Source organism: Schistocerca serialis, chromosome 8 (genome assembly GCF_023864345.2).
Source record: "Schistocerca serialis cubense isolate TAMUIC-IGC-003099 chromosome 8, iqSchSeri2.2, whole genome shotgun sequence".
NCBI lineage: Eukaryota > Metazoa > Arthropoda > Insecta > Orthoptera > Acrididae > Schistocerca > Schistocerca serialis.
The window spans coordinates 302,676,981-302,749,069 of record NC_064645.1 but is presented as its reverse complement, the minus strand read 5'-3'; the positions used below and the strand labels follow the sequence as shown (position 1 = coordinate 302,749,069).

The 72,089-nt window shown below is 41.5% G+C and overlaps 1 protein-coding gene across 1 annotated transcript; it reads left to right on the top strand.

Moving 5' to 3' along the window:
- Nucleotides 1-13,165: 13,165 nt before the first annotated feature.
- LOC126416982 (odorant receptor Or2-like) lies at nucleotides 13,166-51,484 on the top strand. The gene is made up of 5 exons (XM_050084867.1): nucleotides 13,166-13,686; nucleotides 29,776-29,875; nucleotides 33,429-33,533; nucleotides 41,817-41,978; nucleotides 51,428-51,484. Exons 1-5 carry the CDS (start codon nucleotides 13,166-13,168, stop codon nucleotides 51,482-51,484), a joined length of 945 nt encoding a protein of 314 aa, XP_049940824.1.
- The last annotated feature ends 20,605 nt before the right edge of the window (nucleotides 51,485-72,089 follow it).

The following is a 72,089-nucleotide window of genomic DNA, read 5'->3' as shown; positions in this document are numbered from 1 at the left end:
TATACATTACAACTTCAACTACCGTCATAACTACCAGTGTTCTAATGTGTGCCCTTTTCTCTATGTATAAATGTACACTTACTTTTACTGTTCGAGTTACTCAAGGAACAGTTTTACATTTACCACATGATGCACCCTATACAATTTGCACGTCAAAAACATTTATGCTTCAACAGCATTCAAATGCACATCTCGCCGAATATGAAATGGGCCCTTATACACCAAGAAAAACTTATGGTTCAGAGACTTTCTCTTCTGAGAACCTGACCAATAACTTCTGTCACACTCATGGCTCCTTTATATTCCCTCATGAATGTAGCGAACGTTTCTCAGCCGCCTTCTTCATATTTTAGAGTGCCAGATCAACCATCATTGCATCAGGAATGGTGTTACCTCTTTTACTTGTGTAGCGCCTGCTTATTTTTCAGTATAAGGAGGGCATCCTGAAAATCAATCAAATACTGGTCACAAGTCTTACAACGCCGATGAGAGTATAACCTGCAAAGATTTCTCAAATCTTTCATCACCTGCTGCAACAGATTCGAAACGGTATAGTAGAGAGTGATTTTACCTTACAGTGACATAAGGCTATTGAAACTGAGGTCCATTACCTTACATAATCTTGTCCACGTAACCAGCTTCATGCAAGAAATGCCTCACAATTGCTACAGACACTGACTTAGCACAAGCTTCGCTTGGTAGAGGAAGCGAAATACATTTTGATGGATGCTCAACTGCTGCAAATAGAAAAGGAAAACCTTGATTTGTCCTTGATATGCAACCAAAGGGTCAACTCTCTCAATATTTCTTTGACTATAGGAAACAATGGACCCTTGGTTGAAATGAAGGAAAGCTTAGATTTCTGACACAGTTTGCACACAGCAAGTACACGATGGATGCTCTTATTCATATTATTAAAGTAACGTGTGTCACACAGCTTGCTAAAATATTTGTGGGGACTAAAGTATACATAACTGAGAGGTATGTACGAGACGAGTTTATCATGTACACATGGAGCTCGACAAGAATCAAATTGGATTACTACATCAGAATAGAATATTAATCTGCACAAGATAATATTGCCTCACCATATCCATCTTGTCATTCTATTTTTCGTCTACTTCCCACCAAGAAGGAACCTTATCCTGCCAAGAGGAGACAAAGTTATCAAATGCCATTTCTTGGGAAACAAAAGACTGAAATTGTTCTCACAGCACTCTTTTTCACTACCTGTGACTAAACTGATAGGTGCCTGTGACAAGGCATGAGTAATGATGTTCTGAACCGTAGAAACGTAGCCAACAGAAAAGAAGAATTCCTGCAGATACAAATGCCAACACAATAAGTGCCCATGGCTTAATTTGACAGGTATGAGAAATTGTGGGGCACTATGAACAGTGTATTTTGTGAAATCCCAAACAATGGCAAATGGCTCCAATGCCGTGTCAGAGTAGTTTTTCCCCAGACCTAGTCAACACTCTACTGGCCTACTAGCACCATCTTCTTCTCTTTCCTGGAATGAATGACCATCCAGCCCCATTTTTGAGCTGCCATTCGAAATACAAAAATCACACAACAAATCAAGATGTGGTAGCTTTGGTGCATCAAGAAGAGCATTCTTAACACTTTTCAATTCAGTCTGTGTCTTGTCATCTCAATTCCATACCTCATTATTTCCAATCAGCCCACGTAACCAAGGTATAAACAATATCACGAGTCTGCCAAATTGCCAATAGATAGAAAATGCAGTGACATGGCACTTGGTCATGGGAACAAAAATATTGTCTGTAACGGTAGCTTTTAACTATTCTGCATCAGGTCGAATAGCTTCAGCAGATGTAATATGTGCAATAGATTCAATATTAGATTTATCAAGCACTGACTCTTCCAAGCTAATAGGAACACCAGAATTGGAAAATACTTGCAATAGTATGTTTGGAACATGATTATAAATGGACCAAAACCCTTCAGCGATTTGGACATCACAGATATAGAGTGTAACTCCCTTCTTTAAGCAGTCAGGCATCAAACAGGAGTTTGCAAAACTGAGAACACCATTCCAAAACAGAGGAGCGCTATGTATTGTCAGCAGGTAGGCTGGTTTTCAGTTTGCCTGTAACTGGCCCACAAATCGACTGAATGTAAGACAGTCTCCTCATTAAACCTTCGTAAAAGTTACTGCAAGACCTGAAGCTTGTCCAGCTCCACCATAATAATAGTGTTAGTTTGCTTCAAATCAACCACGACTCTTACTGACCCATCTTTCTTCAGAACCACAAGTACAGGTCTGCTGTGTGAACTGACTGCTAATTCATTTAATCTGTGATTTTTCATAGACTGAATCTCCTGTTCTACCTACTCCTTGTGAATATGACGGGCAGGATATGGTTAGCCACGATTGTCTTCGAATCTCCACATTCTTATCCGTAATCTCTCATTTAATTTTCGTCCTCAGTAGAGGGAGGGGTGAGCAAATTTTTACAAATTGCAGTGTTAAGAGAACACACGATAAATGCACTTCGCCAACTGAAATTGCAACGACAGGATCGACCACACAATTTAGACTATTCTTGTTTTCCTCTAATAATACATCCCTCACATACATGAATGACGTTAATAACGTTGGCTGCAGCGTACTACATTGATCAAATGCTCGTTTGTGTTGCCTGAGTTACATGTCATTGTTGCAACGAATTATCTCGTTTCGGATTCTTACGTGGGTCCGGAGACCAGACGTCAAGTATTTCTACTTATCTCTGTGGGGTAAACCTTCCCTGATTGCAGTAGATTTGGTCGAACCTGTGACCATTATAGTTCTACACGTTATTATCATTTCAATACCTTCTCTGAACCCAAGGGATCCATTCTCCATTCCTGTTATGGTACCAGGCCTCTCGGCCCGCATCTCGTGGTCGTGCGGTAGCGTTCTTGCTTCCCACGCTCGAGTTCCCGGGTAATCGATTCCCGGCGGGGTCAGGGATTTTCTCTGCCTCGTGATGGCTGGGTGTTGTGTGCTGTCCTTAGGTTAGTTAGGTTTAAGTTCTAGGGGACTTCTGACCACAGCAGTTGAGTCCCATAGTGCTCAGAGCCATTTGAACCATTTGAACCAGGCCTCTGGACTGCCAGTAAGAATTCTTGTGTATTACTCTTGTCTATTCCTGTCTGTTACTGGACTGCCAGTTATGTGGCTAATCGGGCCGTGGTCAGAATTCTTGTATGTTATTATGATGATTGTTGTTCCTTATTGGTCAGCCACATTATCAAATTCATCTTTAAAAGTCTTAAAACACTTACATATAACTCTTACAACGACGCAATAGTATAATTCCAGTTGATCCGATAATTTTGTTGGATATATCTGGATGAGATCTGGAGAACTGGAAAGTTTAGAAAAATACTGATTTTATTGAACCACGTGTTCAAAATAATGCAACGAACTTGTAAATTGACATTTCTCGACATTTTTGCGCATAATGGTACTATATTTTACGTGGTATTGTGTTGCGTGATGTCCCATTGACATCAATATCATTAGGGATAAACAACAAGCTCATATAGTTTCGAGTGGGTATCAAGCAGGATATCAGCCACGGGTTTTCAGAGGAACCAGTCCCGCGTTTAGGGAAATCACAGAAATCTTAAATCTGGATAGCCGGTTGTAGATGTGAAACAGCATATTCTCAAATGTAAGTCTAGTGTGCTAACCGCTGCGTCACCGTACTGGGGCTGACAGGAAAGTCTGGTAAAATTCTTCATATGTATAGCATTCACGATGAAGTGGATGCAGTACAGTGTCAAATCACCTTAAAGGAATCTATACATGATCTCTAGTTTGTGGTCAACTGGCAATGTTGTTTGTAACTCTTTAATCCATACTAGCAGACGGATTTCTTTCCTAACATTTAGAAAAACCCGAAAATTTAGGACGGTAAGAGAAGTCTGTAGTCGAAACTATCAGTTCTTGGTGTTCACGATTTCTGTCTCCCACAGACGTTTGGGTGACGATTGTCCTGTCTCCAAAAACGGTCATCGTCATGAGCAGGCCATTCTGCATGGGACAAGCTCATCTGCAAGTCATGAATCCTGAAATCAGTGCCACCTAACCGTTAGCATCGCTTTTCTGCTATAATTCATTCTCTGTTCGAGAAAGGGGTAGACATAATTCATCGACATCTTGCTTATGATGATGATTAATAATTTGTTGACCTTCTCTGAACCGCTGCAGTGACTGAAATTCTTCTGTATTGGTAAAGAAAACTGGCTGAGTGGCGTCCGAAATCCTGTAAGTGTTAGTGAAAAGTCGTTCAAAAGTTGCGGTTAGTTCGTCTATCCATTCTGGGATCATTATGAACCGTTCCTTGGTCGTTAGTGCCTAAGCTTTCTATTGGAGGTCAAGAGATTCTTATTCATATTCTAACTCTTGGGTAAATGAACCATGCTGATCTCCTTGTTCTTTCAATTGTGTCATGTGCAACTGACAGTAAACAGTTTACTTATGGCAACATCTCTCCCGTATCCTTTCCTTGTGTATCCCTTATTTCCATCATTCTTCTATTTTTTTTTAAATTTTGTTTCCTGCTTCCATACTTTCTCCAACGTGTGCTGCCTCTATAATTTCCAACATCGTCTTTATACTACTTATCTCATGCTTCAGACCTCCAAGTAGGCAAAGGTACAAAATTCCCTGTGGAAAAGGGCACAAAACTACAGACACCTTTATCATACACTCACCTTTCGTAGTGCACCCCACCAGCAGGTACATAAATGGTTAGAATTGCAGTTCTTTGTGACTGTTAAAACAGCCTCCAGAGTGCATTACTGTTGTTTGTGTTTAGTGTTGTTACCAGGCTTGGCACAGAATGTAAGGGGAGCGTACAGCAGCAGATTTTGATTGATTACTGTAAAGCATGCCATCCAGTCGTGTGAGACAGATTTATCGGCTACTGACAGTTTGAACTTGGTCTCATGGTGAGTCTCCATTTGGACAGCTGTTCAAATCATGCAGTATCCAGACTTGCGGAACATTCAGGTGCGGGAGTAGCTGAGTGTTTGACTGTATGATAACATGAGGGAAGGCATCGTTGCGGTCGTGGTTCCAGTCGATGCCGTCGTGGTTCCAGTCGACTACCTGTAACCACCACAAGGGGAGATCGCTGTATTACGTAACGTGCACCTTGTGCTCTTTCACATCTATACCCAATGGACTCAAGTCAACAGTCTGTGTCACTCCACAAATTGGTTGGACACTAGCAGCAGCTGGACTAGATAATTACCACCACAACACAACACAACCGCCTGTGTTTATAGTGGTGCCATGACTTGAAGCATGGACTAGTGATGAATACCGTCATACTGTGTTTAACAATGAATCATAGCTCTGCATAGCCCCAGACGACCATAGTCAGCTAGTATGGTGTCGAACTGTAGACAGGCTTGCTTCTTCCAATGCTGCTGAAGAGACATACCGATGTCACTACCGATATTATTCCTGGTGTCATGGTGCGAGGAGGGATTGGACGCTGATCAAGGCTGGTAGAGTTTGCGGAAACCGGACATCCTGCATCCTCATGTGTTTCCTCTGATGCGACCATACCCTGTTGCATTTTCCAACAGGACAATGCTTGGGAATACATAGCACGTATCTCAATGAGCTGTGTGCGTGATGTTAACGTGCTCGCATGGCCAGTAAGATCCTCAGATCCATCCTCAATAGAAAATATGTGGGACCGACTTGGACGTCAACTTTGAACCATTGGAGCTATCCAGGATATCAAGGACCAGTTAACGAAAGTTGTGGGTCACCCGCCTCAGGAAAGGATACAATGGCCTTGTGGTACTCTTCCCAATTGAATCAGTGTACATGTCTAGGCCAGAGACAATGCAAAATCATAATGGTGTGTGGACTTCTACAGTCAAATTCTTCTTAAATTTGTAATCACTGATAACATCACATGCACTCTCAACTTGCAGACTGTCATTTAGTTTCCTTGTGTGTGCTTTACTTTTTGGTGAGGCAGTATATAAATCACCACTATCTACTTACCATTTGCTGGCTTCTTGTGTTTTACACATTAAACTGATATGTAAATCCAGTGGCGGCGCTAGGCAAAGACTGAACGTCAGCGACTAGCCAGCTTTGCGAGGCCCTGTTCACTTTCAAGTCAGAAAGGAAATGTTCAATCAAATGAGCTGAATTATGCATTAGTAATAATTAGAAAACAATTTGTTATTATAATATACAAGCATTATTGGAATGACAACACACATTATAATAAATGAAACTTCCGGCTTTTCGCCTAACCGAATTTTTTTAAGATTACGTCCTAGTTAATACCGGCCTCGGTTTCCGTGTCAATTAATAATACTGACAAGCAGGATAGTCTTTCTCGGCACAGCGTGCTACTGAAGTACGTCTAAATCAATTTTAACGTTGAGAAACTTCTCTCAGCAGAAGCTGTACTGACCGGAAGCGTGAGTATTATTCTCATTGTTAATTTGGGTATACTTCTTCCAAATTATTTTCTAATGTGTACTGAATAAGTTGTTTTGCATCTTTGATTGAGTCCCGTAGGTTGGGTTGTAAAAGTTGGAGTTTCTCATAAAGTTCGAAAGTCTGTATGTCGCTATTTTCGCCTTCTCGAAGTACTCTAGCTAAGTCATTACAATGTTTGCGAAAGTCGTTCTTCGATAACGATTTCAAATAATTCATATCGAGAACAAAACCAAATCGTTCATTCGTTGAGCGCTTTGAATCGACATTCAGTGTCAACTATTATATCGTCTATCATTGTGTTAAAAATTCTAACTCTGTTCAGCATTTCAGCTGATTGTATAGGTCCATCAATTTGTTCATAACCGAACATTCCTTTCTTTTGTGCTATTCTTTTTCTTTTAAATTGAGACTCAATTTCGTAACTACTTTTTTTACGGTCAATTTTCTGCAACGCTTGCTTCAAATCCTATGTTACGGAATTCTTGAATCCAGTCGCGAAAGAAGTAAAGTATCAATAGCGACTTTCAAGTTCACTTAAACCGATTGCCATAGTTTGCTTATATTGTTGATACGTAGTAAAATCTCGTACCTCACGTGTATTGCAACAACGAACTCAAAAATTAACGTTTCCTTCAAGACTGCTTCAAAGTCGCTAAGAGATTCGATATCATCAGTTCTATTTTTCAGGTCACTCACACTTTATATGACATCATCAAACTGCAAAAATGTGACTTTCACAGCTCCGAGCCTACTTTCCACTCGTGTTTCAGACAGAGGTTTCAATGTCAATTTAGATTTAGTTTTTATAAGATCCCAACGCGTGCTAGTTTTTGTAAAAAGCACATAATCTTTATTGATGAAGCCTAGAAACGTCTTAGCTGTTGTAGAAGTGTTAGCAGCAACTAGCAAAAGAAAATTCCAACAATGGCATTCGTACGGCGTGAACAAAGCTCGTGGATTAGTATTGAGTATTCTTGTTCTAACACCTTTATTAATGCCAACCATATTAGCACCGTTGTTATATCCCCGTCCTCGACAGTTTTGGATGTCTAGGCCATTATTTCCTAGTTCCTTTCAAATGGCGTTCGTTAAATACTCTCGTTTTTTTCTGCGATGGCAATAAACCCAAGGAAATGTTCCTTTACCTCCCCAGTTGAGGAATTACAAAATCTTAACCATATTAGTATTTGTTCCACATCGCTCGAATCCCTGGTACAATCGAGCATGAAGGCATAATATTTTGCTTGTTCGACTCTGTTTATAACAGATTTGGACATGTTGTTGTTGTTGTTGTGGTCTTCAGTCCTGAGACTGGTTTGATGCAGCTCTCCATGCTACTCTATCCTGTGCAAGCTTCTTCATCTCCCAGTACCTACTGCAACCTACATCCTTCTGAATCTGCTTAGTGTATTGATCTCTTGGTCTCCCTCTACGATTTTTACCCTCCACGCTGCCCTCCAATGCTAAATTTGTGATCCCTTGATGCCTCAAAACATGTCCTACCAACCGATCCCTTCTTGTAGTCAAGTTGTGCCACAAACTCTTCTTCTCCCCAATCCTATTCAATACCTCCTCATTAGTTACGTGATCTACCCACCTTATCTTCAGCATTCTTCTGTAGCACCACATTTCGAAAGCTTCTATTCTCTTCTTGTCCAAACTGGTTATCGTCCATGTTTCACTTCCATACATGGCTAAACTCCATACAAATATTTTCAGAAACGACTTCCTGACACTTAAATCTATACTCGATGTCAACAAATTTCTCTTCTTCAGAAACGATTTCCTTGCCATTGCCAGTCTACATTTTATATCCTCTCTACTTCGACCATCATCAGTTATTTTACTCCGTAAATAGCAAAACTCCTTTACTACTTTAAGTGTATCATTTCCTAATCTAATCCCCTCGGCATCACCCGATTTAATTTGACTACATTCCATTATCCTCGTTTTGCTTTTGTTGATGTTCATCTTATATCCTCCTTTCAAGACACTGTCCATTCCGTTCAACTGCTCTTCCAAGTCCTTTGCTGTCTCTGACAGAATTACTTCTTCTCCATGAATTTTAATACCTACTCCGAATTTTTCTTTTGTTTCCTTTACTGCTTGCTCAATATACAGATTGAATAACATCGTGGAGAGGCTACAACCCTGTCTCACTCCTTTCCCAACCACTGCTTCCCTTTCATGCCCCTCGACTTAAATATAGTTAATTCATTTTGTATGTCGAGGCTCAGATAATACTGTCAAAGTTGCTTTTCGTTAATACGTCGCAAGTGCTCTTTTAGTGTTAGATTATATTTGGATAACAGTTTAAATAGATCTATAATATTTCCACTGTTTCCGCTGTCGCTCAGGTTAAGGGATTCTCGATGCCCCCTAACGCCAGATTGTCTGAAGCTAAGTATTCTTATTTTATAATGCCGATCAATCTTTCAAACAAGTTATACCAATACTTTTGTGATTCCCTAATCAGTTTTTCGTGTTCCTTATATATTGTTTTTCCGTATTTGATCCCTTTGTAGAATTTCATCCATCTAATCATGCTCTTCATGTGTCGTTGACTTTGTTCATTCCTTTGCAACATCCTATTCAGATCTTTCCAGTCACCACATCCTTCTTTTACCATCTGCGTCTGCAAATGTGAAAAAAGTCGCCATGGAAACAATAAACTTTGTCTTGACTTTCTCTTGAGATATGGAGTAGCTAATCATCTGCGATGTTGCTTTTCGCCGTTACTTGATTTTCTAGTAAAATAAAATTTAGTAAAATGTCTTTTATTTGAATCTTTAGGGCAACTTTCATCAGGTTTCTCAAGGTTTTGTTGGGGACCATTTTGCATTAAATCATGAAGCAACGAATTTGTTACTGAAATTCCCACAAACCTGGATCCAATTCTACAAATAACTTCTTATATAAACGGTTTGCTCTTGATTATCACTTTTTAAGTGTTTATTCGGCTCTCAATCTCGGATCACAGTAAACTCTGATGCTGTATCAGGAAGGGTAACAGAGCCGTTCGACCCTGAAGCTGGTTCTGTTTCAGAAACTAAAGACACTTAGATAAGAGCTTCATTGGCGGCCTCTGGAGCAGATACACCTGAAGTTTTCTTAAGAAATTTCATCATCTCAAACTCTGAGCTTGGTTGGATACAATCGTCTAAGCCTTTCTTTTTCTTTTTGATGCACCGGATTCTTATTTTCTCCCTAAGTCTCTGTCTCTCGTGGGTCCTCCCGACAGGATGATGTAAAAAATATTTTGTGCTTAGTACTTTGATAAATACAGTAGGGTACTTAAAGTGCAAAGTGCACAGTATAGGGCGAATGGGCTGTGTAATTATCATACATGGCATAATATTTTAGTTCTATTATGTATGATAGCACCAAAATAAATACGCTTAGAAATGTATTTTTATACCGACTTGCCATAGGATGGGCTTCCCTTGGTATATATGGCTGAAACTGGCACAATACACCTTCAGAGATAAAAGACTTGTTCACTTGCATCAGTTCAATAAGTTGGAAAAAGAGTGAAGTGCCACTTGATAGAATTGGTTTCAGAGAGCTAACATTACTAGCCAAGACAATTCTCCTGCCTGTATTGTCTCTTCCACAGAACTTTGTTGCTTTTGCTTGTTGTTGGATCGAAGTGTCAGTTCGGAAAAACTGTGCATACCAAGCGGGTTGTGAATGTGGTATAAAGAAAATTATTTTTTTTCCTTTTAACATGCATCTTTCTTTAATATGGCGATGAGCTATCTCTCTAAGTATATAATTTAATAATTTGTTTAAGAAATTTTAGTCTCTGTGAAAGACTTTACAACAAAAACTTTACAACAAAACAGTCTCGTTCGAGTTCCATGCGTTTCTGGTGTCTCGTGCGCATGCGCTGATTCTCGACATGTATGTCCTGTGCAAATCGTGTGGTGTAAAAGGCCTACCAGAACAACTCTCTAGTGCCAAACATGTACGCTTTGGCGCACTGCCGCATAGGTGTGCACCTTAGATGCGTCTTACAATGGGGCTTAACTGTTGTAATGTGTCAGACGTCGCTAGGTAGATACTATTACTACTACTACTAATACTACTACATTTGTGCGGAAACAGAGACAGACAACCAAATTGAGACGCCCCGGTAAACCCGCAGGACAGTACAGGACAGACAGTTTAAGTTGCCGAAAGGGGCCAAAGTAAGTGGCTGTTAGTTACACTCGAACATACAACCTTTTATTTGATCAAACATTACAAGAGCCAAGAATTATTTTTTTTTTAAAACACAGTTTTAGTTTGGCTGAATGCCCCGTACAATTTCATACCTTAAGAGCAAAACCACTTTAATTTAAAAACGGCTGAAAGCCAATAACTTAAAGCACAACAAAATCAGAAATTTAAAAGGCAAAGCCTTATCTTTAAACAGTTTCTTAATGAGGCTGAAGGCCCAAAGAATCTGACACTTTAAGAGCAAACAACTCAAATTCAAAATCGGCTGAAGGCCCAACACTTATGACTTAATAACATCAATTTTAAAAATGCTAAAGGCTTTACGTAAAACACTTCTTAAATTAGGCTGATGGCCCAAACTACCTGACACTTTAAGGGCAAAACAACCTTAACCTAAAAATTGGATAGAAACCATACAAGTACAAACAACAAAAACAAACAAGAAAAAGCAGTACACCCAAGGGCGATCAGAAGTTCCGAGGGCAGGCTTGGAATTCAAACACTAATGCTCGCTTAAGTGAGACACACTAATGCTCGCTTAGGTGAGACAGGCAGTCGGCCCAACCTTTGTCGATCCGACGTCATCCCAACAGAAAGACAGTCAACGGACCCACCGACAAGATAACTTCTGCTTCACCTGGCCAGCACACAACAAGGAATTCAATGGAACAAAGTTGAATGTATTGGCACCCACAACCAATTATACATTGGACTGTCGAACTACACACCGTACTGGACAGCTACAACACGATGATGAAAATACACTGCCTGAATTTACGTCACCAACCAGGGCAGGTAACCAGAACGTTAACGGCCACGAGGCAGAAGATTCCGCTGGTGCACTACAATTCAAATAACCAAGTACAGTTAAACTCCATCGTAGGGGGGCTAAAATTTGCCAACTTGAAAACACATGTTGTTGCTCGTGGAAATATACCAACAGCCAACAACCAACTCCAAACGACACAATGTGAATAGTCGTGACTTGCTGGTAGATTAAATCAAAACTCAATTTTGATGTCCAGCATCGGTGAGCCACGAACCTCGTAGCAATGGGAACAGCACCACACACTCCGACACCGTATAGAGACTGCCAGCGGGCCCGGCTAAACCACGCGCCGCTGAGATTTCTTGGCTGCTCCACGCCAACCGACCAACTGCCAGGCCCGGAAACACTGAAAGGACCTAATATACGTCGTCCAATGAGTCGACCAACCGAACGACCAACCAAGGGTCGTCCAACTCCAATCCCCCTCCGTCGGACAGTTCATGGGCGTCGCCAGTACGGCGAGCACTGGCTGTCGGCGCCTCACCGGCGCTCCGTCCCAGACTTCACAGCTGCTGCGTCCCGACTGCGCTGCTGGTCCGTCTCCAAACTGAGTGCCAGACACACAACGACCCAGAAATACTATCGGTCGCTCCAGAGATGGTACAACAGTGCACTTATCGGTAAGCGCTGCGCCGGCCGATGTGGCCGAGTGGTTCTAGGCGCTCCAGTCTGGAACCGCGCGACCGATACGGTCGCGGATTCGAATCCTGCCTCGGGCATGGATGTGTGTGATGTCCTTAGGTTAGTTAGGTTTAAGTAGTTCTATGTTCTAGGGGACTGATGACCTCCGATGTTAAGTTCCATAGTGCTCAGAGCCATTTGAACCATTTTCATAACCGCTATTGCTGCCGCTCACGGGCAAGTAAGGCAGGAAGGCGGGCCGGAGTGGCCGTGCGGTTCTAGGCGCTACAGTCTGGAGCCGAGCGACCGCTACGGTCGCAGGTTCGAATCCTGCCTCGGGCGTGGATGTGTGTGATGTCCTTAGGTTAGTTAGGTTTAATTAGTTCCAAGTTCTAGGCGACTGATGACCTCAGAAGTTAAGTCGCATAGTGCTCAGAGCTATTTGAGCCAAGGCAGGAAGTTAGTGACGCCAGTAAATGGAAAAAGAAATGAGGCGGGAGTACCGTAAGAGAAACAATAAATGGGATAAACGCGAGCAGTGCTCTGCACATAAATACCTACACTTTTAACAAAAAAAAAAAAAAAGTGGTTCAAATGGCCTGAACACTATGAGACTTAACTTCTGAGGTTATCAGTCCTCTAGAACTTAGAACTACTTAAACCTAACTAACCTAAGGACATCACACACATCCATGCCCGAGGCAGGATTCGAACCTGCGACCGCAACGGTCGCGCGGTTTCAGACTGAAGCGCCTAGAACCACTCGACCACACCAGCCACCACACTTTTAACAGCTTCAGCCGACGTTGCCGACACCTAACGCCGCCACTGTGTAAATCAGTCCACTTGCTAATTACGGAAATTTCTTAACTGACATTTTTGCTCGAAGTGTTACATTTTATTTAGTTATAATTTCTATAGCTTTATAGCTAAAGGATACGGCATCATAGCTTGTTCAGCTCTCTTTAAATTTTTCGACGGTAAACGTACACTTTTTGGCGATGAATGTTGCTCGCCCTCTCTGTGGACAGATGGACAGTGACTTTGGCGAGTTCGTGACGCGACGTGACGCAACGCTGCTGCGCGTGCGCGGTCGCTCGCAGCGGCGCTTCGTGGGCGCCTACCTGTGCTTCGGCGTGGCCGCCGGCGTGGGCTGGGACGTGTTCCCCGTGGTCCGGTACGGCGTCAGCGGCGACGGCCTGCCCTTCCACATGGCGCTGCCCTACAGCGTCGACCAGCCGCTCGCCTTCGCCGCCACGTGGTTCTACTGCTTCTGCATGACCATGCACGTGGCCGTCGTCACCATGGTGTTCGACTCCTACAACATCAGCCTCATGGCGCACCTGCGCCAGCAGCTCATTGTGCTCTCCAGTAACGTCCTTGCTCTGGCTGAAGAGGGACGTCACGAGTCGATGTCTCTCGTGGAGTCCAGTCCGACCTCGAACTCGTCCGTACGTGTCGACAACGCTCGCATTCGTTATCGACTGCGGAGCATCATTCGCCACCACCAAGCTATCATCAGGTAAGACCACGTCTGCTGGTGCGCCGGCCTGGCGCCGAGCCAAGAAGGTTGCGTAACCAGCCGGCTAGGCACCCAGCGGGCAGTGCTGCACTGTGCTTTGTTAATTTTTTAAAACTGTTGCATCCTTGAGCCCCCGGTTTGAGATGTACCCTTGTCCGGTTAATGGCTGACGCTACAGTTCACACTTGATTAATAATTATAGAACAGAGTTACATCACCAGTTAGAGTTACATTTTCAGCAAGTACACCAAGTCCTTTGATCCAGACATGTATTTTTTCATCATTACTAACTTTACGACATGAGCAGGTATACAAGGAAACAGGCATATTACTATATACATAACTAGGTCTAGATTGGGATTTAGCATCTATTCCACAATGCCAGGTCTTGTAGGCGATGACATCTCGTTCCTCTCTATATAAGCGGGCAGTGCACGCCAGCGGAACCATTCCGCTGTGAGCTCTATCTGCAACAGCATTGAAGCACTATGCCTCGTCGACGTGTGTATCGTCAACGTCGCCACTGCATGCCTGTCTACAAACATACTATAAGCCTCGAAAACAAACTTGGCTCAAATGGAACAGCTCAATCTGTTATATTGAATGGACCTATATTTTTCCGTGGATGCCGAGTTAATTTTAGCCTCGATGCTGGCACAGGGAATACTGGAAGTGGATGATTTACCCTTGCTATTGTTCAATGTGAGAAAGCCTCTCTACCTGGATTGGAGTCATTCGCCGCATATCCACTAATGGATGTTTGCGATCACGTTTCCCCAGTCCTCCCTATCTCGTTCAGGACGGAGCAAGTCCCCCACATGTCTTATTTCTCTCCACTGTCTCACGTTGCGGAACCGTGAAATCCTCCTTCTACCAATTCCTCTTTTGCATTCAGTCTTCCCTCGATTATCAGTTGATGAAAGTGATATCTTATTACATTATCTAAGTAACCTGTTTTCTTACGTTTGATTGTGGTTAACAATTCACGGTCTCTTTTTACACCACTGGCCATTAAAATTGCTACACCACGAAGATGACGTGCTACAGACGCGAAATTTAACCGACAGGAAAAAGATGCTGTGATATGCAAATGAGTAGCTTTTCAGAGCATTCATACAAAGTTGGCGCCCGTGGCGACCCCTACAACGTGCTGACATGAGGAAAGTTTCCAACCGATATCTCAAACAGCAGTTGACCGGCGTTGCCTGGTGAAACGTTGTTGTGATGCCTTGTGTAAGGAGGACAAATGCGTACCATCACATTTCCGACTTTGATAAAGGTCAGATTGTAGCCTATCGCGATAGCGGTTTATCGTATCGCAACATTGCTGCTCACGTTGGTCGAGATCCAATGACTTTTATCAGAATATAGAATCGGTGGGTGCAGGAGGGTAATACGGAACGCCGTGCTGGATTCCAACGGCCTCGTATCACTAGCAATTGAGATAACAGGCATCTTATCCGCATGGCTGTAACAGATCGTGCAGCCACGTCTCGATCCCTGAGTCAACAGATGGGGACGTTTGCAAGACAACAACCATCTGCACCAACAGTTCGACGACGTTTGCAGCAGCATGGACTATCAGCTCGGAGACCATGGCTACTGTTACCCTTGACGCTGCATCACAGACATGAGAGCCTGCGATGGTGTACTCGACGACGAACCTGGGTGCACGAATGGCAATACGTCATGTTTTCGGATGAATCCAGGTTCTGTTTACAGCATCATGATGGTCGCATCCATGTTTGGCGACATCGCGTTGAACGCACATTGGAAGTGTGTATTCGTCATCGCCATACTTGCGTATCACCCGGCGTGATGGTATGGGGTGCCATTGGTTACACGTCTCGACCACCTCTTGTTCGCATTGAAGGCCCTTTGAACAGTGGACTTTACATTTCGGATGTGTTACGACCCGTGGCTCTACCCTTCATTCGATCCCTGCGAAACCCTACATTTCAGCAGGATAATGCACGACCACATGTTGCAGGTCCTGTACGGGCCTTTCTGGATACAGAAAATGTTCGACTGCTGCCCTGGCCAGCACATTCTCCAGATCTCTCACCAACTGAAAACGTCTGGTCAATGTGGCCGAGCAACTGGCTCATCACAATACGCCAGTCACTACTTTTGATGAACTGTGGTGTCGTGTTGAAGCTGCATGGGCAGCTGTACCTGTACATGCCATCCAAGCTCTGTTTGACTCAATGAGCAGGCGTGTCATGGTCGTTATTACGGCCAGAGGTGGTTGTTCTGGGTACTGATTTCTCAGGATCTATGCACCCAAATTGCGTGAAAATGTAATCTCATGTCAGTTCTAGTATAATAATATTTGTTCAATGAATACCCGTCTATCATCTGCATTTCTTCTTGGGGTAGCTATTTTAATGGCCAGTAGTATACTGTTCTCAGATCTCTTTATTAGTTTGCCTTGTTGTCCATGGAATTTTAAGGATTCTTCGTTATAAATACATCTCGAACGTTTGCACCTTATTCATAGTGCTTACTTTCAATGCCCTACGTTCCATGCCATGCCGTAGTACTGACCACACATAGCTATTCATAGATCTAATTCTGAGTTTAAGATCAGAGTCATTGGTTGTAAACACTTTGTTAAATTTCATCATGTGACTGCTTGCCTTCTATATTCTATATGTGATTTCCGTGTCGGATGACCAATTTTCGCACACCCACGTCTGGAAGTAGTTGAACCTTTTCTCCCTTTCTAAGGGGTCATTATTATTCATTAGTTCTACAGTTTGATGTTCGTTTGAATTGCGAGTAACTGACATAAATTTTTGTCTTTGTGGTGTTGATGCTGAGGCCCATACTCCCAATTTGTTCTCCCACAACAGTAAGAGGGTCTTGTAGGTCGTTCATGTTATAAGAAAATAAGGCTGTGTTATCTGCATATCTCATGTTGTTAGTCCATAGTCAGTTTACTTTGACACCTATTTAACGGTCATAAAGCGCCTCCTGCAATACTCGTATATGTTCTGAGTACAGATTAAAGAGGAGCGATGAGAGCACACATCCTTATCTAACTCCTCTACAGGTTCTTTGTGCTTCTTCGCTTGATTGCCAATTTTAATCTCAGCTGTTACGTTCAAATGAAGATTTTCTCTGCAGTGAATATCTTCTTCACCTGTGTCAAGTCTTCTCAAAATCTATACATGTGATGTTTCATTCTGTCAAATGCTTTTTCATAATCTATGAAGCACAGCATTACATCTTTTCTCTGACCGTAGCAGTTCTGAATCTATACTTGAATTGCGACCAGTGCTTCCCTCGTACCTAGACCCCGTGACTGTGAAGACCCCATATCTTTCTTCACACTTCACTGTTATTCTATATTGAATGATCTTGAGAAATATCTTTAGAGTATGACTTACTTGGCTAATTAGTCTGTAACTCCGCATTTTGTTGCATTGCTCTTCTTGGGCAAAGGTGTGAAGCATGACATCAGCGATTTGTCAGGAAATTTACCAATATTATAAATCTGATTAAATACTTTTGACGAACAAAGACACCGTTATCATCAAATGGTTTCAGCATTACAACTGGTATTTGATCTGGAACGATTGCTTTCCTATCTTTTGCTTTTCCTACAGCTCTCCTGATTTCGAAAATGGTGGTGGCAGGATCGGATGGACCCCAGGCAACTATATTTTGTATTTCAGATCTTTCAACTGCAAAGAGATTGTTAATATAAACCCCAGACAGTTTTCTTTTGTTAGTCGTCCAGCTCTCTTTCTCCTTGGTCATTTTCTGTATTTGAAAAGGCTTTTTTGTGATATGTACGATCCGTTTCCTATGTGTTCTTATGTAAGCTGAAGTAGTGTAGTTGCTGCAGTCGTTCCAACTCCTAACAAAAAAAAAAATGTTCAAATGTGTGTGAAATCTTATGGGACTTAACTGCTAAAGTCATCAGTCCCTAAGCTTACACACTACTTAAGCTAAAGGACAAACACACACATCCATGCCCGATGGCGGACTCGAACCTCCGCCAGGACCAGCTGCACAGTCCATGACTGTAGCGCCCTAGACCGCTCGGCCAACTCTTCACATTGTTGTTTCAGCCAGCTATTTTTTTCTGCTCTTATCTCTTTTCTTATGACTTTCTGCGTCGCCCTATATTTGTCCAGGTTTCTTTCGTTTTTATATTTTCTCCTTTTTCCAAATAATCCCAAAATATTGTCTGTCATCCTGTTTTCTGTTGTGTTTTCTGGCTGCAGCCTGTTTCACTCGCCAAAACATCTGTCATGATTTTTCCCATTTTCTCCCACACGCCGCTTACGTTTGCTCCGTCTTCTAGTTATGATTTGACTGTACCGGTAATTCTTTCCCTTATTTTTTTTGGTTACACTGTTTTTGATACTTTCGTCTTTAAGTCCATCGTAGTCTATATTCTGCTGTTGTGTATGTCTCTTGTCATTTGCAATTTTTGTTTCTGCTGCTAGTAGGACATGGTCCAAGGGAACGGTGGCTCCTGGGTCGGTGCATACCCTCGTTACTAAGGTTCTAAAGCACTTATTAATAAGTTCGTCTAGGTCGTAATTTGTTTGTTACCTTCACCTTTTCCTCTTGATAAAACTGATAAAGCTGTTTTCCCCGATCATTTCGTATTCCTAGCCCATATGGACCAACTAGTTCTTCAAATCTTCCTTCTCAAATTTTAGAGTTAAAATCACCCATTGTTACGCTTTTCTAATGTTCTTTTACCAATCAGAGCAGTTGTTCCTGTTCTTCGTAGAATACCTCAGTTTCATCTTCAGATGAATCTGATGTGGGCGTGTATACTTGGAAGATGTTGACATCAATTGGAATGGCAGTAAGTTTAAGTAAAGTCATTCAGTCTGAATGTGAGAAGAAATTTATCACAGACTTTTACCGTCATGAATATTCCTACGCTTTTTCTGTGTCTCTTACCTTGACTACCTGAATTACACATAGTTCCTTCCTGAACCTCACACATTCCAGCATCTGGCCACCATATCTCTGCTACTCCTAGGATGTCTGCCGTCAGTCTTTCCATTTCTTGTATTGGGTTAGCTAATTTCCCAGCCTCATACAAAATCTGTATGTCCCAGTTACAGATTCTAACTTTGTTTTGGAGATTCATCTTCCTTTTCTTAGCATCATTTAAAGCAATTCTGCCCTGGAACTCCTATTCGGGAATTATTTATACCTCCAGAAAAATTCTGAATTAAATGTGCTTATCACTTTGGGCTACGTGATTCGCTTGTGAATAATTGTTGGAGGCGGTTTCCCGTTAGCTTCATCTCATGTGGTAAACAGCCGCTCTTAACGTAGAGAAGAGACGCTGCTGGGAAACCACTCCTCTGGAGTCAAACGATTGTCTTTGCACTAGTTTGGGTCCACCCCAGGTATTTCATTTCCCCGGTACCACTCATATCTGGGAGGCATTTCCAAATATACCAACTGGGAAGCCGCCCGATGGGGTACTGGCAAACCTCACATCGGTTTGGAATATTAAAGCAGTAAAATAATGGATTTTTAGTACTGATAAATCTAGAGTTGCTTTCGGGCTTATAAATGCGAATAAGACTACCAGACTCCCAAAAATAAAGAAAATCCGAGATACAGCACTCACCAAGCTGTAGTTTGATCCAAAATGTGTTCTGTGTATTTTAATACAGAAAATGTTGATCTCCAATTCTCGTTATATAGTGACTCGCTCTTGTAATTCCAATTACCTATTTGACAGTATTGTTTGACCCTAGATAACAGTAGGATGGTATCATGCCTATGGGAATAACAACATTTATTTTGCCGATACGTTTAAACAATATAGCTTTCTGAACATGTCTAATCTAGAAAACTGGTGTTTATAGCCTCTGATGTCTCCATGATATGGCAACGAAACGTCAAGCACAGAGATATGTATTGGACTGGAGCCTAGTTCTCATGAAATAAAAGTCACCAACTGAAGAACAATTCGTTTCCATGCAATGTAAAACCAAGAACTGATGCTAAATTAACGTTATTCATAACACTGACCCCCATATTCACCACAGATTTTACAGTGGGTCCCGTACAGAGCGAGATGAAATTCCAAAGCTGCACATCAGTGATGCAAATACCTGTAAAAGGTAACGTAGTGCTGAAGCCATAAAATCTGCACTATGGAGCAATGGACGTAAGGCATTTGCTCTGAGGAGTCTTAACACACCGCTCTCATCGCTGGCGGGGTTTATGTCTCAAGTGTCTCAAGAGTTAAGCATGACGGGGTTCGGTGACGATTTGGGCACCCGTTTCTCACAACCCAAGGTTACTCTGCAAGGTCGCATTGCTACCACAGATAGTGTGACCATTTTGGCTGATCATGTCCATGCCATGGTTCAATGTTTGTTGCCCAGTGGTGATGCTGTTTTTGAAGACGGCTGGGCCCCTCTTCACACAGCACTCATCGCCAAGGACTGATTTAGTGAGCACGAGGATAAAGTTTCCCATCCACCCTGACTGCCATAGTCACCAGATCTCAATATTATTGAGCCGTTGTGGTGTAGTTTGGCGAGAAGGGTCCGTAACCAGTATCCACCTCCATCGTTGTTTCCTGAACTTGCCACGATTTTGCAGGAAGAACGGTATCCCTTGAAAGGCACTTCATTTCGTTCACTCCGAGACGACTGGAAGCAGTTTTGAATGCCAAAGGCTTTCTGTACCGTATTAGGCATGGTAGTGTGTCGTGTTTTTGGTTTTACATTTATTGCCTATCCCCTGTAATTTCTTCATATACAGATAACTCGGGATGCTAATAGACAATGAGGACTGAGAACAAAATAGCTATAGTTACTCAAAGTTAGATGGAGTTACACATGAGACCCAAATTCAGTCTTTATAGCAAAACCTCGCTCAAGGAACAAGAGTTAAACCAGGACTTCAGTCAAACGTAACAAAGGGTGTTTACCGCTACTGTTACTGCTTCTGTCCTTGGCTATATAGCGTATACCGGCAGCTCAGCATCCACAAATCAAGGCAATAGAAATAAGAAACATGAAACTTCCTGGCGGATTAAAACTGTGTGCCGGACCGAGACTCGAACTCGGGCACACAGTTTTAATCTGCCAGGAAGTTTCTTATCAGCGCACACTCCGCTGCAGGGTGAAAATCTCATTCTGGGTTAAGAAACATGCCGACTCAGAAGGCGCAACCAGCGAGCACAGGGGCAGAGGGAACTAGTAATTCTTTAAATATGATAGGCACAGTATCCACACCACCCCATAATACAACGAACCAGGACACTGTCCTCGGTGAGCAACCTAATTTACTACGCAGAACAGCAGCAAATTTTGGGACCAAGAGGGATCGCACGTGTAATTAAATCAGCTCGGCACGTGGCGTTTAGTGGGATATTCACCAATCGTTCGGTGGTACTTGTACTGTGTCACATTCGGAAAAGCAAATACACTCCTGGAAATTGAAATAAGAACACCGTGAATGCATTGTCCCAGGAAGGGGAAACTTTATTGACACATTCCTGGGGTCAGATACATCACATGATCACACTGACAGAACCACAGGCACATAGAAACAGGCAACAGAGCATGCACAATGTCGGCACTAGTACAGTGTATATCCACCTTTCGCAACAATGCAGGCTGCTATTCTCCCATGGAGACGATCGTAGAGATGCTGGATGTAGTCCTGTGGAACGGCTTGCCATGCCATTTCCACCTGGCGCCTCAGTTGGACCAGCGTTCGTGCTGGACGTGCAGACCGCGTGAGACGACGCTTCATCCAGTCCCAAACATGCTCAATGGGGGACAGATCCGGAGATCTTGCTGGCCAGGGTAGTTGACTTACACCGTCTAGAGAACGTTGGGTGGCACGGGATACATGTGGACGTGCATTGTCCTGTTGGAACAGCAAGTTCCTTGCCGGTCTAGGAATGGTAGAACGATGGGTTCGATGACGGTTTGGATGTACCGTGCACTATTCAGTGTCCCCTCGACGATCACCAGTGGTGTACGGCCAGTGTAGGAGATCGCTCCCCACACCATGATGCCGGGTGTTGGCCCTGTGTGCCTCGGTCGTATGCAGTCCTGATTGTGGCGCTCACCTGCACGGCGCCAAACACGCATACGACCATCATTGGCACCAAGGCAGAAGCGACTCTCATCGCTGAAGACGACACGTCTCCATTCGTCCCTCCATTCACGCCTGTCGCGACACCACTGGAGGCGGGCTGCACGATGTTGGGGCGTGAGCGGAAGACGGCCTAACGGTGTGCGGGACCGTAGCCCAGCTTCATGGAGACGGTTGCGAATGGTCCTCGCTGATACCCCAGCAGCAACAGTGTCCCTAATTTGCTGGGAAGTGGCGGTGCGGTCCCCTACGGCACTGCGTAGGATCCTACGGTCTTGGCGTGCATCCGTGCGTCGCTGCGGTCCGGTCCCAGGTCGACGGGCACGTGCACCTTCCGCCGACCACTGGCGACAACATTGATGTACTGTGGAGACCTCACGCCCCATGTGTTGAGCAATTCGGCGGTACGTCCACCCGGCCTCCCGCATGCCCACTATACGCCCTCGCTCAAAGTCCGTCAACTGCACATACGGTTCACGTCCACGCTGTCGCGGCATGCTACCAGTGTTAAAGACTGCGATGGCGCTCCGTATGCCACGGCAAACTGGCTGACACTGACGGCGGCGGTGCACAAATGCTGCGCAGCTAGCGCCATTCGACGGCCAACACCGCGGTTCCTGGTGTGTCCGCTGTGCCGTGCGTGTGATCATTGCTTGTACAGCCCTCTCGCAGTGTCCGGAGCAAGTATGGTAGGTCTGACACACCGGTGTCAATGTGTTCTTTTTTCCATTTCCAGGAGTGTAGATTGCCACGTGTGTGACAAACAAAGTACTTGGCAGTGTACGAAACAATATTCACTGCTGGGATCACAACTCCTATTTTAGGAAAGAACTTCTACGTTAGTAAAGCGTAGTCTAATCAACAAATCGAGTACGCTGAATCTAGCACTTCGCCACAAATCCCTATTGGTAGCTCGTATTGTGTCTTGGATTATTCACGTCAATCCGTTTCACCCATGCGAGCAAACCAATGTTAATTACAGTACACAGAGGTTTGCAAGACATCGTCCTAGGATAAAATTATTCAATTCCAAGATAGTGTTGATTGAGGCATCTGCAATCATACAGTGATGCACCTAAGTAATAGCCGCGCCAACTTCAAATGAGACGCCTAGTCATACTATTTCCATAAGAGGGAAATGCTATCCCTATACTGACTGCCTTTCTGTTAGCAGATTGCAAGACCTTGCCATGCCGTCGTTCCTACAGGCCAGCTGTTCCAATGACCATACTTACTTTGAGTTAAGTTTTTCTATGCTTAACTTACAAACTTAATTAAGTGCTTACCTTCGTGAAAGTATTCAAGAATTATACTGTAAGAGTGAAAATCAATCTTCTCATAATTAGTCTTCTTACTTATAGCAGACATGCTGTGCGGAAAACTCCTCTAAATAAATAAAAAAACAATTTAACGATAATGTAATATATTAATGAAGCTTTAGATCATAATTATGATAATACTAGTTTCCTACCCAAAGCCCATATTGCAACTAGATGTCTGAATAAACAATAAGTTTTGCTTTTTCTCATTCAATACAATCAAACGTAAATGGCAGTCAGCTAATTTCTTTCCGTAGTTAACATCCACTTCTTCGACTGTTCTAGAAGTTTTTACCTGTTTTGGCAAATCTCTTTGACTTTTCATTTTGTAATACTCTCCTTCTTAAAATCATTGCATTCTTTAATCAGTTAGTTCCCTTTCTCTACATCAACGGACAGTAGGTGGATTTTAATTTACTAATAAGTCAGGTTGCATTCTTTAAATGATTTTATTTCTCTTTCAAAATACGGCTGTACTTTGATATCTTATGAGGGCTGAAAACTGCCTGGCAACTGGACTAAATATCAATAAAATAAACCAATAAAAATAAACCACTAAGGGCCACTATCATGTAAACTCTGTGTTTTAAAATGTGTAGTGTCAATTCAGACATTGGACCAACATATTGTGCATATTAATGATGATAATTTAAGTCACTCATAACTTTCTATTTAAAGTGATTGTGACAGCTGTATTTTTTCAGTCAAATCTTTCTTTTGTTACTTGTTCAGTTTCAATGAGGACAAAATGAAGATCTGAAATCTGAGTTGCACAACTGAATCAATCACCAACTGCTGTTAACATAATATAAAAGTGCACCCACTTACACATATGTCCATAAAAAATTCTCCTAACCATGCAATGTAGCTACAATCTCAAATATTGCACACAAATCCACAACAATGACATAATATAAATAGGGGAATAAAGCCAAAGTCAGCCCAGTCTGCACTGTTGCCACATTTATTCAAGATGGCAGCTCTTCCAGTGGAATTCCCTATCCCCTCTCCCTAAGATGTTTGTGGAGCATCACATGACGTTATCACTACGACTCCTCTTCCTCTCCGCCACTTCCCCTCTCCCCTCTCTCACTTCCCCTCTTCTCCCCCAGTTGTGAACTGGTGGGAGAGAGACTCAGTCTGTGATGAGGTGCTGGAGAAGAAAGATATAAAATGGCGATGCAGCAGGATGGGTTGAAATAGCATTTCACAACTGATGCAGGCAGTTGCTAGTGCTCGAATTGCTGACCTACTCCTTTGAAATGGCTCATCAACCTGCCTCTTGCAGCATGCAAGAGGCGATTGCCACCAATCCAGCAAGTAGGTGACATTATTCCTATGTGCAACATTTTTATGGTGGGCAGCACACTAATAAAAGTAAAATGCTAAACCAATTACAGTTACCACTGTAGCCAAACAGACAGTTCTCCAACAATGTGTCCTCTTCTGCAGCTGCAGACAGACTGACCTACTTGGCAATTCCACCACCAGAGGGTGCTTGACAGTGTGACATATTTGTGGGGGGGGGGGGGGAATTCAGGGGGAATCAATAACAAAACAGTATTCTTCCATCCACAACCTAAAAATTCGCAGGGTCCTACAGCAAATCAGAAACGCTACATCTGTCAAGTAATCGTAATGTCGATGGATCTAAGGCAGATGCAGCCTCAGCTGTAGTCAATCAGTGGAAGAACACTGAAGCCCCACCAGCAACTGAGACTATCATCCACCTAAACCTCGCAGAAAAAGTGAAAAAGTAAGTACATGTGCTTTAGTTCTGTGTCTTTGTTTAAATCCATGATTTTGTTTGTGCATGGTTATTGTTTCCTCTTCTTCTTTGTTCAGTGACCTCCAGCAGGTCTAAACTGAACAGATCGTTGCCTTATGTTCAAAATGAGTGTAAAGACATTGTGTACTACCTCCATATGTGTAGTGTGCATGTAGATGATTTACAACACCACATCAAAGAACTAGTTGATTTTGTTGATGTTGTGCATCCCATATACGATTACTAAATAAAAACAATATTTGTATTACAGCAAACTGTATTTCATTTTTGTATACCCCTAATAATAATAATAATGTTCTCAGCATTTTCTATGCGATGTCTGGAATACGCCAGCAGCAGCAAGCTGGCTCTGAATTATGTGATCACCGCAGTCATTCAGTCATTGTTAATCTGAATGATAGAACAAGGTGTTCAGATTTACAGGGTGTATATATATATATATATATATATATATATATATATATATATATATTAGTGATGAAATGACTCAGCTTGCTGCTGCTGATGTATCTAGACACTGACTTGAAAATATTGAGAACATTGTTGTTGTTATTATTATTACATATTCTATGGCTTAGTTGATGACATTTATATTTTCTATAAAAGCCAATTACACGCCAATACAGGATGCAGTCAGTAGGATGAAGTATCCTCAACACATGGACTTTGTTGTAAGTGACTGGTCGTGTGAAGGTGTGGAAGAAGATAAGAAGAGGGAGAATGGGATACTCCTCTCCAGTAATATACAAGTGATAACTGTAGGTCCATGCAGTTGCGGCAAGACAAATATGCACATGTCAGTGCTAACACACTCGGATGGAGTTTGTTTTGGGCATGTATGTGTATTTTCGAAAGCATTGTTTCAGTTTAAGTAGTAGTTATTGCAAAAGATACGCAAGGTGTCAGTGGTGTAAAATACACGTCATTCAGCCCTCCACCAGAAAAAGTAAAGCCAAACACCATACTCATATTTGATGATGTTGCTGTGGAAAACCGGGATCAAATTCTATGATATTTCTGTTTTCGTCGTCATATGAGTGCTGGCGTATTTTATTTGAGACAAACATGTTCCAGAATCCCAAAACAATTGGTGAGGGATACGTGCCTGTAGTTACTTATTAAAATCAATGTCCACTCCCAGGCAATCCCTGTAATTCTTTTGTGTCCTAAGTGCAGTGGTGACTAGGGAAAACGTATCGCATTGTGAATGTTGTAAGACAGTTGTGTCCTCGTGATAGAACACGATAAAAACCCACGATAAGCCGATAAAAGCGTCCTCTCAGGTACAGTAACTATGTGGTTGGCTAATAACTATCATCGAGTGAAAGTACTGCCGCAGGTGTACTTTATACGTGACCAGAAACTTTTTGGATTATCTGCCAGTCTTCAAGACAGAGTTCCGTGGTGGAAATTATTAAAGACATATCGCACTGAAGTCAGCAATAACTTCCAAGCGTTTGCAGAACTTCGTCAATCTTTTGGATTTTGCGTCTTTTAAATTTTGCTTCTGCAACAATGTTCTGACCTTCTTTGTTTGTCAAGGGAGAGGCGTCCCTTCTCTTATTGCTTTATTTGGTATAAATGTCTTAACTGTCGTCTATACAATTTCGTTGAATTCAATCGTCATATGCTTGTAGAGGGAGACCAAGAGATGAATACAGAAGGATGTAGGTTGCAGTAGTTACTGGGAGATGAAGAAGCTTGCACAGGATAGAGTAGCATGGAGAGCTGCATCAAACCAGTCTCAGTACTGAAGACCACAACAACAACATTATGGTCTATACTCACATAGTTAGTTGGGAAGGAGTGAACACTGTATTCCAAGATTGTTTGTTGCTCTGAGGTCACCGACGTTTTCGCAACCATTTACACTTTGAGAAGGCTCCTGAAGTACTTGTTCAAAATAATTTTCGAAGTAAACCTTAAGAAAAAATTTCGGAGGAAGTTTTGGACCTATTACCGCCTTTGGATACGTATTTTCGCCAACATATCGATGTTAGATTGAAGTGGTCACCAACTAAATCTGCATGAGTTGGGCTTCTTTGAAGCTTTTCGCAATTGTATCATTTGAAACAAGGAGGCGGTAAAATGAATCAATTATTAATTTATTCCGGTTGTCAAATAAAACTCTTACCCACTCTAACTCACAGGGACTATCTATTTCAGCTGCACTGCAAGATAAACTACTTCTAACAGCGACAAATAGGAAGCCACCAACTGTATACAACCTGTTCATCCTGAACATCAGTAGGACCGTTGTAAAAATTTCGGATGAAATTATTTCCGGCTTTAGCGATCTTTCAGTGTCTGTAACGATTTGAGCTTCAGCACTTTCAATTAGAGCTTGAGCTTTCTTCTTTCCAAAAACAGGTACAACACTTTACGACAGTGTATTGTCTTTTACTTTAAGCAAATTATTCGTTCAATATCAGCTCCAACAGCTTTTTTATTTAAATTATTGAAGAATGAGATTTTCTCTCTGCAGCGGAGTGTGCGCTGATATGAAACTTCCTGGCAGATTAAAACTGTGTGGCCGACCGAGACTCGAACTCGGGACCTTTACCTTTCGCGGGCAGCCATTGTCAACAGACTCAAATTTGTTATATAAATCGTGTTCTACATTTCAAATTTCACCTCACAAGTTAACTTATAGATTAGATGCTCTTTGCTCAACATTCTGAACTCTGGACTCGGTGTGTTCCTCTGTCGTGTAATTCTACAATCTTTGAATTTGCTTTTGTAAGCTGATGACTTAGTTCTTTTCTTGTGGCAGGGCTTTGATTACTTAATTCTTCCTGGAATGTTATAATTTGGTTCGGTAGGTCCAATTTAACAGCATAAGAGTTTTCAGAAGTCTGATTCCCTAACTTATTTTTGAAAACGTCACTATTATTAACAATTTCACTGTTTGTTTCTGCACGTTCTTTCCTCAGAACATCACAATTTCTTGCAATTTGACTTCGTAAATCACTTTATATCTCACTCTTGACAGTGTCACTGTTTCTAGCCATCTTCATTCTTTATTTTGGAAATATGTATTCCTAATTCACTTCGTGAAGCCCAACTTTGTCTTGCCACTCAAACATTAGTTGCTAAATCTGTTGAATTTTCAGTACTCTGATTTAGTCCTGATCCTGAATCGTCTCCTTCAAATAAGTCCATAACCGAATCTCTTTTCTCTATTTCTGTTGCTATTTTTCAAGATTTTAAGAATAATGACAGTCTAAACTAACCGTTTCACACGAAAAAGAAGAATCACAACTAACAAATTATTTGTTTCTGGTTCCCACCATGATGAAATTTGCTACTTCACTACTCTAGATCAAGTTACATTCGATATCTTATCCAGTCCCGTTGTTCACAGATCGTAATTGGTTTCCAGTCAAGTTACGCTACAATAAGTTTTACATCCATCTCAATCTCTTTACGTTATCTGAAAAGTACATCACGAGTTAATGTTTCTTTGTATGATAATAAATTCGTCGATGACGTAACCACGTTTGACACGCCTCTTTCAATGATATTTATACAGTGACTTACCCACTGGACGGATATACGTCATTTTTATTGACCGTTAGAAGATGTGTACACAGTAATCAGTTACCAAATTATACGTAGCCGGTACTCTCAATGTTGACTTTGTTGTCTCTTAGCGGGGTTATGATTACGTCTGCAAGAAGAAATTATACTAGTTCAGAACTGTTAGTTTCATTAATCACTAACTACCAAACAAAGCCAGTTTCTTCATTATATCTTCTGTAATCGTAATTACTTAGGTGACTGACAACTTCCAAATTAACATTACCTTATCTACTCATATGAGCTACAAATTCCACTCTTTACGCCACTTACAACCGAACTGCTTTGTACAACACCTCAGACGTGAATACTTTCTATGAAATCTGAAACAGAAGTACTTCTTACAATTCTTCCCGCCAACTGCGCGAGAGCACAAATATTACATTTAAAGGAAAAAATTAATTTTTAACGTTTCTGGTAAAGATATTATTTAAAGAAACGTAGTGAAAAACAGGTTCACCTATTTTCGTATTAAAGCTTTCAGAATTACTAAAACTACGTATAATATAAAGTAGCAATACATGAAGTAAGGAATGTCACAGAATGTAGTTTTGCGCGATATGAGCTTCTTCGGATACAAATGAAAATACAGATACCGAACGATATCAGAGAACTTATAATGTGTATTAGGCGGTCGTTTGGAGAGATTTGTTAAGGCTGCTTGGTGACTGTGTCTTACATCCACGGTCTCCGTGGCGCTATCGTTCAACAAAATAATACAAGGCTGCTTTCTTCCCATGTTACACTGACCTACCTTGACACGAAGAATATTCGAATCTTGCCGTGCGCAACACATTCTCTCGATTCCCCATCTACGGGAAACGCCTGGTTGCGGACTGCGGAGAGCCTGTCAAGCTGCCACTCGCCAATATGTACCTTTGACGAAGTCTGGCAGATTAGAAGTAGTGTGCAATGACGTACCCATATCAGTAATCCAAACAAAGTTCGACTCGACGCCTGTTCAAGTTAGATCGACTGATGTTGCCGTTGTTGCACCTCTGTTTAGTAAATTTGACAGCTTAATGCCCCAAATCACCTCCAAATTTAATAATGTATTCTTCCTACTACTTTGTATATGCACAGTAAGTATCAGTTGGTTATTTGCTATACTTTCTGATGATACAGTTTTAATGGCCAGGATAGTCATATTGTGGGTACTGTAAAACATTGCCCATACGTGATACGAATCATGCTATAGTTTTGTTTTCTTTCTCTTTATGCTACGCAGTGTTCTTACCGATCTGCCAACTTCTTAACTTCTTAATGCAACTTACACTTATTCTGTGCTTCCAGGAACGTCGAGTCACTAGAGAAGTGCTTGGGAGGCATGTTACTTGGGCAGAGCCTATCCATTGGTGCCTCCATCTGCTTTCAGCTGTTCCAGCTTGCCACAGTGAGTCTCTTAAACTCCCTTACCATTTCCATTGTACTGAACCAAACGTCTGCTGCGAGAATCATTCGAATTCTTTCGATGTCTAGCGAATAAAATAACTTCACAATGCCCGTTACACAATAACTGATTTTTTATCGTGCTTAAATAAATATGACCGTTTCTGTTATGAGAACTATAATGTTTCCAGCAAATCTCTGCATTTAATTTATAGAGATTTTGAAAAATAGAATCTTCTTGATAAAGAATTTTTATCAGCCCCACACCACAGTAACACGTATATTTACAACGAGTTTCGGCAAATTTTAATTTTCACCTTCTGATAATCTATACACATCAAACATTGTTCCACTCTCCGTAGTGGACTGTTATCTAGCCGTGAACGTAGAGAAGCTCCTGTCGCTGGATCAGAGGCTCCAGTGTAGCGTCAGGTAATAAAAACATAATTGTGGTTTCATGTATGTAGATGATCTGAAGACGACAGTTAAATTTTGCCGAAACTGGTAGTCTATGTATGTAATTACTGTGGTCCAGGGAAATAAAACTTCTCTAGGGGGAAGATTATACTTTTCGTATTAAGAGATCGCTCTCCCGCTGACAATGTCAGATAATCATACTCTTGAAATTTTGTTTTATTTAATACGGCTTAGTAAAAGGCATCCCACTGAGGCAGAGATATATTTTCATAGCACAAGCAGCTATTTCTGCGGCGTTTGCTGTAGGTACATGCCTCTCTGAGCCAATAAAACGAGGTTCGTTGAATGCTGTCAAGTGGTGAATTCAATTCTAATTTAATTTATGTTACTTTCATGCAATATTTTGCACTTTTTCTGCAAACGATTAGCCACTGTTCATACTTCAGTTGTAAGTCGAAATTTCGAATGCGCAGCTTAAAATGAGCGGGAAGCGGACTTCACAGAATCGGCGGCATGGGTGAGGGGCTCAGGACAATCTTCGTGGATGAACAGCGTGACAGCCCAAGTAACCTGTAATTCCAAACGCCTGTTCCTCAATTACGAACACACTAAAGTCTGCATCGAGAGACAACGAAGAGTCGTGGGAAGTAAGTCAGACGTTCAACGACAAAGTTTCCTACGCACGAATACTGATGTGAAATGTTACTTCCATTAAATTCTAGAGTTATTCGTGAATTGCAATACTTTTCCCCAGAAATCTATGTTAAAATGTAGCAGCGATTATAATCCTCCGCGTAAACAGTTGTTCAAGAAGGGATGTTCCATACCACGCACGCGCAATGTACTGCCCGTGTGTTCCAGTTCTTATCTCACAATGGCGTACTGTGTTGTACAGGTTAGAACTATCTTCCTCTGAACTATGTAGTTATGTTCCGTTTTCCATTGCAAGACTTCATCCACACCTTTTGAGAGCATCCACGATCAAGATGCACTCCTAAAGAGGCCTTAGTAGCCAAAAACTTTATGAACATCGGAAAAAATACGTTCTGTTATAATGGCTGATCAAACAGTGTCCATTCGAGGGCGTTGCTGCAGCGTATATGCAACGTAGCCTCACCCTCGATGAGGGTATATAAGCACTTACATGTAGGGCAGGGACCAATGTGGCAATCGTGTCTTTCCGACATTCGTGTGATAAATGCGGAAACGCAAACTATGGCGACGTTATCACCAAACCCGTCCAATCAAGACATTGACATACATTAATGACTTAACATTCCACATTGATGAAGATGCAAAGTTAGTTCTTTTTGCTGATGATACAAGTATAGTAATAACATCCAAAAACCAAGAACTTAGTGATGTAATTGTAAATGATGTTATTCATAAAATTATTAAGTGGTTCTCAGCAAACGGACTCTCTTTAAATTTTGATAAAACATAGTATATACAGTTCCGTACAGTAAATGGCACAACTCCAGTAATAAATATAGACTATGAACAGAAGTCTGTAGCTAAGGTAGAATTTTCAAAATTTTTGGGTGTGTCCATTGATGAGAGGTTAAACTGGAAGCAACACATTGATGGTCTGCTGAAACGTCTGAGTTCAGCTACGTATGCTATTAGGGTTATTGCAAATTTTGGTGATAAGAATCTCAGTAAATTAGCTTCCTATGCCTACTTTCGTTCACTGCTTTCGTATGGCATCATATTCTAGGGTAATTCATCGTTGAGTAGAAAAGTATTCATTGCTCAAAAACGTACAATCAGAATAATTGCTGGAGCCCACCCACGGTCATCCTGCAGACATCTATTTAAGGATCTATGGATCCTCACAGTAACCTCACAGTACATATATTCACTTATGAAATTTGTTGTTAATAATCCAACCCAGTTCAAAAGTAATAGCAGTGTGCATAGCTATAACACCAGGAGAAAGGATGATCTTCATTATGCAGAGTTAAATCCGACTTTGGCACAGAAAGGGGTAAATTATGCTGCCACAAAAGTCTTTGGTCACCTACCAAACAGCATCAAAAGCCTGACAGATAGCCAACCAACATTTAAAAATAAATTAAAAGAATTTCTAAACGACAACTCCTTCTACTCATTGGCTGAATTTTTAGATATAAATTAAGGGGGAAAAAAAACTTAAACATTAGTGTCATGCAATATTTTGTGTAGTGTAATATCTTGTACAGACATCTTTTATTAACCTGACACGTTCCACATCATTACGAAGTGTCGTATTCATGATCTATGGAACAAGTATTGATCTAATCTAATCTCTGCGTGCTGTTATTCTTTTCTTGACTGCCGAAGGACAAACATCGGCAGACATCCATCTCACAATGAAAAATGGGTATGGGGAAGCATATGTTTCGAAAACCACTGTTGTGCGCCGAAGTTTCCTGCTGCCTCATGCTAACGCACGTCCCCATATCACAAATGTCGAAACGCTGAAGTTACACTAAATCAAGCGGGAGATACTGGAGCATCCGGTCTATAGTACTGAACTCTCCAAATGGTTCAAATGGCTCTGAGCACTATGGGACTTAACATCTATGGTCATCAGTCCCCTAGAACTTAGAACTACTTAAACCTAACTAACCTAAGGACATCACACAACACCCAGCCATCACCTGAACTCTCCCCATGCGATTATCGCGCCTTAGATCGATTAAAGAAGACCGTGAGAGGGCGACGATTACTGTCGTACGGGGACGTGTGACAGAAAGTTACGGACTTCTTCACGCAGCCCTACACGGCGTTATACCAAACACGTATCTTCAACATGCTGCGTTGGTGGGGGGATTTCCTCAGTGCTCACGGCGAATTTGTCTGATTGACATACCGATTGTGGACTATACGGCATTCGAACTGAAACTTTTTGATCGTCCCTTACAGATTGCCTTCAAATTTTGCGCCGTTATTTTGTGTGTTTTCCTTTTCCATTTGGCATCAATAAATTTACTTCTAAAATGCAACACATGAAGAGCTATTTGTTAACAAGTTCCTTACAAAGTGTCTTGTGTCTATCTGGAATCAAATGTGCATATAAACATACAGTAAAATGACAGCTCGCTTCAGTTTTCTTTACAAGTGCAACTAAAAGGCACGTTTTGCTTTCTCCTTTTCAGAGTGCGGAAAGCCTGGCAGAGGCCGGCAAGTTCGGCTGCTACCTGTCCGTCATGCTGGCACAGCTATTCGTCTACTGCTGGTTCGGAGACGAACTCATCACAGAGGTGAGCTGCTACTTGATTGCCGCGATTAAATTGACCTCATGGGAAGCGAAATGTAACACCAAGGATATTGTATGTGTTGGTATATAGCATGTACAGCTGTCAGCAACTGAGTCGGGGACAGCTGCCATGTAGCATGTAAGCGTGTGGCACCTCCTTTAGCTCTGATTACAACTGCAACATACCATGCCGTTGTTCCATGAGACGTGACAAACTTAGGAGAATCATCATTATCCATGGCCGATTAACTACTGCTCACGGAGGGAGTTCGTAGCTTGCTCCAAGGTGCGCACTTTCTGATCAACCCATTAGGTTAAATTTATTTTATTGTAATTAGGATGTAATAATTGCTTTATTGACCTTGTATGGCAATCGGAATCGTAAATTACGGTAGACAGTTGCGTGCCGTAGATGCTCAGCTATGTGACGGCTGACCACTCTCTTTTGCCTGGGAGAGTTTGCAGTCTACCATACGAATTAGTTTAAATGATAGTAAAGAGATGTTCATAGCAGATCATTGTAGAGGAAACCTAATAATAATTTTAATGCTAACTGCCTTTGAGGTGACAATCATACAGGATGTTAGTTCGACATGGAGCTCTTAAATTCGCAGGGATATTAATGTACCTATATTCGCACTATGTAATTACTTTAATTAAATGGCTCTGAGCACTATGGGACTTAACATCTGAGCTCATCAGTCCCCTAGAACTACTTAAACCTAACTAACCTAAGGACATCACACATATCCGTGCCCGAGGCAGGATTCGAACCTGCGACCATAGCAGTCGTGCGGTTCCAGACTGAAGCACCTAGAACCGCTCGGCCACAGCGTACTTTAATTAGCACAGTACTTTTCATCAAAAGTAACGTCATATCCTTTTAATGAGTAGCATGATGAGCGTTGAAAATACTTATCCGCTGTGCTAGTAAAATATGTAACGTTAATATTATAAAAATATTGCAGACAAGGTAAAAAAAAAGCTTAAGTCATTTAGTAATATGTAATCAGAAATTACGTAATGGGTCACAGTTACTACCTATACCTGACTGTAATCAACATAAGCTCATGCATTACAAAATTTGGCTGATTTGCAACTTAAGTATGAAACCTCAGTGTTAACTTGACGAACGAATTTCTGTTTAGATAAGTAGCAGCTTTTACCACTGTAAAAAGATTCGCTTTAAAACATTCAAACAATCAGGATGTTGATTTTTAAGTACACAAATAAACACTTAAGATAAGCATTTCTTCTATAAATAACTTTATTATTACTCATCTTGCAGATCAGATTGTGTCGTGGTTTTTACACTTTTGCTAGTATGGCTTCCACTTTACGTTGTAGTACAGAGAAAAAACACAGTTACATGTCGTAACACAGACCAGACAAAACTGTTGAAGTTTAAGTGATAACGAGATATGTCCAAGAATATTTAACAAATGCTACTGAAACGTGAAGCTGTAGCTTACTATTTGCGGCTCTGAAAGCTGCTGGAACTTCAATTTTGCATGTAGCCAGTCGTGTGTCTCTTGCAGCTTGCAGAGGCTCCTGATCCTCAATACAATTGGACTTCTACTCCACAGTCCGCAGCTCGTGGTCGTGCGGTAGCGTTCTCGCTTCCCGCGCCCGGGTTCCCGGGTTCGATTCCCGGCGGGGTCAGGGATTTTCTCTGCCTCGTGATGACTGGGTATTGTGTGCTGTCCTTAGGGTAGTTAGGTTTAAGTAGTTCTAAGTTCTAGGGGACTGATGACCATAGATGTTAAGTCCCATAGTGCTCAGAGCCATTTGAACCATTTTTTTTTCTACTCCACAATAGCTCCGAGCAAACCTCTTCTTACGTAATACACCGTTTAGCTGCACATTTTATAAAATGGTTCAAATGGCTCTGAGCACTATGTGACTTAAACATCTATGGTCATCAGTCCCCTAGAACTTAGAACTACTTAAACCTAACTAACCTAAGGACAGCACACAACACCCAGTCATCACGAGGCAGAGAAAATCCCCGACCCCGCCGGGAATCGAACCCGGGATCCCGGGCGTGGGAAGCGAGAACGCTACCGCACGACCACGAGCTGCGGACTGCACTTTTTATAAATTAAATTACACTCGTGATCAGAAAAAAGAGAACACCTGGAACGACTAGACAGAGGACGATTGTATTTACAGGACATGCACATTAGTATGATCTGCAGAAATGATTAACGTTTTAGTTACCTGGGTTCAGTACGTGTCCTGTTGCTAGTAGGCACATGGTCTAACATGGGCACTGATAACTTGTTCCATTCGTGAAAGTATAGACGCGTATAATGCGCGAATGGCATTCTGTGGTATAGCTATCCATGCTGCATTCTCCAGCTTGCAAAGTTCAAATGGCTCTGAGCACTATGGGACTTAACATCTATGGTCATCAGTCCCCTTGCAAAGTTCACCTGTGGTGGGTGGCATTGGGTCACAGCGCTGCACTAGTCGTTTCCCCATATCCCACATATTTTCGTTTGGTGACATGTCTGATGATCTGACAGGCCAGGGGAAAAGATAACATCATGTGACAGCAAGAAGGCACGTGTTCATGTAGTAACATGTAGTCGTGCATTGTCTTGCTGAAAAATGGCGTCTGTGGTGGTGTGCAGAAAGGCTATGGCTAGGTGTCACTGGGTGTCTTTCAAGTAGGTTACACCAGTGACAGTGGCCTGGACAAGGATCAATTGTGATTTGTGGCTGTACCCAATAGCACTTCACACCATAAGGCCTCGAGTGGCCGCAGATGTCGTGTGCGAATGCAGTCAATGGGATGCCGCTCTTCCCGTCTGCGGCGAACCAAAATGCGACAATCATTTTGAAACAAACAGAACCTGGATTCGTGATAAGTCACTATCAGATGCCATTCCTGTTCCCAGTGATGTCTTTTCATATATCATTGCCGTCTAGCATGTTTCGGTATATTCATTAAAGTTAGGGGAGAAGTGGATGACGTACACGTAGCCCATGTCATGAGAAACGGCTACGGACTGTCACCTCTGATAGTGTGAGATGTTTTGCACCGTTCCACTGTTGCGCCGGAGCCGTGGAGGACGCAAATCAGTCCTGCAATGGCGTTCGGATGAGTCGTCGATCTTCTTGGGGGTGGCCTGGGAGGTACCACCTGACCCATCTCGTCGAGTTCTACGGCGTTGCGTGATCCATTCTGCACACACCCGTTGTACTGTCGATACACTTCGTCCAGCACGTGCAGAAGTTTTCTGGATGGATGCATCATATTCTCTCATGTCAATATTGCGCCCTCTTTCAGACTCACTGATTTGACGGTAGGGCTCGCGCATACATCTGCGAGGCATCGTGCACGTCTGTTCAAGTCACCATGATCTATTACCTTCGGTTTATAGCGACAACTGAAGACGTAGGCATATTTTACCGGTAGGGGGTGTTGCGCCGCGAAATCGATGTTGAACTTGAATCGGCCGCCCGACGTTGTACAAATGCTAATGATTTCTGCAAAAGATACGAATGTACATGTCCTGTGAATATTAACGCCCTATCCCTAGTCGTTCAAGGTGTTCTGATTTTTCTGAACATGAGTGTAGTAACACCATTTCGCAGTCATCTGAGGATAATTTTGACAGTGCTCGAGTTTAACTATACAAACACCATACGCGCGCACTGTACTACTTAGACAATCCTTGTTCTAGAGTTATCTCTTCTCAAAAAGGTCGTGATGCCACCGCTCATATTAATATACGTGAATACGGTTGGCAATTGGTACTTATTTCTAAAGCCAAGATTGTTGATAATACACAATATATAATGTTACAGTCGTTTTAAGACTCTAAGATCCTTAGAAAAATAAACGGAACACGATATATGTAATTATTTCTTAATATATTCTAGTAAATGTGTTACTTAGCTTGTTTGCAATTTCTGTCAAGAAGTGGTAACACATTACCAGCGATTTGTAACACACCAGTTTTTACAATCAGATTGCGTCATTGCAACAGCTAGATGGAACTCCTTCGGCGGTGCCAACTGTTGTTTTTCAACGTTATGATGTGTAAGGACGAACAATTAACGTGATCGAAATTTAGTAATTGTGTTAACGAAGATATTGCTTAGTGTTGTAATGATACCTGTATCGGTACAACCTCCCGCTCGAAGGCGGAAGACGGGTGCCCATTGTCATAGAATTCAAATGACTTGCGGCCACAGAAGCAAACTCATGACCGTGCAGTGTCCTCCAAACCATTCTGACACATTCTGGGTTCGATGGGTTGGTGCATTACTGCAGAATGCTGTAGTTGGACGCACTTGGACTGTCAGTAGGTTTCTGTGTTATTCGCCAGAGAGAGAAAGACGATGCAGGACGAATCAAGACACTAATTTCTTCATCTCCTGACATCTATTGTAGCTTCCTCTTCGTATATTTATGGTGATTCTTGATTTGAATAGGCTGGCCTCGTGGCCGAGCGGTTCTAGGCGCTTCAGTCTGGAACCGCGCGACCGCTACGGTCGCATGTTCGAATCCTGCCTCGGGCATGGATGTGTGTGATGTCCTTAGATTAGTTAGGTTTAAGTATTTCTTAGTTCTAGGGGACTGATGACCTCAGATGTTAAGTCCCATAGTGCTCAGAGCCACTTCAACCTTTTTTTTTAATTTGATTTTTTTTTTTTTTTTTGCAACGATCGGATGTGGGTAAGGGATGGTTAACAGAGAGAAATGCTTAGTATGAAGTCTGGCCGTGTACTTAAACGACAACCTTATTTTCTCAGTTTCTCAAACGGAGTGAAAAAGTTGCTTTGAAAAGGTAACAGTTCATACCATTTACTTCGTTTATTGAGGTAGTAGGTAGTACACTCTCTAACGAAGGCTAGACAGAACCATGCTCACATCAGCAGTTAAATTTAATTACATTTTCACAGTGTGCTATTGTCGAAGTGTTTTTCCAAACTGTAGTAACGCGTTTTAAAAGCTCATTTTAAACTTAATGTTTGTTATAATAATAATATAACCTGCCAGCAGAGACTACTGGGTAATAACGACGATACAGATTTGTCCATTGATTTTGTGCGTAATCACACTCATCCTCCTCGAATAAACCGCTAAATCATTCACTTTGCAGTATCATTCGATAGGAAACTTACGAACTCGTATTTTATGAAAATTTGTGAACTGTCCATATGAGTTTGTGCGACTGGACGGCATACGACCCTTACCACGCTGAGCCTCAACATCGGTTCTCATAAAAGTAAGCGAGCGGTAGTGCTTGATCTCTATGCAAGGGAACAGCATCATGCCTCCTGTTGGGAAAAGCGAGCTCAGTTCCGAATGTTCTAGAGCAGGGGTACGACTGTCTGTCATACCTTTGTTTGTAGCAGCATATCCTACATTCTTTAGTTACCAAGGACGTGTATGAACTGAATATGGTCTGTCAGTGGGGGTAGTCTGCTATGCTTGTGGGAAACACCAAAGAAAGGAAGTGATAAAACAATTAGCACTGGACATCTTGCCTTATTGTTAGAATCTCATGTTGTGGAACTGATAGTTATACTAAAAACTCAGCTCATTTAATTAAGAGATAAATGTGAGCTCCAAGCAACATTCTTGTCATTCTTGATGTTGTGTCGTTATTTCGCATGCTTCCGGTGAACGAAGCTGGATAAAACTGAAGACATTCGCCATGAAATATTACAAGCTGCGAGGGGTATGAAAGTAGCTATTGGCAAGTGCCCCGTTTTGAAGAAAACTCTTCATCTACATCCACAATCCACACGTAAGTGTCTGGCAGAGTGTTCTTCGAACAACCTTCAGACAATTTCTCTACCGCTATACTCTCTAACAAAGCTTAAGAAAAGTGAATATTTAAATCTTTGTGTAACAGCTCTGCTTTCTCTTATGTTATTATGAGGATCATTTCTCCCTATGTAGTCTGGCGAAAAAAATAGAAAACAAAAAATATCACATTCACAGGAAAAGTTGTGAGATATCAAGTTCTCGCCGCATTGGAAAACGCATTTGTCTTAATATTGCCACCACAACTCGGCTATCACATCCGTGGCACCCCCTATCCTACTTCGCTATAATGCAAAACGAGCTGTCATTCCTTAGACTTTATCAGTGTCCTCTGTCAATCGTTTCTGGTACGAATTGCGTGTCGTAAAGCAGTAATCTAGCACAGGAAGGACAAGCGTAATGTAGGCAGTCCCGTTAGTAGACGTGTTTCATCTTCTAAGTGCTCTCCCAATAAAATGTACTCTTTGGTTTACCTTCTCCACAACGTTTTCTACGTCATCTCCCCAGTTTAAGTTTTTGTAATTGGAATTCCTAGGTATTTGGTTGAACTGACTGCCTTTAAATTCGTGGAATTTATCGTGTAACCGAAATTTATCGGATTTCTTTTCGTACCCATGTGGATCATCCCATGTTTTTCCTCATTTGGAGAAAATTCCCACTTTTCACACCATAAAAATACCTGGTCTAAATAATTTTGCAACTCGTTTAGACCTTCTAATGACTGTATTATACGGTATTACATGCAAACAATCTAAGAGGGCCGTTCGGATTGTCTCCTAACTCGTTTATGTAGATTAGGAACAACAGAGGGCCTCTAACACTTTCTTGGGGAACCGCGAATATCGCTTCAGTTTGATGTTTTCAATCGATTACTGTCTACTGTCAGCTCTCTGAAAAGAAATCACGAATCCAGTCGCACAACTGAAGCGATAATCCATAAACTGCCCATTTGATTAAATGTGCCTTGTGAGGAACTGAGTCAAAACCTTCTGGAAATCTAAAAATCCGTTGTAGACGGTATTCATTACTTAGTGGGAATAAAGAGCTGGATGTGTTTCGCAAAAACGATTTTTCTGAATCTGTGCTGAGTATGTGCCAATAGACCGTTTTCATCAAGATAATTCTTGTTTAAAATTATAAAAAATGTAGTAACCAATTGTGGAAATATAATTTATTTATTTTGTTGCAAATTTTGTTGTAAATGATGTAACTATATTTTATTGTCATTTTTTCGTTTGTTAAAGCAGTTGTTGTTTATGTCCTGTCTCTTGTATTTGTTTTAGTACCTGTGATGACTGATATCAGTCAAAATAGATTTGCAACAAGATAAGTAGATTATGTTTCCGCGACTTGTTGCTACAGTCTTTATAATTTCATATTCCACGGTCTCTGCACAGAAAGGAAACCTTATGGAGCCCAACATTCAAATTCTTGTTTATGCTAAGTGTATGGAGTAGTTCAACGCTGTTTACGACATACTACAGTCGTATTTCCTATTGGATTTCTAAGCGACAGTCAAGCATCGAACGAACTCGGAGCGAGGCATGAAAAAAATATCATCGCAACACAAGACAGGAGCCAGTAACATGATAACGTCATTGGAGTTATACAGGAATTGACTTCCTCAATCTGTATCTTGATTCGGGAATAGCTGCTGTTCCTAGTTGTTAACTGCGTGTGAATGACAGATGTCAATCGGCACATCGGTCCACACAAAAAAATACATAATCAGCCGTATTAACTGAGTTCATATCTCGTAAGATTATCACTTCTAACCTCCTCGCTTCTAAACTCATCTCTCCTAAACAAGGAGCACAACACATGTAGAGTGTCATGAACATAAGAACATTCCCGTTGGTTGCAAACATCCAGGATGATCGAGGGATAACTTACTTGGAAAGTAACAGAATACAGATGTGGTCTAGTATCGTTTCTTACAGAGGCGTAACACAGAAACCTGCTAGCAAGTTATGTATGCAGGCTTGTTTGAGCATTGCATTCTGCTGGAGATCTGTATGTTCATTTGAGTCGTCTTCATCGTAATGTGCTCGCTTTGAATCCTTTTCCAAGTGGACTCTCTCGGTTATGGGAAGCTATTGTACAGTCGAGCAATGACATTCTTCTCAGATCAAAGTTTTTCACATTTCGATATGACCTAATATATCTTCTATAGCAATATCTCTCTTAATCCTAACTCAGTAATGTGTCAATGGCAAAACTGCACAAAGCATTCCAAGAAAGAATGGTTTAGATGAGCAAAAACAAGTTGTTCAACTTCACTCAGAGCTCCTCTTAATGTCAGGACTCCACTAAGGGTTTTTGTATTAATTAATTACATGCGTCATAGACGTCCTTGTCACTTTCGTTGAGTAACAAAAATTGATAGTTACATACTACGAATGAAGGCAACTTTCATTATCGAGGATGCATAAGGGAACTGACGTCGCTACACTGTAATACTGTTTCGCGCTACAGAAGTTGTCTGATGTTCTTTTGCAGAGCGAGAATGTTAGCACGGTGGTCTACTCGACAGTGACGTCACTGCAGGGATACCCCGTGTCTCTGAAGCGGTCTCTGCTCCTCATGATGACGCGCGCTCAGCGCCCTCTTCACATTACGGCTGCAGGGTTCTTCGATCTCTCCAGGGAGTCTTTTGTGAAGGTAAGCAGCACCGTACCCCCCCCCCCCTCCCCCACCCCTCCGCCTTCACGCACGCTTCACCTGAGTGTCGTCAATTGCCGCTACGTATCCAACCAATCTCGGCTTTGCGCCATGTTCAAAAGTACGAGGGTTAGAACTGTGATAGAGGAAACTATTTATTTACAGCTCGTACAAATTAGATACGTGTCTCAAAGTTTTACTGACATTCCCTGTCTCTATCTCTCTATTACTCTTTCTCTCTCTCTCTCTCTCTCTCTCTCTCTGTCTCTTGAGTCCATAATACCAACTACGAGTCTGGAGCATTGGTCCTACTTCCGTAGACTGATGAGCTACACAACAGGGCGAAACCTTTCAGATATAAAAAAACTGCAAGATGGAAAAACTAGACCAGTTATTCTTTGCACTTACACTGACATGACAATTGAAGAAGCCTCATCTTCAAAACTATCCAGACGATCTGAATTTTGTAACATTTTGAAAAATATGTATAGATATTGACAATCCTGAAATATTACGACATCTGTATTATTTACCAAAGAATACACACGCTTCACCTGAGTCTCGTAAATTGCCGCTACGTATCTAACAATCTCAGCTTTGCGCCATGTTCAAAAGTACGAGGGTTGGAACTGTAATAGAGGAAACTATTTATTTACAGTTCGTACAAAATACATAGTGTTTCAGTGTTTTACTGACCTTCTAAGTAGTCACCAGCATTGGGCATAACCCGTCGCCAACGATGTGGAAGTCGTAGGCTACTCTTAGCAGAGCCATTTGTGTTGACAGTTCGACCAGTGCGGTCTATTGCCCGACGAATTTGTAGCAGTTCTGAAGCGAATGCCGTGAAGTGTTTCCTTCAGTTTAGAAATCGAGTTGAGCTCACGAGGGCTTAAGTCAGGGGAGAGCAGTCGGTGGTATAGCACATAGTAGCCCAATCAGTCAAACAAATCAGTAAAGCTTGCACTGTACGTGCTTGAGCATTGTCCTGCAAAATGATGGTCAGGTCCTGCAGAAAGTGTCATCACTTCTGTCTCTTTGCTGTTCATTTTTGGAACACAACCTACGACCAGCTTAGAGACAGAAGTGATGACTCTTTCTCCAGGACCTGACCATTATTTTGCGGGACAATGCTGGAGCAGGTACAGTGCAAGCCGTTACTGATTTGTTTGACTGATAGGGCTGCTAAGTGCTCTTCCGCCTACTGCACTCCCCTGATTTAAGCCCTCGTGAGTTCAACTCGATTTCGGAACTGAAGGAAACATGAAATGCCTGGGTTAGCAGGACAGAGCGGATTAAGTTGTGGAAAGGGGTCCAAAATAAGTTCCTGTCAGTTGCACTCAAATACACACTTTATTTGTCAACACACAATATTACAACAACGATGTAAACATTTAAAACTTAAATCGACCTCCCTTGATTAACTTTAGATCGGCTGTAGGCCACACTCAAAATCCAATACACAAGGCCTAAGCAAAAAATTAAAATACAAGGTTCTTCTGGAGGTTTCACCCAAAAATATTTTCTAAATCTTCAATCTAAACAGGCTGAAGGCCTTATCAATTTAATTTTAATGGAACATGGCTGGAGGCTGCATATTAAGCAGTTAGAAGTTTCAATTTTAAAAGGCAGAAGGCCGTATCTTATTACATTTCATGCAAAATGGAAAGACAAGAACATTAATTTAAGAGATATTAAAACTCGGCTGCACATTAGAAAATAATTAAACGGCTTAAGCCCTAGAAAGAAGAGTTTCAATTTTGAAAGGCAGAAGGCCTCATCTTAAAAAATTTCGTACAAAATTCTGCTGAAGGCCCCTATAAAAGATAACAAACCCATGCCTTAATGGCAAGGCAGGAACATTAAGAGATATTAATACTCGGCTGAAGGCGGCATATCAACAAAATATGTTTAACGAGTTAAGGCGTAGAAAAAGAGTTTCAAATTAAAAGGCAGAAGGCCTTATCTTAAAACATTTCATGCAAAATGGCAAGACAAGAACATTAATTTAAGAGTTATTAAAACTCCTCTGAACACTGCACATCAACCAAATAACTAAAATCCAAACAGGGAAATTACTATGTAACACACAAGGAACGCCGTTCAGAAGTTTCCAAGGGGCGGCCTGGGATTGTAACACTACCGCCCGTTAGGTGAGACAGGCAGCCTGTCCAACGACTTCTTAATCTGAAGGCAACCCAACCAACAGACAGCCAACTGACTAATCAACTTTGGAAAACAGCAAAAAGTGTATATATTGTTACGATACTTTTGAACTAGGTTATAATTTACGCAATTCAGGTCAAGCTCGTGTATTTTTTTAGATAAATAATACAGATGTGGTAATATTGCAGTATTGATAAAACTTTTGCGTATTTTTGGTAAATAATTCAGGTCGTTCTGACACTTTAGAATATGGCACGAAAATAATTTTTGAATACTCTTGACCACGACATGTTTTGGATTGTGACATCAGTATGGCTGCAAAGCGTAGCTGGGCTCGTTCCGCTAGCTTGAATTTTTTAAATTTTCCAACACAGCCGTCTTGAATAATTTTAAAAGATCCATGACCACCATCTTGCTTTTTTTGAAATGTCTTCCATAGTCATTACGGAATTTTCAGCGTCTTCATCGCAGAAAAGTAGCATGTGTTTGAACAGTGTGCCATAGTCTGCATATCATTCTGTTCTTCTGAATGTCATATAATCTCGCCATACTGTCGCTTGGAACAGCAACCAACACACTCAGAACACACTATTTGTTTCGGTCTGTAATCGAACTTTTATTTTGTTTATTGACTATCTGTTTCAGGAGCAAGTACCATCAACAGGCCATCTCCCAGCACACAGTCACCAAGATTGTTCAAACAAACGGGTGAATTATTGACAAAAAATAAGCCTTTCAGTTGGAACAAAGTGAAGTAACTAACTTAACATCTTTGATAGCAGCTCAGGTAGAACACGTTTAAAAAGGTTTTATCTCATCGTTGGGTATAAAGGGGCATATAAAGTATGTGGCGTTGAGAAGCGACTGAAAGAGTTGAAAACAAGTTAGTTTCCAGGTCCGGATGGAATCCCAATTCGATTTTACAGAGTGTAGTACTCTTCGACTTCTTTTAGCCATTAGCCCTTACTTATTTTGAATTTATCGTATCTATCGGCCAGGAGAAAGTCCCAAGCGATTGATAAAAAGCGCATGTGACTACTGTATGAAAGAAGAGTAAAGGAATAAAAATTACAAACCAACTTCTTTAGCGCCGATTTGTCGCCAAGCTGTTGATAATATTCTGTATCCGAATAAAATAATTAACCTTGAGACAGAGAAGCCTCTGCCAACAAATTAGTACGCGTTTAGAAAGCATCGCCCGTGCGAATTACAACTTACCTTTTCCTCGTAAAGTATCCTGCGAGCGATGAATGAAGGTTACCGGGCGCGTTCCCGGACATGGAGGCGACCTATCTAAAAAAAAAAAAAAAAAAAAAAAAATGGTTCAAATGTCTCTGAGCACTATGGGACTCAACTTCTGAGGTCATCAGTCCTCTAGAACTTAGAACTAGTTAAACCTAACTAACCTAAGGACATCACACACATCCATGCTCGAGGAAGGATTCGAACCTGCGACCGTAGCGGTCACGCGGTTCCAGACTGCAGGGCCTAGAACCGCACGGCCACTTCGGCCGGCCTTTTAACGGAGGTCCGAGCATCCGGAATAAGCTGTCATATATGTGACTAGTTCGAAAACCTCTTAAGCTGAGCATTGTCCTGGGCACGAGACAAGACTATCATCGGCAGTGGCCCATGGAAGTGTTACAGGACCACTCTCGTCCTCTCTATACATAATCTGTCTGACAAAAAGTGAGCACCAATCTGCAGTTGATTGCTGATGACGCTGTAGTGTATGGGAAACCGACAATCAGTGACTCTAGAAGGATGCAGGATTTCTTTGATTCTTTGTTTGCTTTGATAATGGCAACTTTCTCTAAATGTATAATAATGTACGCTAATCGAAACGAATAGGAAAAACAACCCTGTAATCTTCGAGTACAGTGTTAGTCGTGTGCTGCCTGTCACAGACACGTCGACCAAACATATAAGCCCAACGTTGCAAAATGACATGAAACAGAATGTTTGTACGAGGTCAGTAGTAGGGAGGGAGAATGGTTGTCTTCGGTTTGTAATTATAAAAAAATTATTACTCCTCCATAAAGGAGATTGCATGCAAAGTATTATAATCGGATATGAATAACAAAGTGATTGACAGCGAAGCACAGTTGAACGTGCAAGGGGGCGACGTTATCGGATTACCAGTGCTTGCAGGCCTGCGCCCTTCTTCCTGGACTATCTTCTCACCCTCGCTTTACAGGATCGTCATATCCCTGTGGCTTAACAAACACACTTTCCTTCGTCCGTCTTCCTAAGGCCTTACTCCCGCTGCAATGCGGCCTTGTTACTATTGATTTGGCAGTGTTAGTTGCAGAGAGTGGCCAGATGCCCTTCCTGCCGCCCCCTGAGCCCCCAGGGACGGGATTGGAGCACCGGAGCTGTCTGTAATGTAAGCCATGAGATTGTGCGAACGTGTATCAAATGTCTGCGTGTCATGTAACTGAGGCGGAAAGTGGGGACCAGCCCGAAATTCACGTAGCAGGATGTGGAAAACCGTCTAAAAACCACATCCAGGCTGGCCAGCCTACCGGCCCTCGTCCTAATCCGCCGGGCGGATTCGATCTGGGGCTGGCGCACCTATCCTATGCCAGGGATCAGCGCATTACCACTGTCGGCTACCATGGCGGGTTCGCTTAGCAAACACACTCTTGTGTATAAAATGATACCATGTTCCTATTATTTATAAATCTTAGCAAAAACAACAGGAAGAGCACTGATTCTGCGATAAGCAGAGTGAACAACGTTCAGCTGTCGTATGCGATATATAAGGGGTGCTAAAATAAATCTGAATTGTTCATAGAAATACAATAACTAAGCACACTAACATAATATAAACTGCTTGAGTACTTAGCAGTCACTGAAGTGTACTACAGAGTGTCATAATTGTCCAGAGGTGTATTCCTTAATAATGAGATGAGTACACACCATTCAAACAGAAAAATAAAAACAAGGCAAAGGGAATATCTCACTTGGTTCAGGATCATTTTGTTCCTCGACACTGTCGTTATCTGAGCCCTCGTCAGTGGAGGAGCCTTTCGAAATGCCCAAGGATGTAATTATATTTTCTGTATTACTCTCAACAATCGCTGCACTTTTCCACGCTTTATTAACAAGTGTTTCTATGTGGCGTAACGCATTTCTCCACTTCTCTGGCGTTATTTGTGCCACTCTTCCTCTGATAGTCTTCGAATTTCTGCGACAGTCAAGCCTTTTCTTTAGGCCACGTAATTTTTAATTTGTGCCCTAATCACTTCAATGGCGTTAAAGTGGCAGCGGTACGGTGGAAGCCTAAGAAGCCTGTGGCCATGTTCTTTAACTACCTCGTCCACAACAGACTGTTGAAAGCGTGGCTTATTTTTCTTTACTATTTCCATGAGATCCGCCTTTCATATATTGTCCTGAATCTTCACGTAGAGGCGTTTCAACCATTCCACAATGTCGGCTTTTCTCGTTGTCATCGGAGCTTTATTTTTAGTAACTGAATGGTACAGGGCATTATCCATTGTAATGACAGACGGCTGATTTAAGTTTTGCAGTAGTTGCTACTTGAAGCAATTCAGGAAACCATCGTGGTTCATCTTCCCGTATTCGTTTGATTTTCCTCAGTTTGAAACGAGGGGACAGTTATGTATGAAATCAGATGCGGTTCCAGCATACAACACAATAATTCTTGCAACCTTTCCGAATAGAACAGCAGAACTTAAATATATGCTATAATCTGTCCAGTCTTTCCTGACAGGATGACCAGGGTTTATCCAGGTTTAGTCGAGCCACACAATGTCTTCAAACGGCACTTTAACTATAGTTATTAAAAATCGTCAACGCCACGGGACGATGTCGCCTCTCTCCATTATAGTTTTCCGTCATTAATTTTTTTATATCGAAAACCGAGGGCTATGAAAATCGTTAACAAAGACTTTTTGGTGCCACTTAGTAACTCTGCCTTGCGAAGAATAACACACAATTTCTTAATAGTTGAATTTTCTTTTCTCTCGTAATACCCATACATGTAGCTACTGTTGAAAGTAGTGCAAGTTTGTTACATGTGGTTCTGTCCTTCTCTTATTTCCCGGAGTCTGAATTTTGGATGATCCAGGCTCTTTCCTTTCTGCACAGTATTTATCTTCACAAATTTTGACGGCAGTATTTTTGTGCATCTTCAAGGCGTCTGCAGCTCTTTCGAATACCTTCGTTAGGGGAAACAGACATGCCCCATTGCCTCTCTCTTTCTCGAAATATTCTCCCAGCGAGCACACAAACTCACGTGTCTGACCATGCAAAACATGATAGATTTCTGAACTTTCCGTTTAGCAGCCACATTTTTTTGCACCTTTCCACTACAAGCTTCAGACATTCCGTAGCGCAAAATAAACTCGCCCCTCACAGAAACAAAGCACACAACAAACGGCCCACAACTGTTTCCGTTGCCGGCCACGAGTGACGTCTACAACTGGCTACAGTAGCCACTATCTGCAGGAGCAGAGAGATTTCATAACGGTGAACGGAAGAGGGGGCGACACCAACCACCTTCTGTGATTGATTGTTACTCAAGAACAACCAGACGTCAATCACTTCGTTATTCTGATTGTGGTATAGTGCCACCCATTCTAGAGTATTGCTTTAGCGTTTCTGGTCCCCAGCAGGTCGGATTATACACTCATGCTCATAAATTAAGGATAATGCTGATACATGGTGAAACAACGCTCTGGTGGGCGGTTTTCGGGTTTAAATCACCTTTGGGTTTGACCATGCGGTGCATTTGACCTTCATCGTCACACGGTGGCGCTGGCAGCAGTGCACATACGCAGAGGTGTGTTGGTGCATGCCAGAGTACGGTGCAGCGAGTAAGTGTGCAGACGTTTTCAGACGTGCTAATGGTGACTGTGTGTTGAAAATGGCTCAAAGAACACATACTGATGCCGTCATGAGGGGTAGAATACAAGGGCGACTGGAGACTGGTCAAACACAGCAGGTTGTAGCATGGGCCCACCGTGTGCCACAAAGTGTGATCTCGAGATCATGGCAACAATTTCAGCAGACAGGAAACGTGTCCAGGCGCTACAGTACGGGACGTCCACACTGTACAACACCACAAGAAGACCGATATCTCACCATCAGTGCCCGCAGACGGCCATGGAGTACTGCAGGTAGCCTTGCTCGGGAACTTACCGCAGCCACTGGAACAGTTGTCTCCAGACACACAGTCTACAGACGACTGAACAGACATGGTTTATTCCCCTAGAGACCTGCAAGGTACATTCCATTGTCCCTGGTCACAGGAGAGCCCGTAAAGCCTGGTGTCAAGAACACAGTACATGGTCATTGGAACAGTGGTCCCAGGTTATGATCACGGACGAGTCCAGTTATAGTCTGATCAGTGATTCTCGCCGAGTTTTCATCTGGCGTGAACCAGAAATCAGATACCAAACCATTAATGTCCTTGAAAGGGACTTGTGTGGAGGTCGTGGTTTGATGGCGTGGGGTGGGATTATGATTGGTGCACGTATACCACAGCATGTCTTTGACAGAGGAACTGTATCACGTCAGGTGCATCGGGACTTTATTTTGCACCAGTACGTTCGCCTTTTCAGGAGTGCAGTGGCTCCCACCTTCCTCCTATGGATGATAACGCGCGACCCCATCCAGCTGCTATCGCGGAGGAGTACCTAGAAACAGAAGATTTCAGGCGAATGGAGTGGCCTGGATGTTCTCCAGACTTAAACCCCATCGAGCACGTCTGGGATGCTCTCGGTCGACGTATCGCTGCACGTCTTCAAACCCCTACGGCACTTCAGGAGCTCCGACAGGCACTGGTGCAAGAATGGGAGGCTATACCCCAGCAGTTGCTCGACCACCTGATTCAGAGTATGCAAAATCGTTCTGCGGTCATTATACGTGTGCATGGTGATCATGTCCCATATTGATGTCGGGGTACATGCGCAGAAAACAGTGGCGTTTTGGCGTTTTATAGAACGTGTTTCAGGACGGTTTTCTCAACTTATCACCAATACCGTGGACTTACAAATCTGTGTCGTGGGTGTTCCCTATGTGCCTATGCTATTAGCGCCAGTTCTATATAGTGTCACGTTGTGTTGCACCACCTCCTGCAATTATCCTTAAATTATGAGCAAGAGTATAGGAAATCGTTGAATCATTTCAAAGGCGTACTGCTAGATTTGTTACCGGTAGGTTTGATTGGCATGCGAATATTACGGAAATGATCTGTCACTTCAAAAGGAAGTCTCTGGACGAGAGACAATGATTGCTCTTTTCGGGGATCGCTATTGACTGTGTTTAGAGAATATGCAGCCAGTAACTGACATTTCGCGAAAAGACCGCAAAGTCACGAGATGTTGGAACTCGTACGGAGGCATAAAGACCGTGGTTTTACTCTCGCTGCATTTGCGGGTGGAACAGGAAAGGAAATGACTAGTATTGGTACAAGGTACCTTCCGTCATGCACCATACGGTGGCCTGTGGTGTATATGTTTAGATGTAGATTTAAGCTGATACCAACACAGGTTTGGCTCAGACTAAAATTAACCCTGTTAAAGTGTTGTGAGCTAAGAGCCGCTCATTACAAGTGTCACAGACAGCCAGAATAAGAATAAACATACCTAGATACTCACAGGCATAAACGCTCTAGTGGTAATTTAGAACAATTCACGGAAGACGGACGTCATCAATGTCCATTCGCTGTTACAAATAATATACCTTTTTGAAACTTTCTGGCAGATTAAAACTGTGTGCCCGACCGAGACTCGAACTCGGGATCTTTTCCTTTCGCGGGCAAGTGCTTTGCCATCTGTCACGTCTCCGGAATATCCTTTCTTTCAGGAGTGCTAGTTCTGCAAGGTTCGCAGGAGAGCTTCTTTAAAGTTAGGAAGTAGGAGACGAGGTACTGGCAGAAGTAAAGCTGTGAGGACGGGGCGTCAGTCGTGCTTGGGTATCTCAGATGGTAGAGCATTTGCCCGCGAAAGGCAAAGGTCCCAAGTTCGAGTCTCGGTCTGGCACACAGTTTTAATCTGCCCGGAAGTTTCATATCAGTGCAAAATCCGCTGCAGAGTGAAAATCTCATTCTGGAAACATGCCCTTTAGTACAAACTACTACCAATTTTTTTACCACTAAACCTCTCGTAGCCCATTTCCAGTATTACTTATTTTGTTTTTTATTTTTAGATAGTTATTTACTCAGGAATAAAGCACCTTGAGGATAATCGTGGCTGAATTTAACTAGCAATACAAAGATAAATGTATCACATAACTCATTAATTTCTTTCTTTTTCCAGGTTTTAAATGTATCTTACTCATTCTTCGCCATTCTTCGGAATTTCAAGGAAGAGTAGGAGTGAATGAATTCCTGTCGCTGCACAAACCGGAACTGAAGCTACTACTACGCCTTGTTGCGGTGCACTGAAGTAGGAGCACAACATTAACATATTCTTGGCGAGATAGTTCAGAATGTCGACAAGTTTAAGATAATACGTCTCAGCTATGTCTTTTTGTTCTGGGAAACATAATTTGCAAACAAGCTGAAAGCATTGTAGTACTGCGGCCGTGGAACGATGGCTAATTAAAACATGTATCTAAAATAGTTCTTTACACGGAAACTGTGTTGTGTACAGTTTCTCTGAAAAAATTCAGAACAGTTGTGAAAGAACACAGATCATCTAAAAATGGGCAATCTTCACATTTATTTCTTCAGGTTTGTTTCCATCAGCAACTGGGTGCTCCCAGCGAGGAGGAAGGGCAGTATCGGTCATAAATTTTCAATATGTTTAATACAGATGGTTTACAGCTACTGTGTGCCTATCTTCAGTGAATTTATATCCAAATCATGATGACTCATAGTAAATAAAATTAAACATGGTCTCATGTAGCAATTACAGATAACAAACAATTTAATACTTCGTCATCTGTATTTGCCACATGGTAACATGTGCGATTTAATTTCCGACAAGTAATCATGATGGATATAACTTCACTGAATAGCTACAAAGTAGCTGGAAACGATCTTCATTAAACATGAAATATTTACGATCGATGTTGCCCTTCCTCCTATGTGGAACCTCACGAGGATGCTTCCTGTCCTTGTGATGATTAAATTTTGTAATTAGTTGGGAGAAATGATACCCTGTCAATCAAATGAATATTAGTATCTTGTGAGACGACATTCAGCATAATTATAGGGGCTGATGTTCCACAATGTTGAAATCTCAAAGATTCTCTCATAATATTGACAGCTATGGTAGCTGAACGCTATAACTCTTTTAGAAAAATGAAAATAATGATATTAATTTTAAATTTATATAAGCGAAGATTAAAAGTTTTGCTACTGTTGTAGCTTTGTTGTGTATATTTTATGTACCGGACAAAACTAAACAATTTAAAAATTAAATCTTAAGCCTCAGTATCTTATATTTACTGCGAAACTAACTCTACATGGGACAAAGGAGAACTATATGTGTGATGCTGCATTTACCACAGTAAAGGGTCCAGAGAGAAATACTATAACTTTGTTATCTTTATTACTGGATATGAGTGACATTTTTCATTCTGTTAATGCACTACACAGAAATGTGGACGTGGGAGATAAAAATTTGCATACTATATGTAACTGATGTTGAGAAACAGCAAATCTGAGCTCATAAAAAGCAAATAAAATTTTTTAAAAGGGAATGTTGACTAGATTACTACAGTGTATGGGTTGCAATGTATTTTTGTTTTTGACTATACTTGGTTAAAACGACATTGAATTTTCTTTTGCACTCCATTGTGTATACGTTTTTTGTGGTAAGCTTTTTACTTAACATGTAAATGAAAAAGTGTGTAACTTTTTTGTGTTGCTACATATCCATAAGTACAGTATCACCTAGGATCTGTGGAAGGAACATTGATGTGTCAGTTTTTGTGTAAATGTGTATCATGCAGTTTTGTTTTTGTCATGTTACACATCCTTGAGGATATATTCTCTGTGGACAATGTATGTAAGGCATGCATGGCCTAATCTTACTCTACTCTGAGAGTCAGGTGGTGCAGCAGATAGCACGTTGGACTCGCATTCGAGAGGATGATGATTCAAATCCACATCTGGCCACCTTGATTTGACCTGTGCTCCATCTCAAATGAACACATAGTCGACAAGACATTAAATCCTAATCCTCCTGTCTTCTAATCTTATACAGGATCTGAGTCAACTGTCCAGATGCGATGATGTCAGAATTCCTGGAACGCTTGGTGCTGATGTCAGCAATCTGGGCCAGAACTGGCAGTGATCCTCTACTCCAGTCCACAGAACTACTACACTCTTCTGGTAATCTGAGGGTAATGCGCTCGTTTCATATATCCTGTGGAATACTTTTGCCATGTCTGTACCCTCCAAGGATCTCGTTAATTCTGAGAGGATATATTGTGGGGGAAGTACACTATCAATGCACCACATTAGCATTTAGCCATAATGAACATAATAGAGCCAAGGTTTTCTATCAAAAAACATTCAGCAATATTCAGGAGTCTCGTCAATACCTATCTTATACAGATCTTGGCAAACAATGAAGCATCTTAACAATCAGGCTAAATTAAACAGAACTAACATAAGTTCATCGATAGCAATCTCCTCTTATCTATGGACCACTTTGTTGCTGTGAAAGGACCGTATACATAATAAATAAATGCATCCATTATAGAACAAAAAATCACAATACTCTTAGAAACTAAACTGGAATACATGATTTTGCATGTTTTATACTGAATGTTAACTTACAGTACGGGGATTTTTTGTCACCTTAAACAAAACTATAACCACTGAACATAAATTACTGAACTGTTAAGAATATGTCAGGAACTTCGTCAAAAAATTTGGTGGAAGCACAGGAAAAACGCCGGCCAGTGTGGCCGAGAGGTTCTAGGTGCTACAGTCTGGAACCGCGTGACCGCTACAGTCGCAGGTTCGAACCCTGCCTCGGGCATGGATGTGTGTGATGTCCTTAGGTTAGTTAGGTTTAAGTAGTGCTAAGTTCTAGGGGACTGATGACCTCAGAAGTTAAGTCCCATAGCGCTCAGAGCCATCTGAACCATTTAAAGTTGTTCTGACCAAGATACAGCCCAGTTTTTGATACTACTCGGGATTTGGAAATAAGTGTAACTGATGAAAATGATAATTTAATTGACTTCAGTGAGGCTTGTGTGACAGTTGTTTTAGAAATGGCTTAGATAAATTTTATCCTTTTTATATGAATAAAGCTGAAATCTGGGAGTTTTAGTCATACCCTGTGACTGTGAAGACTAAAAATAACCTAAATCTTCCAAATAAAACCACAGAAGTTAGTGTAAATTTTGGAGTTGGTTGGGTGATCCTAATCATTCTCAACTGTGCATGAGCTTCACTATTATTGCAGCTGATGGTGCTGATTATCCAACATGTGATGGAAAATCTAATACAAATATAACTGACAACTACATGACGAAATCGTTCAGTGTTATTAACATAAAGAGGGGAAGCAATATTTTGTCTGGAATCGAACATCCATTTATGTCTTCATCTGTCATTATGCAGTTGACTTCATCTGTAATCAACGTATTTACCGTGGAAGGCCATATCCTCTATAATGGGAAGATAAAATGTAAGAAAAATTAAATACTTATTCCACTAGATTTGCTTCGTGGGTTCTTCAGAGATCATAAAGAAGTTGTGTGGGAAGGAGAACTAACTGTAATTTTTACTTGATGCACTAGGGAAGATGATGATATTCTTTGGCCATAACCAATCTAATGGTAAAGATGTGACCATTCTTCCTATGAAAGTGGTTCAATGAACCCCTGCTAGGCACTTAAATTTGTCTTGCAGAGTATCAATGGGTTAGATGTAGATTTAGAAAGGCAAAACTGTTGTGGAATCAGTGAAAATTGGTGTTCCAGTTTTCAGAGCTACAGAGTCGCTAGAAATGTAACATTAGATTAAATTAATTATTCATTCCAAAGACCCATAAAAGAGGGAATCCTCCTGGGTGGGGAACATTTCAGATAAACACATTACAAAAATGTAATTAGAAAAACTTGAGTTTCATAAATTTTAATGATCCTCAGTCAATAAACAGTAGAATTATGTACATGCATTAAATTTAAACTTCTAATATTTACAGGTTTAATACTTACATCTGCTTTCATTAAATCCATCATTCAGATATTTGCTAGTTTCTTGGCTATTACAACCAAGTATTGTGAAAAATTAAAGTAAATTATTCATTTCAGTGATCCTCAGTTAAGAACAGTCAGATTATATACAAGATTTAAAATTTAATATTTCACAACGATATCAGGGTTATTCGATTTGATCGTCATAAAATCGAATAAGACAATACCACAAAGATGTGAAACAGATATGTTTTGCATTTGTAAGAGATTTTTGGGAGAAGTGGGCAAGGATAGTAACTACATTATACAATTCTAGTATCGGTGGTAGGCAATGGAAACCTCGTAATTCCATCTGTCTGTGGAAACATTGAAAATTCAATACCTAGTAACTTCATTAACAAAGAGAGATTTGAAAGTGCGTGGATTTCTCTAATCTGTCAAAAACTAGGCTTCCACTCTCGTAGTTACACATGTAGCAACGTTATCTGTATCACTTATATATTTTTTACGAAAATATTTTTTCTTCTCCTGCGAAATTTAAAAAAATAGAATTGCAAGAGTTTCATTGCATACCATCGATATGTTTGTTACATGAGACGAAAACTTAATGCATTCAGGGGAAACTACCCTTTCCGCTAGAATATGGCTAGTAAACCGGCAAAATATGAAATCCAGTTTTGGGTATTTCGTGACAATGAAACAAGTTATGTACTAAATACTCAGCCATAGAATGGGGACCGACCAGTTAGTGTCCATGAAAAGAACAAAGGTATAAATGTTGTAACTGACTTGTTTTATTGCTTGAAAGGGCAAAAGACTACCTGCAACACCTTTTTCACCTCCTATGAACTAGGACAAATGCCGTTGTAGAGAAGAAGCACAATCATTGGAACTGTGCGGAAAAACAAACCTTCCATCCCACCAAAACTACTATAGATCAGGGGAATTTCTAGTTACACATCAACATTTGCTTTCACAAAGGACACAACGCGTGTATCACGTGTATCATAAATTACAAACGAAAAAAAATGAGTCATTGTGCAAAGGACACTCCACCACGATTCAAAAGTCAGTGATGACACCAACAGGAAACATCAAATTATTTTAGACTACAACGCTACGAATGTGGAAGCACTGGACAAGACAGTGAGGAACTATAGTATAGGAGAAGACTGTTGTGTTCTCAAATTTATTCTACATATCTGCATATAACTCATGTGATATAAAAGGCAACTTATGCGCAATGGAATGCAAACACCCTGCAGGAAAGAGGACTACTCGATAGAAACTGTTAGTGAACAGCTAAGTGATGGGGATACGAGGACATCTTCCAAGAGGAAATGCTGCTAGAGAATCTGTACGCAGATAGACATAGTTTGATTCTGCACCCTTCATACCAGAATAAACTGACCTAGGAGAGAGAAGAGAGACACGCGTCATGTCTGTGGAAAAACTAAAAACCAAAGTTCAGAGATAGGTGTTACTTGTAAAAAATTCGCTTGAAAGGAACATCTTACATATGCAAGTAAAAACTGTTAGTAAAAGTGAAAGTGTAGTAAAATCATCACACACATAATTACAATGTTCGACTATTGTGTAGCTGTATTATTCTATTCTCCAGTTTGAGTAATTAATACATTAACCTACTAAAGCTACAAGTTTTTTTAGATTTTAGTACACAAATGTAAAAAAGCGTACCTACAGGAAACAGGAAAAAGCTGGGTCATCTTTGACCTGAACATCTTAAATACATGTGCGAAACAAACAACGTAGCTGGGTTAAAAGTATGTGAAATACATTCGAAATGTGCGTACGCTGGCATAGCCATGGGTAAAACGCTCATTCTAAACGACTGGATCGATTCCAACGAAATTTGATTCATATACTACACTACAGGCCATTAAAATTGCTACACCAAGAAGAAATGCAGATGATAAACGGGTATTCATTGGACAAATATATTATACTAGAACTGGCATGTGGTTACATTTTCACGCAATTTGAGTGCATAGATCCTGAGAAATCAGTACCCAGAACAACCACCTCTGGCCGTAATAACGGCCATGATAAGCCTGGGCAATGAGTCAAACAGAGCTTGGATGGCGTGTACAGGTACAGCTGCCCATGCAGCCTCAACACGATACCACAGTTCATCAAGAGTAGTGACTGACATATTGTGACGACCCAGTTGCTCGGCCACCATTGACCAGACGTTTTCAATTGGTAAGGTCTGGAGAATGTGCTGACCAGGGCAGCAGTCGAACATTTTCTGTATACAGAAAGGCCCGTACAGGACCTGCAACATTCAGTCGTGCATTATCCTGCTGAAGTGTTGGATTTCGCAGGGATCGAAAGAAGGGTAGAGCCACGGGTCGTAACACATCTGAAATGTAACGTCCATTGTTCAAAGTGCCGCCAATGCGAACAAGAGGTGACCGAGACGTGTAACCAATGGTACCTCATACCATTACGTCGGGTGATACGCCAGTATGGCGATGACGAGTACACGCTTCCAATGTGCGTTCACGGCGATGTCGCCAAACACGGATGCGAGCATCATCATACTATAAACAGAACCTGGATTCATCCGAAAAAATGACGTTTTGCCATTCGTGCACCCAGGTTCGTCGTTGAGTAAACCATCGCAGGCGTTCCTGACTGTGAAGCAGCGTCACGGTTAACCGCAGCCATGGTCTCCGAGCTTATAGTCCATGCTGCTGCAAACGTCGTCGAACTGTTCGTGCAGCTGGTTGTTGTCTTGCAAACGTCCCCATCTGTTGACCCAGGGATCGAGACGAGGCTGCCCGATGTGTTACAGCCATGCGGATAAGATGTCTGTCATCTCGACTGCTAGTGATACGAGCCTTTGGGACCCAGCACGGCGTTCCGTATTACCCTCCTGAACCCATCGATTCCATATTCTGCTAACAGTCATTGGATCTTGACCAATGCGAGCAACCATGTCGCGATACAATAAACCGCAATCGCGATAGGCTACAATCCGACTTTTATCAAAGTGGGAAACGTGATGGTACACATTTCACCTCCTTACACGAGGCATCACAACAGCGTTTCACCAGGCAACGCCGGTCAACTGCTGTTTGTGTATGAGAAATCGGTTGGAAACTTTCCTCATGTCAGGACGTTGTAGGTGTTGCCACCGGCGCCAAGCTTGTGTGAATGCTTTGAAAAGCTAATCATTTACATATCACAGCATCTTCTTCCTGTCAGTTAAATTTCGCGTCTGTAGCACATCATCTTCGGGGTGTAGCAATTTTAATGGCCAGTAGTGTACTTACGAGGTGGGGTTGACAACATGAAGAGAAGTGGGGGGAGGAAGAGATGGACTGACCAACAAAGGGATTTAGGAGATTAACACATTCAGCTGTGAGGAGCACGTGCACAGGGAGAAGTGAGGGGGAAATTGACATAGAGAGGTCAGAAGAGGACGTCGACAGAGAAAGGAAAGACCAGGAGATGGATGTAGAGATTGGAAGGAGGAGGATATGACAGTGCGGCGGGGGAAGAGGAGGTGGACAGGGAGAGGGGAGGTGGAGATGCACATAGAGAGGGGGGGGGGACACGGGGATTGAATTGGATGGAGGAGGAGGTGGAGGTGGAGGAAATTCACAGAGAGCGAAGGAGCAGATGGACAAGGCGAGTGGGGAGGAAGAGATAGACTAATAGATAAATGGGATGAGTATAAATCTGAGAAATGGTCAACTGCTATATACACTGAAGTGACAAATGTCATGGGACATCGATATGCGCATATACTGATTGCGTTAGTACCGTGTATACAAGGTGTAAAAGGGCAGTCCATTGGTGGAGCAGACATTTGTACTCGGGCGATTCATGTGAATAGGCTTCCTACGTGTTTATAGCCGCACGACGGGAGTTAACAAGCTTTGCACGAGAAGTCGTGGCTGGAGCTAGACGGATGGGACAGTCCATTTCTGAAATAGGAAATTGAATATTTCGAGATACACAGTGTAAATAATGTTCCGAGAATACCAAATGTCAGACATTTCCTCTCATCACGCAGTGGCCGATGGCCTTCACTTAACTGGCGAGAGCAGCATGTTTGCATAGAGTTGTAAGTGCTAACAGACAAGTAACACTGCGTTGAATAACAGCAGATAGAAATGTAGCACTCAGGCGAATGTATCCTTTAGGACGGTGTGGAGAAATTTCTCGGTAAAGGGCAGTGGGAGCGGACGACCAAAGCGATTGCCTTTGCTAACAGCACGACATCTGCAGCACCTCTCCTGAGCTCGCGACCAGATCTTCAGGACGCTAGACGGCTAGACTGCCTGGCCAAATGATTGCCGATTTCATCTGGTAAGAGCTGATGGCAGGGTGCGACTGTGGCACACAGCCCATGAAGCCAGGGACAGAAACACTGTGCAAGCCGGTGGTGGCTTCATAATGGAGTCGGCTGTGGTAAAATGGAATAGGTCCTCTGGTCCAACTTAACCTGAAAATCGATTGGACTGGTCTTCATGTTTGCAAACAACGACGGAATTTTTATGGATCAAATGGTTCAAATGGCTCTGAGCACTATGGGACTTAACTTCTGAGGCCATCAGTCCCCTAGAACTTAGAACTACTTAAACCTAACTAACCTAAGGACATTACACACATCCATTCGCGAGGCAGGATTCGAACCTGCGACCGTAGCGGTCAGGCGGTTCCAGCTGTAGTGCCTAGAACCGATCGGCCACCCCGGCTGGCTTTTATGGATCATAATGTGCCCTGTCACTGGACCACAATTGTTTGGGAGTGGTTTCAATAACATTCTGCACATTTTTAGTGAATTATTTGGCCAACCAGATTGGTCGACATGAATCCCATCGAACACTTGTGGGACGTAATGGAGAGGTCAGATCGTGCACAAAATCATGCACTGTTAACACTTTCGCAATTATGGACGGTGACAGAGGCAGAGGCAGCATAGTGCTATATGTTGTGTCTGGCCCACTCGTCTAATATAGGGTGCCTAGGAAGCTGTTATCTCGGATAGCTAGACCACAATTCAAGCAAATTTTATTAATGGAGTTTGTTACAGTAAAATGAATTGACAATACTTAGCGGGTGTACAATGAGGTGTCGCAAGCAAATGGCGACATGCTAATAATCAGCTTCCTTCGACATGTAAAATTTTCATGCAAGCAGTTAATATTGTTCACAAGTCACAGCTGGTCTTCTAGTGCGGGTCTTCTAGTGCGGCCGGGGCTAGCCAGAGGGGCGCTTATATTCTCTTCGTATAGGGCCCGCTCCCGCCGTGGTGCGTTCCTAGCCAGTATACCATTGGCTGACGTCGTCTCACAGCCTTCTGGGCTGTTACGTTCCAGGCCGTCGTGCCGACACTTGATGTTACTCCGGAACACCATACTTCTGTAGGTTGACCACCAGCAACTTGTTGGGTCCATACCACACGAGTTGCTACACTACACCAGGAAAAAGGAGGTCCGAGAACATATTAGGAGGCATCACATGACTTCTTTGTCACCTTGAAATTCTAGTTTCAAAATGCTGTACAAAAAAGTGCTGCTCTCTAATCACGTCCAATTTGAATGGAATATTATCGCGGAAGGGGAAAATGTTGTGGGAAAAAAAAGCAGCGGTAACTTTCCATGAATTTATAAGCGTCATAACGTTAATGCGTCGTCTACAAATGACGAACGGCAGTATGACGGCTGTACCAAACCAACCGTACTGTGCAATGTGCATGACCTCACATATTTGAGATTACAGCTGCGGCACTGCCAGTTACGTGAAGCCATCCAGCCAAGGAAGTACCACATGGGAACGGAGAAATCGGTTTTCAATTGTCTTGAAACCAGAAACCGCTTGAAAACGAACTATAAAATTTCCGTGAGACTGGCGCAAGACATGTTCAATATGCTGTCCACTGTTCACTGCCACATGTTCAAGAAACAGCGTGTTCCACAACAGATTAGGGTGTCTCAGGGGTCACGTTCGCAACATGTGTGCAATACGTGTCTTCAATTTAGCTACGTTAGCGTTCGGAGCACTGAATCCAGCACCTTTCAGATACAGTACTGGCCATTAAAATTGCTACACCATGAAGATGACGTGTTACAAATGCGAAATTTAACCGACAGGAAGAAGATGCTGTGATATGCAAATGATTACCTTTTCAGGGCATTCACACAAGATTGGCGCCGGTGGTGACGCCTACAACGTGCTGACATTAGGAAAGTTTCCAACCGATCCCTCATACACAAACAGCAGTTGACCGACGTTGCCTGGTGGAACGTTGTTGTGATGCCCCGTGTAAGGAGGAGAAATGCGCACCATCACGTTTGCAATTTTGATAAGGTCAGATTGTAGCCTATCGCGATTGCGGTATATCGTATCGTGACATTGCTGCTCGCGTTGGTGGAGATACAATGACTGTTTGCAGAATATGGAATCGGTGGGTTCAGGAGGGTAATACGGAACGCCGTGCTGGATCTCAACGGCCTCGTATCACTAGCAATCGAGATGACAGACATCTTATCCGCATGGCTGTAACAGATCGTGCAGCCACGTCTCGATCCCTGAGTCAACAGATGGCGACGTTTGCAAGACAACAACCATCTGCACGTACAGTTCGACGACGTTTGCAGCAGCGTGGACTATAATCTCGGAGACCATGGCTGCGGTTACCCTTGACGCTACATTAGAGACAGGAGCGCCTGGGATGGTGTACTCAACGACGAACTTGGGTGCACGAATGGCAAAACGTCATTATTTCGGATGAATCCAGGTTCTGTTTATAGCATCATGATGCTCTCATCAGTGTTTGTCGACCTCGCGGTGAAAGCACATTGGAAGCGTGTACTCGTCATCGCCATACTGGAGTGCCATTGAGTGCCATTGGCTACACGTCTCGACCACCTCTTGTTCGCATTGTCTGCACTTTGAACAGTGGACGTTACATTTCAGATGTGTTACGACCCGTGGCTCCACCCTTCATTCGATCCCTGCGAAACCCTACATTTCAGCACGATAATGCTCGACCGCATGTTGCAGGTCCTGTACGGGCCTTTCTGGATGCAGAAAATGTTGGACTGCTGCCGTGGCCAGCACGTTCTCCAGAGCTCTCACCAATTGAAAACGTCTGGGAAATGGTGGCCTAACAATGGCTCGTCACAATACGCCAGTAAATACTCTTGATGAATTGTGGCATCGTGTTGAAGCTGCATGGGCAGCTGTACCTGTAAACGCCATCCAAGCTCTGTTTGACTCAATGCCGAGGCGCATCAAGACCGTTATTATGGCCAGAGGCGGTTGATCTGGGTACTGATTTCTCGGGATCTATGCACCCAAATTGCGTGAAAATGTAATCACATGTCAGTTCTAGTATAATTTATTTGTCCATTGAGTACCTGTTTATCATCTGCATTTCTTCTTGGTGTAGCAATTTTAATGGCCCGTAGTGTAATTCAACGGTCAAAATTCACATGGATTAGGTATCCTGAATGGCCGGAATGTAGGAAATGACGGCTGATACTTCTGGCATTTTCAATATGTCTCAGCGGCAGCCTCTTCACTGTCTGCGCAACGTGCAGAGGAGTGCCATGTTGCATAAAAATTATCCTACCCACACATCCAGGCAGTTTAACGGTTTGCATGACGTTAGTGTGTAAAAGACTCTCACAACGTTTACGAGTGACGCGACAAGTAAAAGGACCTGCAGGACTTGTCTCATCAAATAAGTATGCCTCTACGATAAATGATGCCGTCAACTAGCTCCATATACTTGTATTTGCAGAGTGAAGCCTTTTCCATACCCTTGAGTGTCCCCTTGTGTCGAGCTACTGGCGAACGGTCACCATTCCAGTCAAAGAGCTTTACCAGTAGTGCTCGATCCAGCATTTAGACAGCCACACCAAGCTTCTCACAAGGGACCCCTTGAGTGCGACGTCGCAGTAGGCGAGTGATATTTACATCGTTGGACACCCCACATATTGTCTACCACGCAACAACGATATTGACTGCTAATAACAACGGGGGGCGGGGACTGGAGGTATTGAAAGGTGGCTACACTGAGCCACAGCGCCAGAGATTGCGCCTCCACTGGCAGTGTTTGTTGAGATGTGATAGTGGGCAGTGCTTATTGTGAAGTAGCAGTGGGCAGTGCTTATTGAGATGTAGCAGCAGTCAGTGTTTGTTGAGATGTGGTAGTGGAGAGTGCTTATCGAGAAGTCGTAGTGGAGAGTGCTTATTGAGAAGTAGCAGTAGGCAGTGTTTGTTGAGATGTTGCAGTAGCGAGTCGTAGTTGAGAAGTTGCGGTAGTGAGTGCTTGTTCAGAACTTGTAGTATTGTTTTGATGGGCTAGACACCAGATGTTGTTGGATTGGGGATGCTGTAATGATCAGAGTGTGCTTTTCGTCAATATATATGATGGTAAAAAATTCCTTTTCTTTCATTATTTCAATGTCTTAAACAATAATGCCTCTTGGTCACAGGTTCAGTCAACAAAGCATCTGGCTCGTGTTCTTCTATTAGACTGTATTTCTGGTTTCTATGTGCAATTATAGTATTTCTGTTTATTTTTTTTAATTACTTCAGTATAAATGGTGTTTAAAATATCTGGTCTTATTGAGGAAGAACCGTGCCAGATGTGTACGTTGAATCACACTTCCACACACAGAACAGCTACACTTGTGTTTTGTTGTTTTCTAGGTTTATAGTTGTTGGGGACTTAATTAATTAATTGTGTTAACGGAAATTTCGTTTCATTCTTTGTTGTTGTTCTATGCAGTCAGATTGCGTACTATTACTAGTCAGGGCCAACCGGTTACGAGACTGCGTAACCGAACAGTCAGCGACTAAAAATTTAAAATTATTTGCATTCTAAAATAATTAAGCCCCCATGCACGTGGCGACCGCTGCTTCGGATCGTCCCTTGGAATTCTTCTGATTGTAAAAATAGCAGACAGTAATATTGTTGTAGTAATTTGTAGTTTAGTAATTGTAGTCTATATTGCTTGTGTAGATTTGGTAATTGTCATTCTTGTAATGGTATTTTTGCAGAATTTAATTTTTGATGTCTTGTATACGCGTTTGACAATTTTGTGCAGTTATGAAGATTTCAATAGTTCGTTAATCGTGTTTGTCAGGAAGCATTTCGTGTGAATGGTATTATTGGTGATAAAGTGACATATTGTGTGTAATTTGCAATAGTGACGGGTTTTGTATGTTTTGTAAATGATTACGCGATCGATGAAAAAGGCAAAAATGATCGGTAGTGAGAATGACGAAATTGTTATCATGGCGAACTCGCCAACACAGGAGAACAGTATGATGAATAATGAAGTAGAAAACAATTTAATAAGTCGGGAAAATAGTCCGGAACCAGTTCAAAATTTTTCTCAATCAAAAAATTCACAGAATACGAGTATACGCTAGAAGATTCTGAAATAGTATCGAACACAGATAGCTTTACTGCTATGACGAAGGAAGTTAGTTTTACAGGAAATGTCAGGGGCGAAAAGAATTTCGAACAAGTTAATATGGAGCAGTTGATGAGTGCAATATTAAATTTGGGATCTGAATTAAAAACAGTGGGATCACAGTTACGATCTGAGTTTAAAACAGAGATGGGAACTTTGGCAACATGGTTAGACTCACAAATAGGAACAATTAAAACCAAGATGGAAGCAATGGCAATACGGTTAGGCTCACAAATAGGAACAATTAAAACCGAGATGGAAACAATGGAAACACAGCTGGCTCACGAATAGCGACATGTTTCAAAAACATGAAAGATGAATCAAAGAAAGAAATTAGAGAAGAAGTACAACCGATTTTGAATGCTCACAATAATAGTTTAATTTCAATAGAAATTAGACAAGAGGAACAGGACAGAGAACAGGAAGAAAGAGATCGCGTGATACTACAGAAATTTTCAGAGTTAAATTTACAACGTGCACACGATAAGGAAGAAATACCTGAAAGAATCGAGGAATCCATACCAAATGGCAGAATAAATAACCTAACGCAACAGTATGAACAGTTAACTATTAAATGTGTTAATACTGAAACCCGAGTCGTGACACTTACGGAAGACGTAAATAAACAGAAAGAACAAATAGGTGACTTATCGGAAAGAGTTGAGGAGATTGCAGATAAATTGACAAGTCTTAGTTTAAATGGGGACAGAGATTCAGATGATACAGCTCCATTGCCATTTGCAGAAACCGAAGAGTACCAAAACATAAATGAACATGTTGAAAATCAGGGAAAATTTAATGAACGCGTTAAAAGGGAATTTGAGGCATTGCGAAAGCAAGTCAAACAAATTGAAGGCGAAATCGTAGGAAAAGTCAGCAGAAGAAATTTAGAATCACAGATAGCAGAGGGCTTTGAAGAAAATAATTTGTTTCATTTACGGGATGCAACAAAAGAGCGCCAGGCGCGTGAACTTGACAATAATCGACATTCGGACTGGTACAGACCGGTAGATCTTTGTCGCCACGAGGCGAAAACTTTGACTATATACACTTTTTAACTGTTCGGAAATTTAAGATCTTTCGCAATCCTAAGAACGACATACATCCATGTTCATGGTTAGATCAATTTATGTACGCAGTTTCACCAAATTGGCCACTAAGTCACAAACTGGAATTTATGTGCGGCTATTAAGGTCCTCAGGTGATTCGCTACACTAAGTGAATATGTGCCGTAGCGTGCACAGGGCCCCGAGCTGTAGTGGTGCTATTTCCCTTTTAGTTTTCTGCACCGCTGCCTACTCTTTTACTATTCTTTGTATCTATGAAAACAATTCTTCAACTATCAATCTATCTAGAGAGTCGGTAAAGAATAAGCGGGTATGACTATTTTACCCAAAAGTGATTTCGGAAATTACCATTTGGACTTACTGTATCTTCAGCAGCATTCATTCGTAGTTTAAACGAAATTTTACCTGTTCATCTTCGTGACAATATTACTTCATATGTCGACGATATTCTTATTGCTAAACGTTCTTGGAGTGAGCATAACAAAATTTTGGATTCATTATTACGTATTTTTGCAAGTGAACTTGGAAAAATCTGAATTTGGTCGTTCTCAGGTGAAATTTCTTGGTCATATTATTTCTACAGAAGGTATTCTTCCTGATCCAGAGAAATTAGACACTATTCGTAAATATGCTGTTCCTACCACAAAACGCGATGTTCGTAGTTTCCTTGGTGTCTGTAATTTTCTTAGACGCTTTGTTAGATTGGACAATTTGGCCACACCTCGTTTATGTGAACTATCCGGAAAGAATTCTAATTGGTGTTGGGATGAGGAAGCTCAGTCAGAATTTGAACAACTTCGTGATGCGTTAGTTGCTGCTCCACTTCTTTCACATGCGGATTTATCTAAAGAATTTTGTTTGGCGACGGACTCATCATACAAAGGCCTAGGTGCACACTTATTTCAAGAGATAGAAGAAAACGGCGTTGTAGTACAGAAAACTATTGAATTTGGAAGTCGTGTTCTCTCTAACTCAGAAAAGAACTATTCGATTACGGAACTTGAGGCCTTGGCTGTTATTTGGGCTTTCACAAAATTTCGCACATTTTTGTTTGGCAGACATACTAAGGTTTACACCGATCATCGAGCTCTGGAATTTCTTATGTCAACAAAATTAACTCATGGAAGATTGTCACGATGGGCGTTGTATCTACAGGAATTTGACTTTAGTATTGTTTACATACAGGGTTCTTCAAATATTATTGCTGATGCTTTATCACGTGCACCTATGGGTTTGAAACAAAGTGCTGAGGAGGACTGCAAAGAAAACAATTATTGTTTGATGTATATTCAAGGTGTTGCGTTTGAGAATTTTATTTCGTCTTCGCTCCAGGACATCGCTAAGGAGGAAAATAAGGATCCAATCTGGAAGGACATTAAGGGGAAGTGGAGGAGAAAGGAAAGCGTAGCGATTAGACAGTATTATTTAGTTCGCAACGATATTCTTTTTAAACGAAAATCGATCGACAACTTTGTTTGGTTAGTTTGTATTCCTGATGAGTGGGTCAATAAATTTATTTGGTACATACATTTCAGTTATGCACACTTTGGTCCCAGAAAATGCTTTCATAAATTACGAGATTATTGCTACTTCAGTAATATGGAAAAACGTATTCGATCTGTTCTTGCCAAATGCAAATTATGTCAAAAGGCTAAGCCGCCAACTATTTCTCACAGTGCACCGTTGTTTCCTATCATTCCAGCGAAATTAAAAGGAGATGGTTGCAGTCGATTTGTTCGGTCCAGTGGTTCGTTCTACTAATGGTTTTGCGTACATTTTGGTAGTAGTGGAATTGACATAAAAATATGTGTGTTTTACACCTTTATGCAAAGCAACAGCTCGTTCAGTATCTAATGCTTTCATCAAACATTTTCTTAAAGAAGTGGGACATGTTGATAAGGTTATATCAGATAATGGATCACAGTTTCGCTCTAAAATTTGGCTTCATACTCTACGGCGTCGTAAGATTAAACCAATTTTCATTTCACTTTTTCACCGTCAATCTAACGCTTCAGAGAGATGGATGAAGGAAATCAATAAATTGTGTCGACTTTATTGTCATCAGAACCACAGAACGTGGGATCAGTATCTTCATATTTTTCAAAACATTCTGAATGAACTCCCTAATGATTCAACTTCTTTACCGCCTATATTGATATTAAAAAATAAAGCACCGACAAATCGCATTTCTGAAATCGTTCCTTTTCCGCCTACACGGAAACTGCGGCATTCTGAAGTTGTCAACCTGGTTCTACGAAATATTGCATCTGCGGCTGCTAGAAGAGCGAAATCATCTAAGCGTCCTGGTCGTTTAAAAACCTTGTCAGTTGGTCAAAAGGTGTTAATTAAGTCTCACCGTTTGTCTCGCAAAGGAAAAGGCTTGTGTCGCAAATTTTTTCTTCTTTATAACGGTCCATATAGAGTTCGCAAAATTATTCATGATAACACTGTTGAAGTAGAATCTCTTAAATCTCGGCGCTCTAAAGGAATACATCATATATCAAACTTTAAAATTTTTGTGGAATGACATACTTTTGAGAAACTAACAGTTATACGTAAACACACGGAGAGTACAAGGATACCGCGCCGTGTTCCGGCGGCGGCACCTACTCAAAGCAACAGCCTTGTGCGCGGCTCACAAGGCGGTCGTTGACCGCAAACAATTACTTCCTAAGTGACGCGTACCTACAGGTGTTCGAGCGCTCAGTGCGAATGCACTGACAGCCGTAAACAAATACACAGTCTAATTTTTCCGAATAAATTCAGTATAAAGCTATAGTGACTTGATAAATTTTGTTACTAACGTTCAGTATTTTTCAGGATACGGTTGTCTAAATATTTAAGACCTTCAGGTAAATTCTGTGTGTGTCCGACGTTAAGAGGACTTGCTATCGAGAAATTTTCAGGAAGAATGTAATTTCGAAGAAGAAACTAATAAACTAAAAAGGTAACTGTTAATTGAGTTTATTTTTCAGGTAACATATTTCCACTTAGGTACGTACTTTAGACGTAATTTGCTGCTCGCGATTACGTGATTTATACTTTGTGCTAAATTTTATGTTCTATGAATTTACTTGTGAAGCGACGTGCTTGCGTACATTAACTGATTTTGACAATGATTGATTAATGAACAGGGTTGTTACTTGTGTATATTATGTATCGCTTGGCTGCTATGCTTTTTCACTGATGTCACTTTTTTTTATTATGTGTCTGCTGTGCTTATTTATTTAAATTATAATTGTCACCTGATTAATTGTACTGATATGGTTATTTATGTAAGTCATACTTTGTGATTTATCTGCTTGCGCCTTCATGTTTACTTATTAGATTACATATGAACATTTATTTGCTTATGCTGATATGATGCTAATGACCTGTTTATTATGTAAGATACATATTTGCTGCTTTGCGTATGGACTGCATATTTATACATTTCTGTTTGTTGTCATAACTACTCTTTAATTTGGTATATAAAAATGCTGATATGCGGTGTACGAACATGGAGTTTAGGTCACACTACGGTATTAATTATAGATTGTTCGCTTGGCAGAGCCTCGTTGTAGGAATTGTGCTGCATCCACTTCTTGACATTCTGTTCTCCACTGGTATATTGTCTCGCTATAGAAAATGAGCTGCTATAATTCGACGAACGACGTTAGTACAAGAAACTTCATAGAAGTCACATGAGCTGGAGGTTTCATGGAAGCCGTATAAATTTATGCTAATAGGAAGGAAGCTAACGACATGACATACCAACACTAGGTTTAGACCATTGACAGTTATTACACTGCATTCTTCGTGAGCAATTGAAATAGCAAGTGAAATTTGATACAAGAAATACTCCACATGTTTGCTTCTGTTTTGCCATGATTCTTGAAGTGGTGTACACACTGTGAAATATTACGATTTATTGACTCAAAGTCTTATGTGATCTTTCATACTACGTACTCGCACCTACTTACTGAAAGTTATTCGAACTAAAGGCTGTTAGAGGTCATGTATGCATTTCTTTTATTTTATGGTGGACAAGGTAACCAAAATGTATTTTATAATTCATAATGAGTAGAAGATTTGGGTCAGATGGACTACACAGAGGTTGTGTGTGGATATTGTGTCTTCGGATTGTATGGGATGATGAATTGAAGTTTGCACTAGGATTTTATCTGTACTTGTTCAAGGAGACTGACTAGAGGAAAGAGTTGTTATGGAAGTGAAATGATATTGGTAATAAGGTTTATATGTATCGACGTATTGAAGAGGTATTATTGAGGTATTGAGATTGTGTGACGTTGATGATTATTGGAGTTTTGGTGGACAAGAGGTAAGGTAAATGATATTGATGATAAGGTTTATATGTATCGATGTAAGAGGTATTATTGAAGTATTAAGATTATGTGATGCTGATGATTATTGGAGTTTTAGTGGATAAGAGGTAAAGTAATTGAGGAGCATAATTTTTTTTTTTGTTGGTTTATATGGAACAAGGAGGATGAAGATAGCAGACTAGAACACTCAAGTGGAAAGAAGATTGTCTACACACACACTTTGTTAAATCACTATGCAGTATATACCTTTTTTGGAGAGAGGAAGTATTTGCATATCTTGGCACACTGACAGTTGTTCAGCAACCGTACATTTGATTTGGCTTGGCAAACATTGGTCTTGACGTGATGACTACGACGTTGACTAACTATTATTGACTGTTATACATTGCTGCCACTACTACTTGATACACAAGTTGAACATAAAATTTGGACAGAATTGCATTTACACAGTTAACACTATTCAATTACACAGTAGCACTTAATGTGGATGAAAGATGAGTGAGTGTGTTTTGTGTATTTTCCCATCCTAATCCCAAATAATTGGTACCGACCTATCCCCTAAATATTATCTTACTTATTTGTTGTGGCTTGCACTGACACCCATAAATATTATAGGTTTACTGTCATTTGTGTATTGTGATATTAATATGACAATTATCTGATATCATTTGTGTGTTTGATATAATTTGTATGTTTAGTGTAAGAGCATTGATAATAATTTTGTAAAAGCAATTGTGTGTGCTTTCAAAGTGTTGCTCGTGCTTGCACCTTGTTCAACATTGCTGGGTGCCACTGAAGGAACTGCTTCTGCTGAAATGATGTTACTTCTTGCCGTCTGCACCTGTTTAACATTGCTGGGTGCCACTGATGGAACTGTTTCTACTGAAATAATGTCACTCGTTGGTGTCTGCACCTGTTAACCATTGCTGGGTGCTACTGCTGGAATTGTCAACTACTTGTTTATTGAACTATGGAAAGCATTTTATGTGAATATTTGTATAAACTGATTTTTTTTGTGTATTTACTGTTTGTGAACTGTTATGAGACTCTTACCTATACCTATTTGACATTGCTGGTGCCATTGATTGAACGGTACTTGTGTAAACTATTATGTAAAATCACATGTATGAAAGCATTTGTATTCCTTACTGTATTTTATATATTACGTTATGGAATGGTCAGTGCAAATCCAAAATTTATTTACTGAAGTGATATTTACTTATTAATATTATCTTTTATTTTTGTCTGTATTTTTTTTACGAATTTGGTGGTATTTTCACCACCAATGCTGGCAAAAATACCATCAAATTCTGGCCCGTGGAGGAGGGGCATATGAAAGGTGACTACACTGAGCCACAGCGCCAGAGATTGCGCCAAAGAGTATTATTCAGCCGCCTCCACTGGCAGTGTTTGTTGAGATGTGATAGTGGGCAGTGCTTATTGTGAAGTAGCAGTGGGCAGTGCTTACTGAGATGTAGCAGCAGTCAGTGTTTGTTGAGATGTGGTAGTGGAGAGTGCTTATCGAGAAGTCGTAGTGGAGAGTGCTTATTGAGAAGTAGCAGTAGGCAGTGTTTGTTGAGATGCTGCAGTAGCGAGTCGTAGTTGAGAAGTTGCGGTAGTGAGTGCTTGTTCAGAACTTGTAGTATTGTTTTGATGGGCTAGACACCAGATGTTGTTGGATTGGGGATGCTGTAATGATCAGAGTGTGCTTTTCGTCAATATATATGAAGGTAAAAAATTTCTTTTTTTTCATTATTTCAATGTCTTAAACAATAATGCCTCTTGGTCACAGGTTCAGTCAACAAAGCATCTGGCTCGTGTTCTTCTATTAGACTGTATTTCTGGTTTCTATGTGCAATTATAGTATTTCTGTTTATTTTTTTAATTACTTCAGTATAAATGGTGTTTAAAATATCTGGTCTTATTGAGGAAGAACCGTGCCAGATGTGTACGTTGAAT

Excerpts from the sequence above, each read along its gene's own strand:
- LOC126416982 (XM_050084867.1), top strand. The coding sequence starts at position 13,166 with ATGAATGTTGCTCGCCCTCTCTGTGGACAGATGGACAGTGACTTTGGC. Across the intron at positions 13,687-29,775 it reads CACCACCAAGCTATCATCAG|GAACGTCGAGTCACTAGAGA; the intron begins GTAAGACCACGT and ends CTGTGCTTCCAG. Across the intron at positions 29,876-33,428 it reads AGCTGTTCCAGCTTGCCACA|AGTGCGGAAAGCCTGGCAGA; the intron begins GTGAGTCTCTTA and ends TCTCCTTTTCAG.